The sequence below is a fragment of the Carcharodon carcharias genome, chromosome 13 (assembly GCF_017639515.1).
Source record: "Carcharodon carcharias isolate sCarCar2 chromosome 13, sCarCar2.pri, whole genome shotgun sequence".
In the NCBI taxonomy this organism is placed as follows: Eukaryota; Metazoa; Chordata; class Chondrichthyes; order Lamniformes; family Lamnidae; genus Carcharodon; species Carcharodon carcharias.
In genome coordinates, this window is record NC_054479.1 from 67,991,190 (window position 1) to 68,063,278 (window position 72,089).

The window sequence follows — 72,089 nt, forward strand, 5'->3', positions numbered from 1 at the left end:
GAACAGTCCTGTCATTGGTAACGCTGGGGAACAGTCCTGTGATTGATAACACTGGAGAACAGTGCTGTGAATGGTAACACTGGAGAACAGTCCTGTGATTGGTAACACTGGAGAACAGTCCTTTCCTTGGTAACACTGGGGAACAGGCATTCCCTTGGCAAAATTGGGGAACAGTCCTTCCACTGTAACACTGGAGAACAGTCCTGTGAATGGTAAAACTGGAGAACAGTCCTGTGATTGGTAACACTGGAGAACAGTCCTGTCCTTGGTAACACTGGAGTACAGTCCTGTGATTGGTGAGACTGGAGAATAGTCCTGTGATTAGTAACACTGGGGAACAGTCCTGTGATTGTTAACACTGGAGAACCGTCCTGTGATGGGTAACACTGGAGAACAGTCCTGTGAATGGTAACACTGGAGAACAGTCCTGTCTTTGGGAACACTGTAGATCCGTCCAGCGATTGGTAACACGGGAGAACAGTCCTGTGATTGGTAACACGGGAGAACAGTCTTGTCCTTGGTAACACAGGAGAACCGTCCTGTGATTGGTAACTCTGGAGAACAGTGCTGTGATTGGTAACACTGGGGAACATTCCTGCCCTTGGTAACAATGGAGAACAGTCCTGTGATTGTTAATACTGGGAAACCGTCCTGTGTTTGGTAACGCTGGGGAACAGTCCTTCGCTTGGTAACACTGGAGAAGAGACCTGTGATTGGTAACACTGGAGAACAGTCCTGTGATTGGTAACACTGGAGAACACTCCTGTCCTTGGTAACACTGTAGAACCTTCCAGTGATTGGTAACACTGGAGAACCATCCTTTGATTGGCAACACTGGAGAACAGTCCTGTGATTGGTAAAACTGGAGAACAGTCCTGTCCTTGGTAACACTGGAGAACCGTCCTGTGATTGGTAACACTGGAGAACACTCCTGTCCTGGCAACACTGGGGAACATTCCTGCCCTTGGCAACAATGGAGAACAGTCCTGTGATTGGTAACACTGGGAAAAAGTCCTGTGATTTGTAACACTGGGGAACAGTCCTGTGAGTGGTAACACTGGAGAACCGTGCTGTGATTGCTAACACTGGAGAACCATCCAGTGATTGGTAACACAGGGGAACAGTCCTGCCCTTTATAATCCTGGAGAACAGTCCTGTCCCTGGTAACAATGGAGAAATGTCCTGTGATTGGTAACACTGGAGAACTGTCCAGTGATTGGTAACACTGGGGAACAGTCCTGTCAACGGTAACACTGGAGAGATGTCCTGCGATTGGAAACACTGGAGAACAGTCCAGTGATTGTTAACACTGGGGAACAGTCCTGCCCTTGGTAAGACTGGAGAACAGTCCTGTCCTTGGTAACACTGGAGATTAGTCCTGTGATTGGTAGAACTGGAGAACAGTCCTGTGATTGGTAACACTGGAGAACAGTCCGTTGATTGGTAACACTGGAGAATAGTCCTCTAATTGGTAACAGTGGAGAACAGCCCTGACCTTGGAAACACTGTTGAACAGTCCCTTCCTTGGTAACAGTGGGGAACAGTCCTCTCCTTGGAACACTGGTGGACAGTCCTGTGATTCTTAAAACTGGAGAACAGTACTGCGATTGGTAACACTGGAGTACAAGACTTGTCCTTGGTAACAATGGAGAACAGTCCTGTGATTGGTAAAACTGGAGAACCATCCTGTGATTTGTAACGCTGGAGAACAGTCCTGTGCTAAGTAATGTTGGAGGACAGTCCTGTCCTTGGTAACTCTCGAGAACAGTCCTGTCCTTGCTAACACAAGAGAACTGTCCTGTGATTGGTAACACTGGAGAACATTCCTGTGACCGGTAACACTGGAGAACAGTCCTGTCCTTGGTATCAATAGAGAACAGTCCTGTGATTGGTAACACAGGAGAACCGTCCAGTGATTGTTAACACTGGGGAACAGTCCTGTCAATGGTAACACTGGAGAGATGTCCTGCGATTGGAAACACTGGAGAACAGTCCAGTGATTGTTAACATTGGGGAACAGTCCTGCCCTTGGTAATGCTGGAGAACAGTCCTGTCCTTGGTAACACTGGAGATTAGTCCTGTGATTGGTAGCACGGGAGAACAGTCCTGTGATTGGTAACACTGGAGAACATTCCTGTGATTGGTAACACTGGAGAACAGTCCTGTGATTGGTAACACTGGAGAATAGTCCTGTGATTGGTAACACTGGAGAACCATCCTGTGATTGGTAACACTGGAGAACCGGCCTGTGATTTGTTAAACTGGAGAACAGTCCTGTGATTGCTAACTCTGGAGAACAGTCCTGTCCTTGGTAACACTGGAGAACAGTCCTGTGATTGGAAACACTGGAGAACCGTTGTGTGATTGGTAACACTGGAGAACTGTCCTGTGATTGGTAATACTGGGGAACAGTCCTGTCCTTGGTAACACTGGGGAACAGTCCTGTCCTTGGTAACACTGGGGAAGAGTCCCCTCCTTGGTAAAACTGGGGAACAGTCCTGTGTTAGGTAACACTGTAGAAAAGTCCTGTCAATGGTAGCACTGGAGAACAGTCCTGTGATTGGAAACACTGGAGAACATTCCTGTCCTTGGTAACAATAGAGAACAGTCCTGTGATTGGTAACACTGGAGAATAGTCCTGTGATTGGTAACACTGGGGAACAGTCCTGTGATAGGTAACACTGGAGATCCGTCCTGAGATGGTAACACTGGAGAACAGTCCTGTGATTGGTAATACTGAAGAACTTTCCTGTCCTTGGTAACACTGTAGAACCGTCCAGTGATTGGTAACACTGGAGAACCGTCCTGTGATTGGAAACCCTGGAGAACAGTCCTGTCATTGGTAACGCAGGGGAACAGTCCTGTGATTGATAACACTGGAGAACAGTCCTGTGAAGGTTAACACTGGAGAACAGTCCTGTGATTGGTAACACTGGAGAACAGTCCTGACTTGGTAACACTGGGGAACAGGCCTTCCCTTGGTAAAATTGGGGAACAGTCCTGTCCATTTTAACACTGGAGAACAGTCCTGTGAATGGTAAAACTGGAGAACAGTCCTGCGATTGGTGAGACTGGAGAATAGTCCTGTGATTGGTAACACTGGGGAACAGTCCTGTGATTGGTAACACTGGAGAACCGTCCTGTGATGGGTAACACTGGAGAACAGTCCTGTGATTGGTAACACTGGAGAACAGTCCAGTCCTTGGTAACACTGTAGATCCGTCCAGCGATTGGTAACACTGGAGAACCGTCCTGTGATTGGTAACACTGGAGAACAGTCCTGTGATTGGTAACACTGGAGAACAGTCCTGTCCTTGGTAACACTGGAGTACCGTCCTCTGATTGGTAACTCTGGAGAACATTGCTGTGATTGGTAACACTGGGGAACAGTCCTGCCCTTGGTAACAATGGAGAACAGTCCTGTGATTGTTAACACTGGGAAACCGTCCTGTGTTTGGTAACACTGGGGAACAGTCCTTTGCTTGGTAACACTGGAGAAGAGACCTGTGATTGGTAACACTGGAGAACAGTCCTGTGATTGCAAAAACTGGAGAACACTCCTGTCCTTGGTAACACTGTAGAACCTTCCAGTGATTAGTAACACTGGAGAACCGTCCTTTGATTGGTAACACTGGAGAACAGTCCTGTGATTGGTAAAACTGGAGAACAGTCCTGTCCTTGGTAACACTGGAGAACCGTCCTGTGATTGGTAACACTGGAGAACACTCCTGTCCTTGGTAACACTGGGGAACATTCCTGCCCTTGGCAACAATGGAGAACAGTCCTGTGATTGGTAACACTGGGAAAACGTCCTGTGATTTGTAACACTGGGGAACACTCCTGTGACTGGTAATACTGGAGAACCGTGCTGAGATTGCTAACACTGGAGAACCATCCAGTGATTGGTAACACAGGGGAACAGTCCTGCCCTTTATAATCCTGGAGAACAGTCCTGTCCCTGGTAACACTGGAGAAAAGTCCTGTGATTGGTAACACTGGAGAACCGTCCAGTGATTGGTAACACTGGGGAACAGTCCTGGCAATGGTAACACTGGAGAGATGTCCTGCGATTGGAAACACTGGAGAACAGTCCAGTGATTGTTAACACTGGGGAACAGTCCTGCCCTTGGTAAGACTGGAGAACAGTCCTGTCCTTGGTAACACTGGAGATTAGACCTGTGATTGGTAGCACTGGAGAACTGTCCTGTGATTGGTAACACTGGAGAACAGTCCTGTGATTGGTAACACTGGAGAATAGTCCTGTGATTGGTAACAGTGGAGAACAGTCCTGACCTCGGAAACACTGTTGAACAGTCCCTTCCTTGGTAACAGTGGGGAACAGTCCTCTCCTTGGAACACTGGAGGACAGTCCTGTGATCGGTAAAACTGGAGAACAGTACTGTGATTGGTAACACTGGAGAACAGACTTGTCCTTGGTAACAATGGAGAACAGTCCTGTGATTGGTAACACTGGAGAACCATCCTGTGATTGGTAACGCTGGAGAACAGTCCAGTGTTTAATAATGTTGGAGGACAGTCCTGTCCTTGGTAACTCTCTAAAACAGTCCTGTCCTTGCTAACACAAGAGAACAGTCCTGTGATTGGTAACACTGGAGAACATTCCTGTGACTGGTAACACTGGAGAACAGTCCTGTCCTTGGTAACAATGGAGAACAGTCCTGTGATTGGTAAAACTGGAGAACCGTCCAGTGATTGGTAACACTGGGGATCAGTCCTGTCAATGGTAACACTGGAGAGATGTACTGCGATTGGAAACACTGGAGAACAGTCCAGTGATTGTTAACACTGGGGAATAGTCCTGCCCTTGGTAACGCTGGAGAACAGTCTTGTCCTTGGTAACACTGGAGATTAGTCCAGTGATTGGTAGCACGGGAGAACAGTCCTGTGATTGGTAACACTGGAGAACAGTACTGTTCTTGGTAACACTGGAGAACAGTCCTGTGATTGGTAACACTGCAGAATAGTCCTGTGATTGGTAACACTGGAGAACCGGCCTGTGATTTGTTAAACTGGAGAACAGTCCTGTGACTGCTAACTCTGGAGAACAGTCCTGTCCTTGGTAACACTGGAGAACAGTCCTGCGATTGGTAACACTGGAGAACCGTCCTGTGATTGGTAACACTGGAGAACTGTCCTGTGATTGGTAATACTGGGGAACAGTACTGTCCTTGGTAACACTTGGGAACAGTCCTGTGATTGATAACACTGGAGAACAGTCCTGTGATTGGTAACACTGGAGAACAGTCCTTTTCTTGGTAACACTGGAGAACAGTCCTGTGATTGGTAAAACTGGAGAACAGTCCTGTTCTTGGTAGCAGTGGAGAACAATCCTGTGATTGGTAACACTGGAGAATAGCCCTGTGATTGGTAACACTTGAGAACAGTCCTGTGATTGGTAACACTGGAGAACAGTCCTTTTCTTGGTAACACTGGAGAACAGTCCAGTCCTTGGTAACACTGGAGAACAGTCCTGTGATTGGTAACACTGGAGAACCGCCTGTGATTGGTAACACTGGAGAACAGTCCTGTGATTGGTAACACTGGGGAACAGTCCTGTCCTTGGTAACACTGGGGAACTATCCTGTCCTTGGTAACACTGGGGAAGAGTCCTGCCCTTGGTAACACTGGGGTACAGTCCTGTGATTGGTAACACTGGAGAACAGTCCTGTCAATGGTAACACTGGAGAACAGTCCTGTGATTGATAACACTGGAGAATAGTCCTGTCCTTGGTAACACTGGGGAACAGTCCTGTCCTTGGTAACAGTGGGTAACAGTCCTGTCCTTGGTGACACTGGGGAACATTCCTGAGATTGGTAGCACTGGAGAACAGTCCTGTGATTGGAAACACTGGAGAACCGGCCTGTGATTTGTTACACTGGAGAAAAGTCCTGTGATTGCTAACTCTGGAGAACAGTCCTGTCCTTGGTAACACTGGAGAATAGTACTGTGATTGGTAACACTGGAGAACCGTCCTGTGATTGGTAACACTGGAGAACTGTCCTGTGATTGGTAACACTGGGGAACAGTCCTGTCCTTGGTAAAACTGGGGAACAGTCCTGTGTTAGGTAACACTGGAGAAAGGTCCTGTCAATGGTAGCACTGGAGAACAGTCCTGTGATTGGTTACACTGGAGAACAGTCCTTTCCTAGGTAACACTGGGGAACATTCCTGACCATAGAAACACTGGGGAACAGTCCTGTCATTGGTTACACTGGGGAACAGTCCTGTGATTGATAACACTGGAGATCAGTCCTGTGATTGGTAACACGGGAGAACAGTCCTGTTCTTGGTAACACTGGAGAACAGTCCTGTGATTGGTAAAACTGTAGAACAGTCCTGTTCTTGGTAGCAGTGGAGAACAGTCCTGTGAATGGTAACACTGGAGAATTGTCCTGTGATTGGTAACACTGGAGAACAGTCCTGTGATTGGTAACAATGGAGAACCGTCCTGTGATCTGTTCAACAGGAGAACAGTCCTCGGATTGGTTACACTGGAGAACAGTCCAGTCCTTGGTAACACTGTAGAACAGTCCTGTGATTGGTAACACTGGGTACCGTCCTGTGATTGGTAACACTGGAGAACAGTCCTTTGATTGGTAACACTGGGGAGCAGTCCAGTCGTTGGTAACACTGTAGAACAGTCCTGTGATTGGTAACACTGGAGAACCGTCCTGTGATTGGTAACACTGGAGAACAGTCCTTTGATTGGTAACACTGGGGAACAGTCCTGTCCTTGGTAACACAGGGGAACTAACCTGTCCTTGGTAACACTGGGGAAGAGTCCTGCCCTTGGTAACACTGGGTTAGAGTCCTGTGATTGGTAACACTGGAGAACAGTCCTGTCAATGGTAACACTGGAGAACAGTCCTGTGATTGGTAACACTGGAGAATAGTCCTGTCCTTGGTAACACTGGGGAACATTCCTGTGACTGGTAACACTGGAGAACAGTCCTGTCCTTGGTAACAATGGAGAACAGTCCTGTGATTGGTAACACTGGAGAACCGTCCCGTGATTGGTAACACTGGGGAACTGTCCTTTCAATGGTAACACTGGAGAGATGTCCTGCGATTGGAAACACTGGAGAACAGTCCAGTGATTGTTAACATTGGGGAACAGTCCTGCCCTTGGTAACGCTGGACAACAGTCCTGTCCTTGGTAACACTGGAGATTAGTCCTGTGATTGGTAGCACGGGAGAACAGTCCTGTGATTGCTAACTCTGGAGAACAGTCCTGTGATTGGTAACACTGGAGAACAGTCCTGTGATTGGTAACACTGGAGAACAGTCCTGTGATTGGTAACACTGGAGAACCGTCCTGTGATCTGTTCAACTGGAGAACAGTCCTCTGATTGGTTAAACTGGAGAACAGTCCAGTCCTTGGTAACACTGGAGAACAGTCCTGTGATTGGTAACACTGGAGAACCGCCTGTGATTGGTAACACTGGAGAACAGTCCTGTGATTGGTAACACTGGGGAACAGTCCTGTCCTTGGTAACACTGGGGAACTATCCTGTCCTTGGTAACACTGGGGAAGAGTCCTGCCCTTGGTAACACTGGGGTACAGTCCTGTGATTGGTAACACTGGAGAACAGTCCTGTCAATGGTAACACTGGAGAACAGTCCTGTGATTGATAACACTGGAGAAAAGTCCTGTCCTTGGTAACACTGGGGAACAGTCCTGTCCTTGGTAACAGTGGGGAACAGTCTTGTCCTTGGTGACACTGGGGAACATTCCTGAGATTGGTAGCACTGGAGAACAGTCCTGTGATTGGAAACACTGGAGAACCGGCCTGTGATTTGTTACACTGGAGAACAGTCCTGTGATTGCTAACTCTGGAGAACAGTCCTGTCCTTGGTAACACTGGAGAATAGTACTGTGATTGGTAACACTGGAGAACCGTCCTGTGATTGGTAACACTGGAGAACTGTCCTGTGATTGGTAACACTGGGGAACAGTCCTGTCCTTGGTAAAACTGGGGAACAGTCCTGTGTTAGGTAACACTGGAGAAAGGTCCTGTCAATGGTAGCACTGGAGAACAGTCCTGTGATTGGTTACACTGGAGAACAGTCCTTTCCTAGGTAACACTGGGGAACCTTCCTGACCATGGAAACACTGGGGAACAGTCCTGTCATTGCTTACACTGGGGAACAGTCCTGTGATTGATAACACTGGAGATCAGTCCTGTGATTGGAAACACTGGAGAACCGTCCTGTGATTGGTAACATTGGAGAACAGTCCCGTGATTGGTAACACTGGGGAACAGTCCTGTTCTTGGTAACACTGGGGAACAGTCCTGTCCTTGGTAACCCTGGGGAAGAGTCCTGTCCTTGGTAACACTGGGGAACAGTCCTGTCATTGGTTACACTGGAGAACAGTCCAGTCCTTGGTAACACTGTAGAACAGTCCTGTGATTGGTAACACTGGGTACCGTCCTGTGATTGGTAACACTGGAGAACAGTCCTTTGATTGGTAACACTGGGGAACAGTCCAGTCCTTGGTAACACTGTAGAACAGTCCTGTGATTGGTAACACTGGAGAACCGTCCTGTGATTGGTAACACAGGAGAACAGTCCTTTGATTGGTAACACTGGGGAACAGTCCTGTCCTTGGTAACACAGGGGAACTAACCTGTCCTTGGTAACACTGGGGAAGAGTCCTGCCCTTGGTAACACTGGGTTAGAGTCCTGTGATTGGTAACACTGGAGAACAGTCCTGTCAATGGTAACACTGGAGAACAGTCCTGTGATTGGTAACACTGGAGAATAGTCCTGTCCTTGGTAACACTGGGGAACATTCCTGTGACTGGTAACACTGGAGAACAGTCCTGTCCTTGGTAACAATGGAGAACAGTCCTGTGATTGGTAACACTGGAGAACCGTCCCGTGATTGGTAACACTGGGGAACTGTCCTTTCAATGGTAACACTGGAGAGATGTCCTGCGATTGGAAACACTGGAGAACAGTCCAGTGATTGTTAACATTGGGGAACAGTCCTGCCCTTGGTAATGCTGGAGAACAGTCCTGTCCTTGGTAACACTGGAGATTAGTCCTGTGATTGGTAGCACGGGAGAACAGTCCTGTGATTGGTAACACTGGAGAACATTCCTGTGATTGGTAACACTGGAGAACAGTCCTGTGATTGGTAACACTGGAGAATAGTCCTGTGATTGGTAACACTGGAGAACCATCCTGTGATTGGTAACACTGGAGAACCGGCCTGTGATTTGTTAAACTGGAGAACAGTCCTGTGATTGCTAACTCTGGAGAACAGTCCTGTCCTTGGTAACACTGGAGAACAGTCCTGTGATTGGAAACACTGGAGAACCGTTGTGTGATTGGTAACACTGGAGAACTGTCCTGTGATTGGTAATACTGGGGAACAGTCCTGTCCTTGGTAACACTGGGGAACAGTCCTGTCCTTGGTAACACTGGGGAAGAGTCCCCTCCTTGGTAAAACTGGGGAACAGTCCTGTGTTAGGTAACACTGTAGAAAAGTCCTGTCAATGGTAGCACTGGAGAACAGTCCTGTGATTGGAAACACTGGAGAACATTCCTGTCCTTGGTAACAATAGAGAACAGTCCTGTGATTGGTAACACTGGAGAATAGTCCTGTGATTGGTAACACTGGGGAACAGTCCTGTGATAGGTAACACTGGAGATCCGTCCTGAGATGGTAACACTGGAGAACAGTCCTGTGATTGGTAATACTGAAGAACTTTCCTGTCCTTGGTAACACTGTAGAACCGTCCAGTGATTGGTAACACTGGAGAACCGTCCTGTGATTGGAAACCCTGGAGAACAGTCCTGTCATTGGTAACGCAGGGGAACAGTCCTGTGATTGATAACACTGGAGAACAGTCCTGTGAAGGTTAACACTGGAGAACAGTCCTGTGATTGGTAACACTGGAGAACAGTCCTGACTTGGTAACACTGGGGAACAGGCCTTCCCTTGGTAAAATTGGGGAACAGTCCTGTCCATTTTAACACTGGAGAACAGTCCTGTGAATGGTAAAACTGGAGAACAGTCCTGCGATTGGTGAGACTGGAGAATAGTCCTGTGATTGGTAACACTGGGGAACAGTCCTGTGATTGGTAACACTGGAGAACCGTCCTGTGATGGGTAACACTGGAGAACAGTCCTGTGATTGGTAACACTGGAGAACAGTCCAGTCCTTGGTAACACTGTAGATCCGTCCAGCGATTGGTAACACTGGAGAACCGTCCTGTGATTGGTAACACTGGAGAACAGTCCTGTGATTGGTAACACTGGAGAACAGTCCTGTCCTTGGTAACACTGGAGTACCGTCCTCTGATTGGTAACTCTGGAGAACATTGCTGTGATTGGTAACACTGGGGAACAGTCCTGCCCTTGGTAACAATGGAGAACAGTCCTGTGATTGTTAACACTGGGAAACCGTCCTGTGTTTGGTAACACTGGGGAACAGTCCTTTGCTTGGTAACACTGGAGAAGAGACCTGTGATTGGTAACACTGGAGAACAGTCCTGTGATTGCAAAAACTGGAGAACACTCCTGTCCTTGGTAACACTGTAGAACCTTCCAGTGATTAGTAACACTGGAGAACCGTCCTTTGATTGGTAACACTGGAGAACAGTCCTGTGATTGGTAAAACTGGAGAACAGTCCTGTCCTTGGTAACACTGGAGAACCGTCCTGTGATTGGTAACACTGGAGAACACTCCTGTCCTTGGTAACACTGGGGAACATTCCTGCCCTTGGCAACAATGGAGAACAGTCCTGTGATTGGTAACACTGGGAAAACGTCCTGTGATTTGTAACACTGGGGAACACTCCTGTGACTGGTAATACTGGAGAACCGTGCTGAGATTGCTAACACTGGAGAACCATCCAGTGATTGGTAACACAGGGGAACAGTCCTGCCCTTTATAATCCTGGAGAACAGTCCTGTCCCTGGTAACACTGGAGAAAAGTCCTGTGATTGGTAACACTGGAGAACCGTCCAGTGATTGGTAACACTGGGGAACAGTCCTGGCAATGGTAACACTGGAGAGATGTCCTGCGATTGGAAACACTGGAGAACAGTCCAGTGATTGTTAACACTGGGGAACAGTCCTGCCCTTGGTAAGACTGGAGAACAGTCCTGTCCTTGGTAACACTGGAGATTAGACCTGTGATTGGTAGCACTGGAGAACTGTCCTGTGATTGGTAACACTGGAGAACAGTCCTGTGATTGGTAACACTGGAGAATAGTCCTGTGATTGGTAACAGTGGAGAACAGTCCTGACCTCGGAAACACTGTTGAACAGTCCCTTCCTTGGTAACAGTGGGGAACAGTCCTCTCCTTGGAACACTGGAGGACAGTCCTGTGATCGGTAAAACTGGAGAACAGTACTGTGATTGGTAACACTGGAGAACAGACTTGTCCTTGGTAACAATGGAGAACAGTCCTGTGATTGGTAACACTGGAGAACCATCCTGTGATTGGTAACGCTGGAGAACAGTCCAGTGTTTAATAATGTTGGAGGACAGTCCTGTCCTTGGTAACTCTCTAAAACAGTCCTGTCCTTGCTAACACAAGAGAACAGTCCTGTGATTGGTAACACTGGAGAACATTCCTGTGACTGGTAACACTGGAGAACAGTCCTGTCCTTGGTAACAATGGAGAACAGTCCTGTGATTGGTAAAACTGGAGAACCGTCCAGTGATTGGTAACACTGGGGATCAGTCCTGTCAATGGTAACACTGGAGAGATGTACTGCGATTGGAAACACTGGAGAACAGTCCAGTGATTGTTAACACTGGGGAATAGTCCTGCCCTTGGTAACGCTGGAGAACAGTCTTGTCCTTGGTAACACTGGAGATTAGTCCAGTGATTGGTAGCACGGGAGAACAGTCCTGTGATTGGTAACACTGGAGAACAGTACTGTTCTTGGTAACACTGGAGAACAGTCCTGTGATTGGTAACACTGCAGAATAGTCCTGTGATTGGTAACACTGGAGAACCGGCCTGTGATTTGTTAAACTGGAGAACAGTCCTGTGACTGCTAACTCTGGAGAACAGTCCTGTCCTTGGTAACACTGGAGAACAGTCCTGCGATTGGTAACACTGGAGAACCGTCCTGTGATTGGTAACACTGGAGAACTGTCCTGTGATTGGTAATACTGGGGAACAGTACTGTCCTTGGTAACACTTGGGAACAGTCCTGTGATTGATAACACTGGAGAACAGTCCTGTGATTGGTAACACTGGAGAACAGTCCTTTTCTTGGTAACACTGGAGAACAGTCCTGTGATTGGTAAAACTGGAGAACAGTCCTGTTCTTGGTAGCAGTGGAGAACAATCCTGTGATTGGTAACACTGGAGAATAGCCCTGTGATTGGTAACACTTGAGAACAGTCCTGTGATTGGTAACACTGGAGAACAGTCCTTTTCTTGGTAACACTGGAGAACAGTCCAGTCCTTGGTAACACTGGAGAACAGTCCTGTGATTGGTAACACTGGAGAACCGCCTGTGATTGGTAACACTGGAGAACAGTCCTGTGATTGGTAACACTGGGGAACAGTCCTGTCCTTGGTAACACTGGGGAACTATCCTGTCCTTGGTAACACTGGGGAAGAGTCCTGCCCTTGGTAACACTGGGGTACAGTCCTGTGATTGGTAACACTGGAGAACAGTCCTGTCAATGGTAACACTGGAGAACAGTCCTGTGATTGATAACACTGGAGAATAGTCCTGTCCTTGGTAACACTGGGGAACAGTCCTGTCCTTGGTAACAGTGGGTAACAGTCCTGTCCTTGGTGACACTGGGGAACATTCCTGAGATTGGTAGCACTGGAGAACAGTCCTGTGATTGGAAACACTGGAGAACCGGCCTGTGATTTGTTACACTGGAGAAAAGTCCTGTGATTGCTAACTCTGGAGAACAGTCCTGTCCTTGGTAACACTGGAGAATAGTACTGTGATTGGTAACACTGGAGAACCGTCCTGTGATTGGTAACACTGGAGAACTGTCCTGTGATTGGTAACACTGGGGAACAGTCCTGTCCTTGGTAAAACTGGGGAACAGTCCTGTGTTAGGTAACACTGGAGAAAGGTCCTGTCAATGGTAGCACTGGAGAACAGTCCTGTGATTGGTTACACTGGAGAACAGTCCTTTCCTAGGTAACACTGGGGAACATTCCTGACCATAGAAACACTGGGGAACAGTCCTGTCATTGGTTACACTGGGGAACAGTCCTGTGATTGATAACACTGGAGATCAGTCCTGTGATTGGTAACACGGGAGAACAGTCCTGTTCTTGGTAACACTGGAGAACAGTCCTGTGATTGGTAAAACTGTAGAACAGTCCTGTTCTTGGTAGCAGTGGAGAACAGTCCTGTGAATGGTAACACTGGAGAATTGTCCTGTGATTGGTAACACTGGAGAACAGTCCTGTGATTGGTAACAATGGAGAACCGTCCTGTGATCTGTTCAACAGGAGAACAGTCCTCGGATTGGTTACACTGGAGAACAGTCCAGTCCTTGGTAACACTGTAGAACAGTCCTGTGATTGGTAACACTGGGTACCGTCCTGTGATTGGTAACACTGGAGAACAGTCCCTTGATTGGTAACACTGGGGAGCAGTCCAGTCCTTGGTAACACTGTAGAACAGTCCTGTGATTGGTAACACTGGAGAACCGTCCTGTGATTGGTAACACTGGAGAACAGTCCTTTGATTGGTAACACTGGGGAACAGTCCTGTCCTTGGTAACACAGGGGAACTAACCTGTCCTTGGTAACACTGGGGAAGAGTCCTGCCCTTGGTAACACTGGGTTAGAGTCCTGTGATTGGTAACACTGGAGAACAGTCCTGTCAATGGTAACACTGGAGAACAGTCCTGTGATTGGTAACACTGGAGAATAGTCCTGTCCTTGGTAACACTGGGGAACATTCCTGTGACTGGTAACACTGGAGAACAGTCCTGTCCTTGGTAACAATGGAGAACAGTCCTGTGATTGGTAACACTGGAGAACCGTCCCGTGATTGGTAACACTGGGGAACTGTCCTTTCAATGGTAACACTGGAGAGATGTCCTGCGATTGGAAACACTGGAGAACAGTCCAGTGATTGTTAACATTGGGGAACAGTCCTGCCCTTGGTAACGCTGGACAACAGTCCTGTCCTTGGTAACACTGGAGATTAGTCCTGTGATTGGTAGCACGGGAGAACAGTCCTGTGATTGCTAACTCTGGAGAACAGTCCTGTGATTGGTAACACTGGAGAACAGTCCTGTGATTGGTAACACTGGAGAACAGTCCTGTGATTGGTAACACTGGAGAACCGTCCTGTGATCTGTTCAACTGGAGAACAGTCCTCTGATTGGTTAAACTGGAGAACAGTCCAGTCCTTGGTAACACTGGAGAACAGTCCTGTGATTGGTAACACTGGAGAACCGCCTGTGATTGGTAACACTGGAGAACAGTCCTGTGATTGGTAACACTGGGGAACAGTCCTGTCCTTGGTAACACTGGGGAACTATCCTGTCCTTGGTAACACTGGGGAAGAGTCCTGCCCTTGGTAACACTGGGGTACAGTCCTGTGATTGGTAACACTGGAGAACAGTCCTGTCAATGGTAACACTGGAGAACAGTCCTGTGATTGATAACACTGGAGAAAAGTCCTGTCCTTGGTAACACTGGGGAACAGTCCTGTCCTTGGTAACAGTGGGGAACAGTCCTGTCCTTGGTGACACTGGGGAACATTCCTGAGATTGGTAGCACTGGAGAACAGTCCTGTGATTGGAAACACTGGAGAACCGGCCTGTGATTTGTTACACTGGAGAACAGTCCTGTGATTGCTAACTCTGGAGAACAGTCCTGTCCTTGGTAACACTGGAGAATAGTACTGTGATTGGTAACACTGGAGAACCGTCCTGTGATTGGTAACACTGGAGAACTGTCCTGTGATTGGTAACACTGGGGAACAGTCCTGTCCTTGGTAAAACTGGGGAACAGTCCTGTGTTAGGTAACACTGGAGAAAGGTCCTGTCAATGGTAGCACTGGAGAACAGTCCTGTGATTGGTTACACTGGAGAACAGTCCTTTCCTAGGTAACACTGGGGAACCTTCCTGACCATGGAAACACTGGGGAACAGTCCTGTCATTGCTTACACTGGGGAACAGTCCTGTGATTGATAACACTGGAGATCAGTCCTGTGATTGGAAACACTGGAGAACCGTCCTGTGATTGGTAACATTGGAGAACAGTCCCGTGATTGGTAACACTGGGGAACAGTCCTGTTCTTGGTAACACTGGGGAACAGTCCTGTCCTTGGTAACCCTGGGGAAGAGTCCTGTCCTTGGTAACACTGGGGAACAGTCCTGTCATTGGTTACACTGGGGAACAGTCCTGTGATTGATAACACTGGAGATCAGTCCTGTGATTGGTAACACGGGAGAACAGTCCTGTTCTTGGTAACACTGGAGAACAGTCCTGTGATTGGTAAAACTGTAGAACAGTCCTGTTCTTGGTAGCAGTGGAGAACAGTCCTGTGAATGGTAACACTGGAGAATTGTCCTGTGATTGGTAACACTGGAGAACAGTCCTGTGATTGGTAACAATGGAGAACCGTCCTGTGATCTGTTCAACAGGAGAACAGTCCTCGGATTGGTTACACTGGAGAACAGTCCAGTCCTTGGTAACACTGTAGAACAGTCCTGTGATTGGTAACACTGGGTACCGTCCTGTGATTGGTAACACTGGAGAACAGTCCTTTGATTGGTAACACTGGGGAACAGTCCAGTCCTTGGTAACACTGTAGAACAGTCCTGTGATTGGTAACACTGGAGAACCGTCCTGTGATTGGTAACACAGGAGAACAGTCCTTTGATTGGTAACACTGGGGAACAGTCCTGTCCTTGGTAACACAGGGGAACTAACCTGTCCTTGGTAACACTGGGGAAGAGTCCTGCCCTTGGTAACACTGGGTTAGAGTCCTGTGATTGGTAACACTGGAGAACAGTCCTGTCAATGGTAACACTGGAGAACAGTCCTGTGATTGGTAACACTGGAGAATAGTCCTGTCCTTGGTAACACTGGGGAACATTCCTGTGACTGGTAACACTGGAGAACAGTCCTGTCCTTGGTAACAATGGAGAACAGTCCTGTGATTGGTAACACTGGAGAACCGTCCCGTGATTGGTAACACTGGGGAACTGTCCTTTCAATGGTAACACTGGAGAGATGTCCTGCGATTGGAAACACTGGAGAACAGTCCAGTGATTGTTAACATTGGGGAACAGTCCTGCCCTTGGTAATGCTGGAGAACAGTCCTGTCCTTGGTAACACTGGAGATTAGTCCTGTGATTGGTAGCACGGGAGAACAGTCCTGTGATTGGTAACACTGGAGAACATTCCTGTGATTGGTAACACTGGAGAACAGTCCTGTGATTGGTAACACTGGAGAATAGTCCTGTGATTGGTAACACTGGAGAACCATCCTGTGATTGGTAACACTGGAGAACCGGCCTGTGATTTGTTAAACTGGAGAACAGTCCTGTGATTGCTAACTCTGGAGAACAGTCCTGTCCTTGGTAACACTGGAGAACAGTCCTGTGATTGGAAACACTGGAGAACCGTTGTGTGATTGGTAACACTGGAGAACTGTCCTGTGATTGGTAATACTGGGGAACAGTCCTGTCCTTGGTAACACTGGGGAACAGTCCTGTCCTTGGTAACACTGGGGAAGAGTCCCCTCCTTGGTAAAACTGGGGAACAGTCCTGTGTTAGGTAACACTGTAGAAAAGTCCTGTCAATGGTAGCACTGGAGAACAGTCCTGTGATTGGAAACACTGGAGAACATTCCTGTCCTTGGTAACAATAGAGAACAGTCCTGTGATTGGTAACACTGGAGAATAGTCCTGTGATTGGTAACACTGGGGAACAGTCCTGTGATAGGTAACACTGGAGATCCGTCCTGAGATGGTAACACTGGAGAACAGTCCTGTGATTGGTAATACTGAAGAACTTTCCTGTCCTTGGTAACACTGTAGAACCGTCCAGTGATTGGTAACACTGGAGAACCGTCCTGTGATTGGAAACCCTGGAGAACAGTCCTGTCATTGGTAACGCAGGGGAACAGTCCTGTGATTGATAACACTGGAGAACAGTCCTGTGAAGGTTAACACTGGAGAACAGTCCTGTGATTGGTAACACTGGAGAACAGTCCTGACTTGGTAACACTGGGGAACAGGCCTTCCCTTGGTAAAATTGGGGAACAGTCCTGTCCATTTTAACACTGGAGAACAGTCCTGTGAATGGTAAAACTGGAGAACAGTCCTGCGATTGGTGAGACTGGAGAATAGTCCTGTGATTGGTAACACTGGGGAACAGTCCTGTGATTGGTAACACTGGAGAACCGTCCTGTGATGGGTAACACTGGAGAACAGTCCTGTGATTGGTAACACTGGAGAACAGTCCAGTCCTTGGTAACACTGTAGATCCGTCCAGCGATTGGTAACACTGGAGAACCGTCCTGTGATTGGTAACACTGGAGAACAGTCCTGTGATTGGTAACACTGGAGAACAGTCCTGTCCTTGGTAACACTGGAGTACCGTCCTCTGATTGGTAACTCTGGAGAACATTGCTGTGATTGGTAACACTGGGGAACAGTCCTGCCCTTGGTAACAATGGAGAACAGTCCTGTGATTGTTAACACTGGGAAACCGTCCTGTGTTTGGTAACACTGGGGAACAGTCCTTTGCTTGGTAACACTGGAGAAGAGACCTGTGATTGGTAACACTGGAGAACAGTCCTGTGATTGCAAAAACTGGAGAACACTCCTGTCCTTGGTAACACTGTAGAACCTTCCAGTGATTAGTAACACTGGAGAACCGTCCTTTGATTGGTAACACTGGAGAACAGTCCTGTGATTGGTAAAACTGGAGAACAGTCCTGTCCTTGGTAACACTGGAGAACCGTCCTGTGATTGGTAACACTGGAGAACACTCCTGTCCTTGGTAACACTGGGGAACATTCCTGCCCTTGGCAACAATGGAGAACAGTCCTGTGATTGGTAACACTGGGAAAACGTCCTGTGATTTGTAACACTGGGGAACACTCCTGTGACTGGTAATACTGGAGAACCGTGCTGAGATTGCTAACACTGGAGAACCATCCAGTGATTGGTAACACAGGGGAACAGTCCTGCCCTTTATAATCCTGGAGAACAGTCCTGTCCCTGGTAACACTGGAGAAAAGTCCTGTGATTGGTAACACTGGAGAACCGTCCAGTGATTGGTAACACTGGGGAACAGTCCTGGCAATGGTAACACTGGAGAGATGTCCTGCGATTGGAAACACTGGAGAACAGTCCAGTGATTGTTAACACTGGGGAACAGTCCTGCCCTTGGTAAGACTGGAGAACAGTCCTGTCCTTGGTAACACTGGAGATTAGACCTGTGATTGGTAGCACTGGAGAACTGTCCTGTGATTGGTAACACTGGAGAACAGTCCTGTGATTGGTAACACTGGAGAATAGTCCTGTGATTGGTAACAGTGGAGAACAGTCCTGACCTCGGAAACACTGTTGAACAGTCCCTTCCTTGGTAACAGTGGGGAACAGTCCTCTCCTTGGAACACTGGAGGACAGTCCTGTGATCGGTAAAACTGGAGAACAGTACTGTGATTGGTAACACTGGAGAACAGACTTGTCCTTGGTAACAATGGAGAACAGTCCTGTGATTGGTAACACTGGAGAACCATCCTGTGATTGGTAACGCTGGAGAACAGTCCAGTGTTTAATAATGTTGGAGGACAGTCCTGTCCTTGGTAACTCTCTAAAACAGTCCTGTCCTTGCTAACACAAGAGAACAGTCCTGTGATTGGTAACACTGGAGAACATTCCTGTGACTGGTAACACTGGAGAACAGTCCTGTCCTTGGTAACAATGGAGAACAGTCCTGTGATTGGTAAAACTGGAGAACCGTCCAGTGATTGGTAACACTGGGGATCAGTCCTGTCAATGGTAACACTGGAGAGATGTACTGCGATTGGAAACACTGGAGAACAGTCCAGTGATTGTTAACACTGGGGAATAGTCCTGCCCTTGGTAACGCTGGAGAACAGTCTTGTCCTTGGTAACACTGGAGATTAGTCCAGTGATTGGTAGCACGGGAGAACAGTCCTGTGATTGGTAACACTGGAGAACAGTACTGTTCTTGGTAACACTGGAGAACAGTCCTGTGATTGGTAACACTGCAGAATAGTCCTGTGATTGGTAACACTGGAGAACCGGCCTGTGATTTGTTAAACTGGAGAACAGTCCTGTGACTGCTAACTCTGGAGAACAGTCCTGTCCTTGGTAACACTGGAGAACAGTCCTGCGATTGGTAACACTGGAGAACCGTCCTGTGATTGGTAACACTGGAGAACTGTCCTGTGATTGGTAATACTGGGGAACAGTACTGTCCTTGGTAACACTTGGGAACAGTCCTGTGATTGATAACACTGGAGAACAGTCCTGTGATTGGTAACACTGGAGAACAGTCCTTTTCTTGGTAACACTGGAGAACAGTCCTGTGATTGGTAAAACTGGAGAACAGTCCTGTTCTTGGTAGCAGTGGAGAACAATCCTGTGATTGGTAACACTGGAGAATAGCCCTGTGATTGGTAACACTTGAGAACAGTCCTGTGATTGGTAACACTGGAGAACAGTCCTTTTCTTGGTAACACTGGAGAACAGTCCAGTCCTTGGTAACACTGGAGAACAGTCCTGTGATTGGTAACACTGGAGAACCGCCTGTGATTGGTAACACTGGAGAACAGTCCTGTGATTGGTAACACTGGGGAACAGTCCTGTCCTTGGTAACACTGGGGAACTATCCTGTCCTTGGTAACACTGGGGAAGAGTCCTGCCCTTGGTAACACTGGGGTACAGTCCTGTGATTGGTAACACTGGAGAACAGTCCTGTCAATGGTAACACTGGAGAACAGTCCTGTGATTGATAACACTGGAGAATAGTCCTGTCCTTGGTAACACTGGGGAACAGTCCTGTCCTTGGTAACAGTGGGTAACAGTCCTGTCCTTGGTGACACTGGGGAACATTCCTGAGATTGGTAGCACTGGAGAACAGTCCTGTGATTGGAAACACTGGAGAACCGGCCTGTGATTTGTTACACTGGAGAAAAGTCCTGTGATTGCTAACTCTGGAGAACAGTCCTGTCCTTGGTAACACTGGAGAATAGTACTGTGATTGGTAACACTGGAGAACCGTCCTGTGATTGGTAACACTGGAGAACTGTCCTGTGATTGGTAACACTGGGGAACAGTCCTGTCCTTGGTAAAACTGGGGAACAGTCCTGTGTTAGGTAACACTGGAGAAAGGTCCTGTCAATGGTAGCACTGGAGAACAGTCCTGTGATTGGTTACACTGGAGAACAGTCCTTTCCTAGGTAACACTGGGGAACATTCCTGACCATAGAAACACTGGGGAACAGTCCTGTCATTGGTTACACTGGGGAACAGTCCTGTGATTGATAACACTGGAGATCAGTCCTGTGATTGGTAACACGGGAGAACAGTCCTGTTCTTGGTAACACTGGAGAACAGTCCTGTGATTGGTAAAACTGTAGAACAGTCCTGTTCTTGGTAGCAGTGGAGAACAGTCCTGTGAATGGTAACACTGGAGAATTGTCCTGTGATTGGTAACACTGGAGAACAGTCCTGTGATTGGTAACAATGGAGAACCGTCCTGTGATCTGTTCAACAGGAGAACAGTCCTCGGATTGGTTACACTGGAGAACAGTCCAGTCCTTGGTAACACTGTAGAACAGTCCTGTGATTGGTAACACTGGGTACCGTCCTGTGATTGGTAACACTGGAGAACAGTCCCTTGATTGGTAACACTGGGGAGCAGTCCAGTCCTTGGTAACACTGTAGAACAGTCCTGTGATTGGTAACACTGGAGAACCGTCCTGTGATTGGTAACACTGGAGAACAGTCCTTTGATTGGTAACACTGGGGAACAGTCCTGTCCTTGGTAACACAGGGGAACTAACCTGTCCTTGGTAACACTGGGGAAGAGTCCTGCCCTTGGTAACACTGGGTTAGAGTCCTGTGATTGGTAACACTGGAGAACAGTCCTGTCAATGGTAACACTGGAGAACAGTCCTGTCCTTGGTAACACTGGGGAACATTCCTGTGACTGGTAACACTGGAGAACAGTCCTGTCCTTGGTAACAATGGAGAACAGTCCTGTGATTGGTAACACTGGAGAACCGTCCCGTGATTGGTAACACTGGGGAACTGTCCTTTCAATGGTAACACTGGAGAGATGTCCTGCGATTGGAAACACTGGAGAACAGTCCAGTGATTGTTAACATTGGGGAACAGTCCTGCCCTTGGTAACGCTGGACAACAGTCCTGTCCTTGGTAACACTGGAGATTAGTCCTGTGATTGGTAGCACGGGAGAACAGTCCTGTGATTGCTAACTCTGGAGAACAGTCCTGTGATTGGTAACACTGGAGAACAGTCCTGTGATTGGTAACACTGGAGAACAGTCCTGTGATTGGTAACACTGGAGAACCGTCCTGTGATCTGTTCAACTGGAGAACAGTCCTCTGATTGGTTAAACTGGAGAACAGTCCAGTCCTTGGTAACACTGGAGAACAGTCCTGTGATTGGTAACACTGGAGAACCGCCTGTGATTGGTAAAACTGGAGAACAGTCCTGTGATTGGTAACACTGGGGAACAGTCCTGTCCTTGGTAACACTGGGGAACTATCCTGTCCTTGGTAACACTGGGGAAGAGTCCTGCCCTTGGTAACACTGGGGTACAGTCCTGTGATTGGTAACACTGGAGAACAGTCCTGTCAATGGTAACACTGGAGAACAGTCCTGTGATTGATAACACTGGAGAAAAGTCCTGTCCTTGGTAACACTGGGGAACAGTCCTGTCCTTGGTAACAGTGGGGAACAGTCCTGTCCTTGGTGACACTGGGGAACATTCCTGAGATTGGTAGCACTGGAGAACAGTCCTGTGATTGGAAACACTGGAGAACCGGCCTGTGATTTGTTACACTGGAGAACAGTCCTGTGATTGCTAACTCTGGAGAACAGTCCTGTCCTTGGTAACACTGGAGAATAGTACTGTGATTGGTAACACTGGAGAACCGTCCTGTGATTGGTAACACTGGAGAACTGTCCTGTGATTGGTAACACTGGGGAACAGTCCTGTCCTTGGTAAAACTGGGGAACAGTCCTGTGTTAGGTAACACTGGAGAAAGGTCCTGTCAATGGTAGCACTGGAGAACAGTCCTGTGATTGGTTACACTGGAGAACAGTCCTTTCCTAGGTAACACTGGGGAACCTTCCTGACCATGGAAACACTGGGGAACAGTCCTGTCATTGCTTACACTGGGGAACAGTCCTGTGATTGATAACACTGGAGATCAGTCCTGTGATTGGAAACACTGGAGAACCGTCCTGTGATTGGTAACATTGGAGAACAGTCCCGTGATTGGTAACACTGGGGAACAGTCCTGTTCTTGGTAACACTGGGGAACAGTCCTGTCCTTGGTAACCCTGGGGAAGAGTCCTGTCCTTGGTAACACTGGGGAACAGTCCTGTCATTGGTTACACTGGGGAACAGTCCTGTGATTGATAACACTGGAGATCAGTCCTGTGATTGGTAACACGGGAGAACAGTCCTGTTCTTGGTAACACTGGAGAACAGTCCTGTGATTGTTAACACTGGGGAATAGTCCTGCCCTTGGTAACGCTGGAGAACAGTCTTGTCCTTGGTAACACTGGAGATTAGTCCTGTGATTGGTAGCACGGGAGAACAGTCCTGTGATTGGTAACACTGGAGAACAGTACTGTTCTTGGTAACACTGGAGAACAGTCCTGTGATTGGTAACACTGCAGAATAGTCCTGTGATTGGTAACACTGGAGAACCATCCTGTGATTGGTAACACTGGAGAACCGGCCTGTGATTTGTTAAACTGGAGAACAGTCCTGTGACTGCTAACTCTGGAGAACAGTCCTGTCCTTGGTAACACTGGAGAACAGTCCTGCGATTGGTAACACTGGAGAACCGTCCTGTGATTGGTAACACTGGAGAACTGTCCTGTGATTGGTAATACTGGGGAACAGTACTGTCCTTGGTAACACTTGGGAACAGTCCTGTGATTGATAACACTGGAGAACAGTCCTGTGATTGGTAACACTGGAGAACAGTCCTTTTCTTGGTAACACTGGAGAACAGTCCTGTGATTGGTAAAACTGTAGAACAGTCCTGTTCTTGGTAGCAGTGGAGAACAATCCTGTGATTGGTAACACTGGAGAATAGCCCTGTGATTGGTAACACTTGAGAACAGTCCTGTGATTGGTAACACTGGAGAACAGTCCTTTTCTTGGTAACACTGGAGAACAGTCCAGTCCTTGGTAACACTGGAGAACAGTCCTGTGATTGGTAACACTGGAGAACCGCCTGTGATTGGTAACACTGGAGAACAGTCCTGTGATTGGTAACACTGGGGAACAGTCCTGTCCTTGGTAACACTGGGGAACTATCCTGTCCTTGGTAACACTGGGGAAGAGTCCTGCCCTTGGTAACACTGGGGTACAGTCCTGTGATTGGTAACACTGGAGAACAGTCCTGTCAATGGTAACACTGGAGAACAGTCCTGTGATTGATAACACTGGAGAATAGTCCTGTCCTTGGTAACACTGGGGAACAGTCCTGTCCTTGGTAACAGTGGGTAACAGTCCTGTCCTTGGTGACACTTGGGAACATTCCTGAGATTGGTAGCACTGGAGAACAGTCCTGTGATTGGAAACACTGGAGAACCGGCCTGTGATTTGTTACACTGGAGAACAGTCCTGTGATTGCTAACTCTGGAGAACAGTCCTGTCCTTGGTAACACTGGAGAATAGTACTGTGATTGGTAACACTGGAGAACCGTCCTGTGATTGGTAACACTGGAGAACTGTCCTGTGATTGGTAACACTGGGGAACAGTCCTGTCCTTGGTAAAACTGGGGAACAGTCCTGTGTTAGGTAACACTGGAGAAAGGTCCTGTCAATGGTAGCACTGGAGAACAGTCCTGTGATTGGTTACACTGGAGAACAGTCCTTTCCTAGGTAACACTGGGGAACATTCCTGACCATAGAAACACTGGGGAACAGTCCTGTCATTGGTTACACTGGGGAACAGTCCTGTGATTGATAACACTGGAGATCAGTCCTGTGATTGGTAACACGGGAGAACAGTCCTGTTCTTGGTAACACTGGAGAACAGTCCTGTGATTGGTAAAACTGTAGAACAGTCCTGTTCTTGGTAGCAGTGGAGAACAGTCCTGTGAATGGTAACACTGGAGAATTGTCCTGTGATTGGTAACACTGGAGAACAGTCCTGTGATTGGTAACAATGGAGAACCGTCCTGTGATCTGTTCAACAGGAGAACAATCCTCGGATTGGTTACACTGGAGAACAGTCCAGTCCTTGGTAACACTGTAGAACAGTCCTGTGATTGGTAACACTGGGTACCGTCCTGTGATTGGTAACACTGGAGAACAGTCCTTTGATTGGTAACACTGGGGAGCAGTCCAGTCCTTGGTAACTCTGTAGAACAGTCCTGTGATTGGTAACACTGGAGAACTTTCCTGTGATTGGTAACACTGGAGAACAGTCCTTTGATTGGTAACACTGGGGAACAGTCCTGTCCTTGGTAACACAGGGGAACTAACCTGTCCTTGGTAACACTGGGGAAGAGTCCTGCCCTTGGTAACACTGGGTTAGAGTCCTGTGATTGGTAACACTGGAGAACAGTCCTGTCAATGGTAACACTGGAGAACAGTCCTGTGATTGGTAACACTGGAGAATAGTCCTGTCCTTGGTAACACTGGGGAACATTCCTGTGACTGGTAACACTGGAGAACAGTCCTGTCCTTGGTAACAATGGAGAACAGTCCTGTGATTGGTAACACTGGAGAACCGTCCCGTGATTGGTAACACTGGGGAACTGTCCTTTCAATGGTAACACTGGAGAGATGTCCTGCGATTGGAAACACTGGAGAACAGTCCAGTGATTGTTAACATTGGGGAACAGTCCTGCCCTTGGTAACGCTGGACAACAGTCCTGTCCTTGGTAACACTGGAGATTAGTCCTGTGATTGGTAGCACGGGAGAACAGTCCTGTGATTGCTAACTCTGGAGAACAGTCCTGTGATTGGTAACACTGGAGAACAGTCCTGTGATTGGTAACACTGGAGAACAGTCCTGTGATTGGTAACACTGGAGAACCGTCCTGTGATCTGTTCAACTGGAGAACAGTCCTCTGATTGGTTAAACTGGAGAACAGTCCAGTCCTTGGTAACACTGGAGAACAGTCCTGTGATTGGTAACACTGGAGAACCGCCTGTGATTGGTAACACTGGAGAACAGTCCTGTGATTGGTAACACTGGGGAACAGTCCTGTCCTTGGTAACACTGGGGAACTATCCTGTCCTTGGTAACACTGGGGAAGAGTCCTGCCCTTGGTAACACTGGGGTACAGTCCTGTGATTGGTAACACTGGAGAACAGTCCTGTCAATGGTAACACTGGAGAACAGTCCTGTGATTGATAACACTGGAGAAAAGTCCTGTCCTTGGTAACACTGGGGAACAGTCCTGTCCTTGGTAACAGTGGGGAACAGTCCTGTCCTTGGTGACACTGGGGAACATTCCTGAGATTGGTAGCACTGGAGAACAGTCCTGTGATTGGAAACACTGGAGAACCGGCCTGTGATTTGTTACACTGGAGAACAGTCCTGTGATTGCTAACTCTGGAGAACAGTCCTGTCCTTGGTAACACTGGAGAATAGTACTGTGATTGGTAACACTGGAGAACCGTCCTGTGATTGGTAACACTGGAGAACTGTCCTGTGATTGGTAACACTGGGGAACAGTCCTGTCCTTGGTAAAACTGGGGAACAGTCCTGTGTTAGGTAACACTGGAGAAAGGTCCTGTCAATGGTAGCACTGGAGAACAGTCCTGTGATTGGTTACACTGGAGAACAGTCCTTTCCTAGGTAACACTGGGGAACCTTCCTGACCATGGAAACACTGGGGAACAGTCCTGTCATTGCTTACACTGGTGAACAGTCCTGTGATTGATAACACTGGAGATCAGTCCTGTGATTGGAAACACTGGAGAACCGTCCTGTGATTGGTAACATTGGAGAACAGTCCCGTGATTGGTAACACTGGGGAACAGTCCTGTTCTTGGTAACACTGGGGAACAGTCCTGTCCTTGGTAACCCTGGGGAAGAGTCCTGTCCTTGGTAACACTGGGGAACAGTCCTGTCATTGGTTACACTGGGGAACAGTCCTGTGATTGATAACACTGGAGATCAGTCCTGTGATTGGTAACACGGGAGAACAGTCCTGTTCTTGGTAACACTGGAGAACAGTCCTGTGATTGGTAAAACTGTAGAACAGTCCTGTTCTTGGTAGCAGTGGAGAACAGTCCTGTGAATGGTAACACTGGAGAATTGTCCTGTGATTGGTAACACTGGAGAACAGTCCTGTGATTGGTAACAATGGAGAACCGTCCTGTGATCTGTTCAACAGGAGAACAGTCCTCGGATTGGTTACACTGGAGAACAGTCCAGTCCTTGGTAACACTGTAGAACAGTCCTGTGATTGGTAACACTGGGTACCGTCCTGTGATTGGTAACACTGGAGAACAGTCCTTTGATTGGTAACACTGGGGAACAGTCCAGTCCTTGGTAACACTGTAGAACAGTCCTGTGATTGGTAACACTGGAGAACCGTCCTGTGATTGGTAACACTGGAGAACAGTCCTTTGATTGGTAACACTGGGGAACAGTCCTGTCCTTGGTAACACAGGGGAACTAACCTGTCCTTGGTAACACTGGGGAAGAGTCCTGCCCTTGGTAACACTGGGTTAGAGTCCTGTGATTGGTAACACTGGAGAACAGTCCTGTCAATGGTAACACTGGAGAACAGTCCTGTGATTGGTAACACTGGAGAATAGTCCTGTCCTTGGTAACACTGGGGAACATTCCTGTGACTGGTAACACTGGAGAACAGTCCTGTCCTTGGTAACAATGGAGAACAGTCCTGTGATTGGTAACACTGGAGAACCGTCCCGTGATTGGTAACACTGGGGAACTGTCCTTTCAATGGTAACACTGGAGAGATGTCCTGCGATTGGAAACACTGGAGAACAGTCCAGTGATTGTTAACATTGGGGAACAGTCCTGCCCTTGGTAACGCTGGACAACAGTCCTGTCCTTGGTAACACTGGAGATTAGTCCTGTGATTGGTAGCACGGGAGAACAGTCCTGTGATTGCTAACTCTGGAGAACAGTCCTGTGATTGGTAACACTGGAGAACAGTCCTGTGATTGGTAACACTGGAGAACAGTCCTGTGATTGGTAACACTGGAGAACCGTCCTGTGATCTGTTCAACTGGAGAACAGTCCTCTGATTGGTTAAACTGGAGAACAGTCCAGTCCTTGGTAACACTGGAGAACAGTCCTGTGATTGGTAACACTGGAGAACCGCCTGTGATTGGTAACACTGGAGAACAGTCCTGTGATTGGTAACACTGGGGAACAGTCCTGTCCTTGGTAACACTGGGGAACTATCCTGTCCTTGGTAACACTGGGGAAGAGTCCTGCCCTTGGTAACACTGGGGTACAGTCCTGTGATTGGTAACACTGGAGAACAGTCCTGTCAATGGTAACACTGGAGAACAGTCCTGTGATTGATAACACTGGAGAAAAGTCCTGTCCTTGGTAACACTGGGGAACAGTCCTGTCCTTGGTAACAGTGGGGAACAGTCCTGTCCTTGGTGACACTGGGGAACATTCCTGAGATTGGTAGCACTGGAGAACAGTCCTGTGATTGGAAACACTGGAGAACCGGCCTGTGATTTGTTACACTGGAGAACAGTCCTGTGATTGCTAACTCTGGAGAACAGTCCTGTCCTTGGTAACACTGGAGAAGAGTACTGTGATTGGTAACACTGGAGAACCGTCCTGTGATTGGTAACACTGGAGAACTGTCCTGTGATTGGTAACACTGGGGAACAGTCCTGTCCTTGGTAAAACTGGGGAACAGTCCTGTGTTAGGTAACACTGGAGAAAGGTCCTGTCAATGGTAGCACTGGAGAACAGTCCTGTGATTGGTTACACTGGAGAACAGTCCTTTCCTAGGTAACACTGGGGAACCTTCCTGACCATGGAAACACTGGGGAACAGTCCTGTCATTGCTTACACTGGGGAACAGTCCTGTGATTGATAACACTGGAGATCAGTCCTGTGATTGGTAACACGGGAGAACAGTCCTGTTCTTGGTAAAACTGGAGAACAGTCCTGTGATTGGTAAAACTGTAGAACAGTCCTGTTCTTGGTAGCAGTGGAGAACAGTCCTGTGAATGGTAACACTGGAGAATTGTCCTGTGATTGGTAACACTGGAGAACAGTCCTGTGATTGGTAACAATGGAGAACCGTCCTGTGATCTGTTCAACAGGAGAACAGTCCTCTGATTGGTTACACTGGAGAACAGTCCAGTCCTTGGTAACACTGTAGAACAGTCCTGTGATTGGTAACACTGGGGAACCGTCCTGTGATTGGTAACACTGGAGAACAGTCCTTTGATTGGTAACACTGGGGAACAGTCCAGTCCTTGGTAACACTGTAGAACAGTCCTGTGATTGGTAACACTGGAGAACCGTCCTGTGATTGGTAACACTGGAGAACAGTCCTTTGATTGGTAACACTGGGGAACAGTCCTGTCCTTGGTAACACAGGGGAACTAACCTGTCCTTGGTAACACTGGGGAAGAGTCCTGCCCTTGGTAACACTGCGGTAGAGTCCTGTGATTGGTAACACTGGAGAACAGTCCTGTCAATGGTAACACTGGAGAACAGTCCTGTGATTGGTAACACTGGAGAATAGTCCTGTCCTTGGTAACACTGGGGAACATTCCTGTGACTGGTAACACTGGAAAACAGTCCTGTCCTTGGTAACAATGGAGAACAGTCCTGTGATTCGTAACACTGGAGAACCGTCCCGTGATTGGTAACACTGGGGAACTGTCCTGTCAATGGTAACACTGGAGAGATGTCCTGCGATTGGAAACACTGGAGAACAGTCCAGTGATTGTTAACACTGGGGAACAGTCCTGCCCTTGGTAACGCTGGAGAACAGTCCTGTCCTTGGTAACACTGGAGATTAGTCCTGTGATTGGTAGCACGGGAGAACAGTCCTGTGATTGCTAACTCTGGAGAACAGTCCTGTCCTTGGTAACACTGGAGAACAGTCCTGTGATTGGTAACAGTGGAGAACAGTCCTGTGATTGGTAACACTGGAGAACATTCCTTTCCTAGGTAACACTGGGCAACATTCCTGTCCATGGTAACACTTGGGAACAGTCCTGAAATTGGTAACACTGGGGAACAGTCCTGTGATTGATAACACTGGAGAACAGTCCTGTGATTGGTAAAACTGGTGAACAGTCCTGTTCTTGGTAGCAGTGGAGAACAGTCCTGTGATTGGTAGCACTGGAGAATAGTCCTGTGATTTTTAACACTGGAAAACAGTCCTGTGATTGGTAACAGTTGGGAACCGTCCAGTGATCTGTTCAACTGGAGAACAGTCCTCTGATTTGTTACACTGGAGAACAGTCCAGTCCTTGGTAACACTGGAGAACAGTCCTGTGATTGGTAACACTGGAGAACCGTCCTGTGATTGGTAACACTGGGGAACAGTCCTTTCCTTGATAACACTGGGAAACTATCATGTCCTTGGTAACACTGGGGAAGAGTCCTGCCCTTGGTAACACTGGGGTACAGTCCTGTGATTGGTAGCACTGGAGAACAGTCCTGTCAATGGTAATACTGGAGAACAGTCCTGTGATTGGTAACACTGAAGAATAGTCCTGTCCTTGGTAAAACTGGGGAACAGTCCTGTCCTTGGTAACAGTGGGGAACAGTCCTGTCCTTGGTGACACTGGGGAACAGTCCTGAGATTGGTAACACTGGAGAACCATCCTGTGATTGGTAACACTGGAGAACCGGCCTGTGATTTCTTACACTGGAGAACAGTCCTGTGATTGCTAACTCTGGAGAACAGTCTTGTCCTTGGTAACACTGGAGAACAGTCCTGTGATTTCTAACACTGGAGAACCGTACTTTGATTGGTAACATTGGAGAACTGTCCTGTGATTGGTAACACTGGGGAACAGTCCTGTCCTTGGTAACACTGGGGAACAGTCCTGTCCTTGGTAACACTGGGGAAGAGTCCCCTCCTTGGTAAAACTGGGGAACAGTCCTGTGTTATGTAACCCTGGAGAAAGGTCCTGTCAATGGTAGCACTGGAGAACAGTCCTGTGATTGGTTACACTGGAGAACAGTCCTTTCCTAGGTAACACTGGGGAACATTCCTGTCCATGGTAACACTGGGGAACAGTCCTGTCTTTGGTTACACTGGGGAACAGTCCTGTGATTGATAACACTGGAGAACAGTCCTGTGATTGGTAACACTGGAGAACAGTCCTGTTCTTGGTGACACTGGAGAACAGTCCTGTGATTGATAAAACTGGAGAACAGTCCTGTTCTTGGTAGCAGTGGAGAAAAGTCCTGTGAAAGGTAACACTGGAGAATAGTCCTGTGATTGGTAACACTGGAGAACAGTCCTGTGATTAGTAACACTGGAGAACCGTCCAGTGATCTGTTCAACTGGAGAACAGTCCTCTGATTGGTTACACTGGAGAACAGTCCAGTCCTTGGTAACACTGTAGAACAGTCCTGTGATTGGTAACACTGGATAACCGTCCTGTGATTGGTAACACTTGAGAACAGTCCTTTGATTGATACCATTGGGGAACAGTCCTGTCCTGGGTAACACGGAGGAACTAACCTGTCCTTGGTAACACTGGAGAAGGGTCCTGCCCTTGGTAACACTGGGGTGCAGTCCTGTGATTGGTAACACTGGAGAACAGTCCTGTGATTGGTAACGCTGGAGAACGGTCCTGTGATTGGTAACACTGGAGAATAGTCCTGTCCTTGTTAACACTGGGGAACAGTCCTGTCCTTGGTAACAGTGGGGAACAGTCCTGTCCTTGGTGACACTGGGGAACAGTCCTGAGATTGGTAGCACTGGAGAACAGTCCTGTGATTGGTTACACTGGGGAACAGTCCTGTGATTGGTAACACTGGAGTACAGTCCTGTCCTTGGTAACACGGGGGAACACGCCAACCCTTGGTAACAGTGGGGAACAGTCCTGTCCTTGGTAACACTGGAGAACAGTCCTGTGATTGGTAAAACTGGAAAACAGTCCTGTGATTGGTAACACTGGAGAACAGTCCTGTGATTGGTACCACTGGAGAACAGTCCTGTGATTGGTAACACTGGAGACCCGTCCAGTGATTGGTAACACTGGGGAACAGTCCTGCCAATGGTAACACTGGAGCACAGTCCTGTGATTGTTAACACTGGGTAACAGTCCTGCCCTTTTTAAAACAGGAGAATAGACCTGACCTTGGTAACACTGGAGAACAGTCCTGCGATTGGTAACACTGGGGAACAGTCCTGTTCTTGGTAACACTGGTGAACAGTTCTGTCCTTGGTAACACTGGGGAAGAGTCCTGTCCATGGTAACACTGGGGTACCGTCCTGTGATTGGTAACACTGGAGAACAGTCCTGTCAATGGTAACACTGGAGAACAGTCCTGTGATTGGTAACACTGGAGAACAGTCCTGTCCTTGGTAACACGGGGGAACAGTCCTGTGATTGGTAAAACTGGAAAACAGTCCTGAATTGGTAGCAGTGGAGAACAGTCCTGTGATTGGTAGCACTGGAGAACAGTGCTGTGATTGGTAACACTTTAGAACCGTCCAGTGATTGGTAACACTGGGGAACAGTCCTGCCAATGGTAACACTGGAGAACCGTACTGTGATTGTTAACACTGAGTAACAGTCCTGCCCTTGGTAACACAGGAGAACAGTCCTGTCCTTGGAAACACTGGAGAACAGTTCTGTTCTTGATAGCACTGGAGAACAGTCTTGTGATTGGTTACACTGGAGAATAGTCCTGTGATTGGTAACACTGGAGAACTGTCCTGTGATTGGTAACACTGGGGAACAGTCCTGTCCTTGGTAAAACTGGGGAACAGTCCTGTGTTAGGTAACACTGGAGAAAGGTCCTGTCAATGGTATCACTGGAGAACAGTCCTGTGATTGCTAACTCTGGAGAACAGTCCTGTCCTTGGTAACACTGGAGAACAGTCCTGTGATTGGTAACACTGGAGAACCGTCTTGTGATTGGTAACCCTGCAGAACTGTCCTGTGATTGGTAATACTGGGGAACAATCCTGTCCTTGCTAACACTGGGGAACAGTCCTGTCCTTGGTAGCACTGCGGAAGAGTCCCCTCCTTGGTAAAACTGGGGAACAGTCCTGTGTTAGGTAACACTGGAGAAAAGTCCTGTCAATGGTAGCACTGGAGAACAGTCCTGTGATTGGTAGCACTGGAGAACAGTCCTTTCCTAGGTAACACTGGGGAACATTCCTGTCCATGGTAACACTTGGGAACAGTCCTGAAATTGGTAACACTGGGGAACAGTCCTGTGATTGATAACAATGGAGAACAGTCCTGTGATTGGTAACACTGGAGAACAGTCCTTTTCTTGGTAACACTGGAGAACAGTCCTGTGATTGGTAAAACTGGTGAACAGTCCTGTTCTTGGTAGCAGTGGAGAACAGTCCTGTGATTGGTAACACTGGAGAATAGTCCTGTGATTTTTAACACTGGAAAACAGTCCTGTGATTGGTAACAGTGGAGAACCGTCCTGTGATCTGTTCAACTGGAGAAAAGTCCTCTGATTGGTTACACTGGAGAGCAGTCCAGTCCTTGGTAACACTGGAGAACAGTCCTGTGATTGGTAACACTGGAGAACCGTCCTGTGATTGGTAGCACTGGAGAACAGTCCTGTGATTGGTAACACTGGGGAACAGTCCTGTCCTTGGTAACACTGGGGAACTATCCCGTCCTTGGTAACACTGGGGAAGAGTCCTGCCCTTGGTAACACTGGGGTACAGTCCTGTGATTGGTAGCACTGGAGAACAGTCCTGTCAATGGTAACACTGGAGAACAGTCCTGTGATTGGTAACACTGAAGAATTGTCCTGTCCTTGGTAAAACTGAGGAACAGTCCTGTCCTTGGTAACAGTGGGGAACAGTCCTGTCCTTGGTGACACTGGGGAACAGTCCTGAGATTGGTAACACTGGAGAACCATCCTGTGATTGGTAACACTGGAGAACCGGCCTGTGATTTGTTACACTGGAGAACAGTCCTGTGATTGCTAACTCTGGAGAACAGTCTTGTCCTTGGTAACACTGGAGAACAGTCCTGTGATTTCTAACACTGGAGAACCGTCCTTTGATTGGTAACATTGGAGAACTGTCCTGTGATTGGTAACACTGGGGAACAGTCCTGTCCTTGGTAACACTGGGGAACAGTCCTGTCCTTGGTAACACTGGGGAAGAGTCCCCTCCTTGGTAAAACTGGGGAACAGTCCTGTGTTATGTAACACTGGAGAAAGGTCCTGTCAATTGTAGCACTGGAGAACAGTCCTGTGATTGGTTACACTGGAGAACAGTCCTTTCCTAGGTAACACTGGGGAACATTCCTGTCCATGGTAACACTGGGGAACAGTCCTGTCTTTGGTTACACTGGGGAACAGTCCTGTGATTGATAACACTGGAGAACAGTCCTGTGATTGGTAACACTGGAGAACAGTCTTGTTCTTGGTGACACTGGAGAACAGTCCTGTGATTGGTAAAACTGGAGAACAGTCCTGTTCTTGGTAGCAGTGGAGAACAGTCCTGTGAAAGGTAACAATGGAGAATAGTCCTGTGATTGGTAACACTGGAGAACAGTCCTGTGATTAGTAACACTGGAGAACCGTCCAGTGATCTGTTCAACTGGAGAACAGTCCTCTGATTGGTTACACTGGAGAACAGTCCAGTCCTTGGTAACACTGTAGAACAGTCCTGTGATTGGTAACACTGGATAACCGTCCTGTGATTGGTAACACTTGTGAACAGTCCTTTGATTGATACCATTGGGGAACAGTCCTGTCCTTGGTAACACGGAGGAACTAACCTGTCCTTGGTAACACTGGGGAAGAGTCCTGCCCTTGGTAACACTGGGGTACAGTCCTGTGATTGGTAACACTGGAGAACAGTCCTGTCAATGGTAACAATGGAGAACCGTCCTGTGATTGGTAACACTGGAGAATAGTCCTGTCCTTGGTAACATTGGGGAACAGTCCTGTCCTTGGTAACAGTGTGGAACAGTCCTGTCCTTGGTGACACTGGGGAACAGTCCGGGGATTGGTAGCACTGGAGAACAGTCCTGTGATTGGTTACACTGGAGAACAGTCCTGTGATTGGTAACACTGGAGAACAGTCCTGTCCTTGGTAACACGGGGGAACACGCCAGCCCTTGGTAACAGTGGGGAACAGTCCTGTCCTTGGCAACACTGGAGAACAGTCCTGTGATTGGTAAAACTGGAAAACAGTCCTGTGATTGGTAACACTGGAGAACAGTCCTGTGATTGGTACCACTGGAGAACAGTCCTGTGATTGGTAACACTGGAGACCCGTCCAGTGATTGGTAACACTGGGGAACAGTCCTGCCAATGGTAACACTGGAGAACAGTCCTGTGATTGTTAACACTGGGTAACAGTCCTGCCCTTTTTAAAACAGGAGAATAGACCTGACCTTGGTAACACTGGAGAACAGACCTGTGATTGGAAACACTGGAGAACCGTCTTGTGATTGGTAACACTGGAGAACAGTCCTGCGATTGGTAACACTGGGGAACAGTCCTGTTCTTGGTAACACTGGGGAACAGTTCTGTCCTTGGTAACACTGGGGAAGAGTCCTGTCCTTGGTAACACGGGGGAACAGTCCTGTGATTGGTAAAACTGGAAAACAGTCCTGAATTGGTAGCAGTGGAGAACAGTCCTGAGATTGGTAGCACTGGAGAACAGTGCTGTGATTGGTAACACTTTAGAACCGTCCAGTGATTGGTAACACTGGGGAACAGTCCTGCCAATGGTAACACTGGAGAACCGTACTGTGATTGTTAACACTGGGTAACAGTCCTGCCCTTGGTAACACAGAGAACAGTCCTGTCCTTGGAAACACTGGAGAACAGTCCTGTTCTTGATAGCACTGGAGAACAGTCTTGTGATTGGTTACACTGGAGAATAGTCCTGTGATTGGTAACACTGGAGAACAGTCCTGTGATTGTTAACACTGGAGAACCGTCCAGTGATCTGTTACACTGGAGAACAGTCCTGTGATTCGTAACACTGGAGACGAGTCCTGTCCTTGGCAACACTGGAGAACAGTCCTGTGATTGGTAACCCTGGAGAACTGTCCTGTGATTGGTAACACTGAAGAAACTGTCCTGTGATTGGTAACACTGGGGAACAGTCATGTCCTGGGTAACACTGGGGAAAAGTCCTGTCCTTGGTAACACAGGGGTAAAGTCCAGTGATTGGTAACACTGGAGAACTGTCCTTTGAATGGTAACACTGGAGAACAGTCCTGTGATTGGTAACTCTGGAGAACAGTCCTGTCCTTGGTAACACTGGAGAATAGTACTGTGATTGGTAACACTGGAGAACCGTCCTGTGATTGGTAACATTGGAGAACTGTCCTGTGATTGGTAACACTGGGGAACAGTCCTGTCCTTGGTAACACTGGGGAACAGTCCTGTCCTTGGTAACACTGGGGAAGAGTCCCCTCCTTGGTAAAACTGGGGAACAGTCCTGTGTTATGTAACACTGGAGAAAGGTCCTGTCAATGGTAGCACTGGAGAACAGTCCTGTGATTGGTTACACTGGAGAACAGTCCTTTCCTAGGTAACACTGGGGAACATTCCTGTCCATGGTAACACTGGGGAACAATCCTGTCTTTGGTTACACTGGGGAACAGTCCTGTGATTGTTAACACTGGAGAACAGTCCTGTGATTGGTAACACTGGAGAACAGTCCTGTTCTTGGTGACACTGGAGAACAGTCCTGTGTTTGGTAAAACTGGAGAACAGTCCTGTTCTTGGTAGCAGTGGAGAACAGTCCTGTGAAAGGTAACACTGGAGAATAGTCCTGTGATTGGTAACACTGGAGAACAGTCCTGTGATTAGTAACACTGGAGAACCGTCCAGTGATCTGTTCAACTGGAGAACAGTCCTCTGATTGGTTACACTGGAGAACAGTCCAGTCCTTGGTAACACTGTAGAACAGTCCTGTGATTGGTAACACTGGATAACCATCCTGTGATTGGTAACACTTGAGAACAGTCCTTTGATTGAAACCATTGGGGAACAGTCCTGTCCTTGGTAACACGGAGGAACTAACCTGTTCTTGGTAACACTGGGGAAGAGTCCTGCCCTTGGTAACACTGGGGTACAGTCCTGTGATTGGTAACACTGGAGAACAGTCCTGTCAATGGTAACAATGGAGAACAGTCCTGTGATTGGTAACACTGGAGAATAGTCCTGTCCTTGGTAACAGTGGGGAACAGTCCTGTCCTTGGTGACACTGGGGAACAGTCCTGAGATTGGTAGCACTGGAGAACAGTCCTGTGTTTGGTTACACTGGAGAACAGTCCTGTCATTGGTAAGACTGGAGAATAGTCCTGTGATTTCTAACACTGGAGAACCGTCCTTTGATTGGTAACATTGGAGAAATGTCCTGTGATTGGTAACACTGGAGAACAGTCCTTTCCTAGGTAACACTGGGGAACATTCCTGTCCATGGTAACACTTGGGAACAGTCCTGAAATTGGTAACACTGGGGAACAGTCCTTTGATTGATAACAATGGAGAACAGTCCTGTGATTGGTAACACTGGAGAACAGTCCTTTTCTTGGTAACACTGGAGAACAGTCCTGTGATTGGTAAAACTGGTGAACAGTCCTGTTCTTGGTAGCAGTGGAGAACAGTCCTGTGATTGGTAACACTGGAGAATAGTCCTGTGATTTTTAACACTGGAAAACAGTCCTGTGATTGGTAACAGTGGAGAACCGTCCTGTGATCTGTTCAACTGGAGAACAGTCCTCTGATTGGTTACACTGGAGAGCAGTCCAGTCCTTGGTAACACTGGAGAACAGTCCTGTGATTGGTAACACTGGAGAACCGTCCTGTGATTGGTAGCACTGGAGAACAGTCCTGTGATTGGTAACACTGGGGAACAGTCCTGTCCTTGGTAACACTGGGGAACTATCCCGTCCTTGGTAACACTGGGGAAGAGTCCTGCCCTTGGTAACACTGGGGTACAGTCCTGTGATTGGTAGCACTGGAGAACAGTCCTGTCAATGGTAACACTGGAGAACAGTCCTGTGATTGGTAACACTGAAGAATTGTCCTGTCCTTGGTAAAACTGAGGAACAGTCCTGTCCTTGGTAACAGTGGGGAACAGTCCTGTCCTTGGTGACACTGGGGAACAGTCCTGAGATTGGTAACACTGGAGAACCATCCTGTGATTGGTAACACTGGAGAACCGGCCTGTGATTTGTTACACTGGAGAACAGTCCTGTGATTGCTAACTCTGGAGGACAGTCTTGTCCTTGGTAACACTGGAGAACAGTCCTGTGATTTCTAACACTGGAGAACCGTCCTTTGATTGGTAACATTGGAGAACTGTCCTGTGATTGGTAACACTGGGGAACAGTCCTGTCCTTGGTAACACTGGGGAACGGTCCTGTCCTTGGTAACACTGGGGAAGAGTCCCCTCCTTGGTAAAACTGGGGAACAGTCCTGTGTTATGTAACACTGTAGAAAGGTCCTGTCAATTGTAGCACTGGAGAACAGTCCTGTGATTGGTTACACTGGAGAACAGTCCTTTCCTAGGTAACACTGGGGAACATTCCTGTCCATGGTAACACTGGGGAACAGTCCTGTCTTTGGTTACACTGGGGAACAGTCCTGTGATTGATAACACTGGAGAACAGTCCTGTGATTGGTAACACTGGAGAACAGTCTTGTTCTTGGTGACACTGGAGAACAGTCCTGTGATTGGTAAAACTGGAGAACAGTCCTGTTCTTGGTAGCAGTGGAGAACAGTCCTGTGAAAGGTAACAATGGAGAATAGTCCTGTGATTGGTAACACTGGAGAACAGTCCTGTGATTAGTAACACTGGAGAACCGTCCAGTGATCTGTTCAACTGGAGAACAGTCCTCTGATTGGTTACACTGGAGAACAGTCCAGTCCTTGGTAACACTGTAGAACAGTCCTGTGATTGGTAACACTGGATAACCGTCCTGTGATTGGTAACACTTGTGAACAGTCCTTTGATTGATACCATTGGGGAACAGTCCTGTCCTTGGTAACACGGAGGAACTAACCTGTCCTTGGTAACACTGGGGAAGAGTCCTGCCCTTGGTAACACTGGGGTACAGTCCTGTGATTGGTAACACTGGAGAACAGTCCTGTCAATGGTAACAATGGAGAACAGTCCTGTGATTGGTAACACTGGAGAATAGTCCTGTCCTTGGTAACATTGGGGAACAGTCCTGTCCTTGGTAACAGTGTGGAACAGTCCTGTCCTTGGTGACACTGGGGAACAGTCCGGGGATTGGTAGCACTGGAGAACAGTCCTGTGATTGGTTACACTGGAGAACAGTCCTGTGATTGGTAACACTGGAGAACAGTCCTGTCCTTGGTAACACGGGGGAACACGCCAGCCCTTGGTAACAGTGGGGAACAGTCCTGTCCTTGGTAACACTGGAGAACAGTCCTGTGATTGATAAAACTGGAAAACAGTCCTGTGATTGGTAACACTGGAGAACAGTCCTGTGATTGGTACCACTGGAGAACAGTCCTGTGATTGGTAACACTGGAGACCCGTCCAGTGATTGGTAACACTGGGGAACAGTCCTGCCAATGGTAACACTGGAGAACAGTCCTGTGATTGTTAACACTGGGTAACAGTCCTGCCCTTTTTAAAACAGGAGAATAGACCTGACCTTGGTAACACTGGAGAACAGACCTGTGATTGGAAACACTGGAGAACCGTCTTGTGATTGGTAACACTGGAGAACAGTCCTGCGATTGGTAACACTGGGGAACAGTCCTGTTCTTGGTAACACTGGGGAACAGTTCTGTCCTTGGTAACACTGGGGAAGAGTCCTGTCCATGGTAACACTGGGGTACCGTCCTGTGATTGGTAACACTGGAGAACAGTCCTGTCAATGGTAACACTGGAGAACATTCCTGTGATTGGTAACACTGGAGAACAGTCCTGTCCTTGGTAACACGGGGGAACAGTCCTGTGATTGGTAAAACTGGAAAACAGTCCTGAATTGGTAGCAGTGGAGAACAGTCCTGAGATTGGTAGCACTGGAGAACAGTCTTGTTCTTGGTGACACTGGAGAACAGTCCTGTGATTGGTAAAACTGGAGAACAGTCCTGTTCTTGTTAGCAGTGGAGAACAGTCCTGTGAAAGGTAACAATGGAGAATAGTCCTGTGATTGGTAACACTGGAGAACAGTCCTGTGATTAGTAACACTGGAGAACCGTCCAGTGATCTGTTCAACTGGAGAACAGTCCTCTGATTGGTTACACTGGAGAACAGTCCAGTCCTTGGTAACACTGTAGAACAGTCCTGTGATTGGTAACACTGGATAACCGTCCTGTGATTGGTAACACTTGTGAACAGTCCTTTGATTGATACCATTGGGGAACAGTCCTGTCCTTGGTAACACGGAGGAACTAACCTGTCCTTGGTAACACTGGGGAAGAGTCCTGCCCTTGGTAACACTGGGATACAGTCCTGTGATTGGTAACACTGGAGAACAGTCCTGTCAATGGTAACAATGGAGAACCGTCCTGTGATTGGTAACACTGGAGAATAGTCCTGTCCTTGGTAACATTGGGGAACAGTCCTGTCCTTGGTAACAGTGTGGAACAGTCCTGTCCTTGGTGACACTGGGGAACAGTCCGGGGATTGGTAGCACTGGAGAACAGTCCTGTGATTGGTTACACTGGAGAACAGTCCTGTGATTGGTAACACTGGAGAACAGTCCTGTCCTTGGTAACACGGGGGAACACGCCAGCCCTTGGTAACAGTGGGGAACAGTCCTGTCCTTGGTAACACTGGAGAACAGTCCTGTGATTGGTAAAACTGGAAAACAGTCCTGTGATTGGTAACACTGGAGAACAGTCCTGTGATTGGTACCACTGGAGAACAGTCCTGTGATTGGTAACACTGGAGACCCGTCCAGTGATTGGTAACACTGGGGAACAGTCCTGCCAATGGTAACACTGGAGAACAGTCCTGTGATTGTTAACACTGGGTAACAGTCCTGCCCTTTTTAAAACAGGAGAATAGACCTGACCTTGGTAACACTGGAGAACAGACCTGTGATTGGAAACACTGGAGAACCGTCTTGTGATTGGTAACACTGGAGAACAGTCCTGCGATTGGTAACACTGGGGAACAGTCCTGTTCTTGGTAACACTGGGGAACAGTTCTGTCCTTGGTAACACTGGGGAAGAGTCCTGTCCATGGTAACACTGGGGTACCGTCCTGTGATTGGTAACACTGGAGAACAGTCCTGTCAATGGTAACACTGGAGAACAGTCCTGTGATTGGTAACACTGCAGAACAGTCCTGTCCTTGGTAACACGGGGGAACAGTCCTGTGATTGGTAAAACTGGAAAACAGTCCTGAATTGGTAGCAGTGGAGAACAGTCCTGTGATTGGTAGCACTGGAGAACAGTGCTGTGATTGGTAACACTTTAGAACCGTCCAGTGATTGGTAACACTGGGGAACAGTCCTGCCAATGGTAACACTGGAGAACCATACTGTGATTGTTAACACTGGGTAACAGTCCTGCCCTTGGTAACACAGGAGAACAGTCCTGTCCTTGGAAACACTGGAGAACAGTCCTGTTCTTGATAGCACTGGAGAACAGTCTTGTGATTGGTTACACTGGAGAATAGTCCTGTGATTGGTAACACTGGAGAACAGTCCTGTGATTGTTAACACTGGAGAACCGTCCAGTGATCTGTTACACTGGAGAACAGTCCTGTGATTCGTAACACTGGAGACGAGTCCTGTCCTTGGCAACACTGGAGAACAGTCCTGTGATTGGTAACCCTGGAGAACTGTCCTGTGATTGGTAACACTGAAGAAACTGTCCTGTGATTGGTAACACTGGGGAACAGTCATGTCCTGGGTAACACTGGGGAACAGTCCTGTCCTTGGTAACACAGGGGAAGAGTCCTGTCCTTGGTAACACTGGGGTAAAGTCCAGTGATTGGTAACACTGGAGAACTGTCCTTTGAATGGTAACACTGGAGAACAGTCCTGTGATTGGTAACTCTGGAGAACAGTCCTGTCCTTGGTAACACTGGAGAATAGTACTGTGATTGGTAACACTGGAGAACCGTCCTGTGATTGGTAACATTGGAGAACTGTCCTGTGATTGGTAACACTGGGGAACAGTCCTGTCCTTGGTAACACTGGGGAACAGTCCTGTCCTTGGTAACACTGGGGAAGAGTCCCCTCCTTGGTAAAACTGGGGAACAGTCCTGTGTTATGTAACACTGGAGAAAGGTCCTGTCAATGGTAGCACTGGAGAACAGTCCTGTGATTGGTTACACTGGAGAACAGTCCTTTCCTAGGTAACACTGGGGAACATTCCTGTCCATGGTAACACTGGGGAACAATCCTGTCTTTGGTTACACTGGGGAACAGTCCTGTGATTGATAACACTGGAGAACAGTCCTGTGATTGGTAACACTGGAGAACAGTCCTGTTCTTGGTGACACTGGAGAACAGTCCTGTGTTTGGTAAAACTGGAGAACAGTCCTGTTCTTGGTAGCAGTGGAGAACAGTCCTGTGAAAGGTAACACTGGAGAATAGTCCTGTGATTGGTAACACTGGAGAACAGTCCTGTGATTAGTAACACTGGAGAACCGTCCAGTGATCTGTTCAACTGGAGAACAGTCCTCTGATTGGTTACACTGGAGAACAGTCCAGTCCTTGGTAACACTGTAGAATAGTCCTGTGATTGGTAACACTGGATAACCATCCTGTGATTGGTAACACTTGAGAACAGTCCTTTGATTGAAACCATTGGGGAACAGTCCTGTCCTTGGTAACACGGAGGAACTAACCTGTTCTTGGTAACACTGGGGAAGAGTCCTGCCCTTGGTAACACTGGGGTACAGTCCTGTGATTGGTAACACTGGAGAACAGTCCTGTCAATGGTAACAATGGAGAACAGTCCTGTGATTGGTAACACTGGAGAATAGTCCTGTCCTTGGTAACAGTGGGGAACAGTCCTGTCCTTGGTGACACTGGGGAACAGTCCTGAGATTGGTAGCACTGGAGAACAGTCCTGTAATTGGTTACACTGGAGAACAGTCCAGTCATTGGTAAGACTGGAGAACAGTCCTGTGATTTCTAACACTGGAGAACCGTCCTTTGATTGGTAACATTGGAGAACTGTCCTGTGATTGGTAACACTGGGGAACAGTCCTGTCCTTGGTAACACTGGGGAACAGTCCTGTCCTTGGTAACACTGGGGAAGAGTCCCCTCCTTGGCAAAACTGGGGAATAGTCCTGTGTTATGTAACACTGGAGAAAGTTCCTGTCAATGGTAACACTGGAGAACAGTCCTGTGATTGGTTACACTGGAGAACAGTCCTTTCCTAGGTAACACTGGGGAACATTCCTGTCCATGGTAACACTGGGGAACAGTCCTGTCTTTGGTTACACTGGGGAACAGTCCTGTGATTGATAACACTGGAGAACAGTCCTGTGATTGGTAACACTGGAGAACAGTCATGTTCTTGGTGACACTGGAGAACAGTCCTGTGATTGGTAAAACTGGAGAACAGTCCTGTTCTTGGTAGCAGTGGAGAACAGTCCTCTGAAAGGTAACACTGGAGAATAGTCCTGTGATTGGTAACACTGGAGAACAGTCCTGTGATTAGTAACACTGGAGAACCGTCCAGTGATCTGTTCAACTGGAGAACAGTCCTCTGATTGGTTACACTGGGAACAGTCCAGTCCTTGGTAACACTGTAGAACAGTCCTGTGATTGGTAACACTGGATAACCGTCCTGTGATTGGTAACACTTGAGAACAGTCCTTTGATTGATACCATTGGGGAACAGTCCTGTCCTTGGTAACACGGAGGAACTAACCTGTCCTTGGTAACACTGGGGAAGAGTCCTGCCCTTGGTAACACTGGGGTACAGTCCTGTGATTGGTAACACTGGAGAACAGTCCTGTCAATGGTAACAATGGAGAACAGTCCTGTGCATGGTAACACTGGAGAATAGTCCTGTCCTTGGTAACACTGTGGAACAGTCCTGTCCTTGGTAACAGTGGGGAACAGTCCTGTCCTTGGTGACACTGGGGAACAGTCCGGGGATTGGTAGCACTGGAGAACAGTCCTGTGATTGGTTACACTGGAGAACAGTCCTGTGATTGGTAACACTGGAGAACAGTCCTGTCCTTGGTAACACGGGGGAACACGCCAGCCCTTGGTAACAGTGGGGAACAGTCCTGTCCTTGGTAACACTGGAGAACAGTCCTGTGATTGGTAAAACTGGAAAACAGTCCTGTGATTGGTAACACTGGAGAACAGTCCTGTGATTGGTACCACTGGAGAACAGTCCTGTGATTGGTAACACTGGAGACCCGTCCAGTGATTGGTAACATTGGGGAACAGTCCTGCCAATGGTAACCCTGGAGAACAGTCCTGTGATTGTTAACACTGGGTAACAGTCCTGCCCTTTTTAAAACAGGAGAATAGACCTGACCTTGGTAACACTGGAGAACAGACCTGTGATTGGAAACACTGGAGAACCGTCTTGTGATTGGTAACACTGGAGAACAGTCCTGCGATTGGTAACACTGGGGAACAGTCCTGTTCTTGGTAACACTGGGGAACAGTTCTGTCCTTGGTAACACTGGGGAAGAGTCCTGTCCATGGTAACACGGGGGAACAGTCCTGTGATTGGTAAAACTGGAAAACAGTCCTGAATTGGTAGCAGTGGAGAACAGTCCTGTGATTGGTAGCACTGGAGAACAGTGCTGTGATTGGTAACACTTTAGAACCGTCCAGTGATTGGTAACACTGGGGAACAGTCCTGTGATAGGTAACACTGGATAACCATCCTGTGATTGGTAACACTTGAGAACAGTCCTTTGATTGATACCATTGGGGAACAGTCCTGTCCTTGGTAACACGGAGGAACTAACCTGTCCTTGGTAACACTGGGGAAGAGTCCTGCCCTTGGTAACACTGGGGTACAGTCCAGTGATTGGTAACACTGGAGAACAGTCCTGTCAATGGTAACAATGGAGAACAGTCCTGTGATTGGTAACACTGGAGAATAGTCCTCTCCTTGGTAACATTGGGGAACAGTCCTGTCCTTGGTAACAGTGGGGAACAGTCCTGTCCTTGGTGACACTGGGGAACAGTCCTGAGATTGGTAGAACTGGAGAACAGACCTGTGATTGGTTACACTGGAGATCAGTCCTGTGATTGGTAACACTGGAGAACAGTTTTGTCCTTGGTAACACGGGGGAACAAGCCAGCCCTTGGTAACAGTGGGGAACAGTCCTGTCCTTGGTAACACTGGAGAACAGTCCTGTGATTGGTAAAACTGGAAAACATTCCTGTGATAGGTAACACTGGAGAACAGACCTGTGATTGGTACCACTGGAGAACAGTCCTGTGATTGGTAACACTGGAGACCCGTCCAGTGATTGGTAACACTGGGGAACAGTCCTGCCAATGGTAACACTGGAGAACAGTCCTGTGATTGTTAACACTGGGTAACAGTCCTGCCCTTTTTAAAACAGGAGAATAGACCTGACCTTGGTAACACTGGAGAACAGACCTGTGATTGGAAACACTGGAATACCGTCTTGTGATTGGTAACACTGGAGAACAGTCCTGCGATTGGTAACACTGGGGAACAGTCCTGTTCTTGGTAACACTGGGGAACAGTTCTGTCCTTGGTAACACTGGGGAAGAGTCCTGTCCATGGTAACACTGGGGTACCGTCCTGTGATTGGTAACACTGGAGAACAGTCCTGTCAATGGTAACACTGGAGAACAGTCCTGTGATTGGTAACACTGGAGAACAGTCCTGTCCTTGGTAACACGGGGGAACAGTCCTGTGATTGGTAAAACTGGAAAACAGTCCTGAATTGGTAGCAGTGGAGAACAGTCCTGTGATTGGTAGCACTGGAGAACAGTGCTGTGATTGGTAACACTTTAGAACCGTCCAGTGATTGGTAACACTGGGGAACAGTCCTGCCATTGGTAACACTGGAGAACCGTACTGTGATTGTTAACACTGGGTAACAGTCCTGCCCTTGGTAACACAGGAGAACAGTCCTGTCCTTGGAAACACTGGAGAACAGTCCTGTTCTTGATAGCACTGGAGAACAGTCTTGTGATTGGTTACACTGGAGAATATTCCTGTGATTGGTAACACTGGAGAACAGTCCTGTGATTGTTAACACTGGAGAACCGTCCAGTGATCTGTTACACTGGAGAACAGTCCTGTGATTTGTAACACTGGAGACGAGTCCTGTCCTTGGCAACACTGGAGAACAGTCCTGTGATTGGTAACCCTGGAGAACTGTCCTGTGATTGGTAACACTGAAGAAACTGTCCTGTGATTGGTAACACTGGGGAACAGTCATGTCCTGGGTAACACTGGGGAACAGTCCTGTCCTTGGTAACACAGGAGAAGAGTCCTGTCCTTGGTAACACTGGGGTAAAGTCCAGTGATTGGTAACACTGGAGAACTGTCCTTTGAATGGTAACACGGGAGAACAGTCCTGTGATTGGTAACTCTGGAGAACAGTCCTGTCCTTGGTAACACTGGAGAATAGTACTGTGATTGGTAACACTGGAGAACCGTCCTGTGATTGGTAACACTGGAGAACTGTCCTGTGATTGGTAACACTGGGGAACAGTCCTGTCCTTGGTAAAACTGGGGAACAGTCCTGTGTTAGGTAACTTTGGAGAAAGGTCCTGTCAATGGTAGCACTGGAGAACAGTCCTGTGATTGGTTACACTGGAGAACCGTCCTGTGATTGGTAACACTGGAGAACAGTCCTTTGATTGGTAACACTGGAGAACAGTCCAGTCCTTGGTAACACTGTAGAACAGTCCTGTGATTGGTAACACTGGAGAACCGTCCTGTGATTGGTAACACTGGAGAACAGTTCTTTGATTGGTAACACTGGGGAACAGTCCTCTCCTTGGTTACACAGGGTAACTAACCTGTCCTTGGTAACACTGGGGAAGAGTCCTGCCCTTGGTAACACTGGGGTACAGTCCTGTGATTGGTAACACTGGAGAATAGTCCTGTCCTTGGTAACACTGGGGAACATTCCTGTGACTGGTAAAACTGGAGAACAGTCCTGTCCTTGGTAACAATGGAGAACAGTCCTGTGATTGGTAACACTGGAGAACCGTCTCGTGATTGGTAACACTGGGGAACTGTCCTGTCAATGGTAACACTGGAGAGATGTCCTGCGATTGGAAACACTGGAGAACAGTCCAGTGATTGTTAACACTGGGGAACAGTCCTGCCCTTGGTAACGCTGGAGAACAGTCCTGTCCTTGGTAACACTGGAGATTAGTCCTGTGATTGGTAGCACGGGAGAACAGTCCTGTGATTGCTAACTCTGGAGAACAGTCCTGTCCTTGATAACACTGGAGAACAGTCCTGTGATTGGTAACACTGGAGAACCGTCCTGTGATTGGTAACACTCTAGAACTGTCCTGTGATTGGTAATACTGGGGAACCGTCCTGTCCTTGGTAACACTGGAGAACAGTCCTGTCCTTGGTAACACTGGGGAAGAGTCCCCTCCTTGGTAAAACTGGGGAACAGTCCTGTGTTTGGTAACACTGTAGAAAAGTCCTGTCAATGGTAGCACTGGAGAACAGTCCTGTGATTGGTAACTCTTGAGAACAGTCCTTTCCTAGGTAACACTGGGGAACATTCCTGTCCATGGTAACACTTGGGAACAGTCCTGAAATTGGTAACACTGGGGAACAGTCCTGTGATTGATAACAATGGAGAACAGTCCTGTGATTGGTAACACTGGAGAACAGTCCTTTTCTTGGTAACACTGTAGAACAGGCCTGTGATTGGTAAAACTGGTGAACAGTCCTGTTCTTGGTAGCAGTGGAGAACAGTCCTGTGATTGGTAACACTGGAGAATAGTCCTGTGATTTTTAACACTGGAAAACAGTCCTGTGATTGGTAACAGTTGGGAACCGTCCTGTGATCTGTTCAACTGGAGAACAGTCCTCTGATTGGTTACACTGGAGAACAGTCCAGTCCTTGGTAACACTGGAGAACAGTCCTGTGATTGGTAACACTGGAGAACCGTCCTGTGATTGGTAACACTGGAGAACAGTCCTGTGATTGGTAACACTGAAGAATAGTCCTGTCCTTGGTAAAACTGTGGAACAGTCCTGTCCTTGGTAACAGTGGGGAACAGTCCTGTCCTTGGTGACACTGGGGAACAGTCCTGAGATTGGTAACACTGGAGAACCATCCTGTGATTGGTAACACTGGAGAACCGGCCTGTGATTTGTTACACTGGAGAACAGTCCTGTGATTGCTAACTCTGGAGAACAGTCTTGTCCTTGGTAACACTGGAGAACAGTCCTGTGATTTCTAACACTGGAGAACCGTCCTTTGATTGGTAACATTGGAGAACTGTCCTGTGATTGGTAACACTGGGGAACAGTCCTGTCCTTGGTAACACTGGGGAACAGTCCTGTCCTTGGTAACACTGGGGAAGAGTCCCCTCCTTGGTAAAACTGGGGAACAGTCCTGTGTTATGTAACCCTGGAGAAAGGTCCTGTCAATGGTAGCACTGGAGAACAGTCCTGTGATTGGTTACACTGGAGAACAGTCCTTTCCTAGGTAACACTGGGGAACATTCCTGTCCATGGTAACACTGGGGAACAGTCCTGTCTTTGGTTACACTGGGGAACAGTCCTGTGATTGATAACACTGGAGAACAGTCCTGTGATTGGTAACCCTGGAGAACAGTCCTGTTCTTGGTGACACTGGAGAACAGTCCTGTGATTGGTAAAACTGGAGAACAGTCCTGTTCTTGGTAGCAGTGGAGAACAGTCCTGTGAAAGGTAACACTGGAGAATAGTCCTGTGATTGGTAACACTGGAGAACAGTCCTGTGATTAGTAACACTGGAGAACTGTCCAGTGATCTGTTCAACTGGAGAACAGTCCTCTGATTGGTTACACTGGAGAACAGTCCAGTCCTTGGTAACACTTTAGAACAGTCCTGTGATTGGTAACACTGGATAACCGTCCTGTGATTGGTAACACTTGAGAACAGTCCTTTGATTGATACCATTGGGGAACAGTCCTGTCCTTGGTAACACGGAGGAACTAACCTGTCCTTGGTAACACTGGAGAACAGTCCTGTGATTGTTAACACTGGGTAACAGTCCTGCCCTTTTTAAAACAGGAGAATAGACCTGACCTTGGTAACACTGGAGAACAGACCTGTGATTGGAAACACTGGAGAACCGTCTTGTGATTGGTAACACTGGAGAACAGCCCTGCGATTGGTAACACTGGGGAACAGTTCTGTTCTTGGTAACACTGGGGAACAGTTCTGTCCTTGGTAACACTGGGGAAGAGTCCTGTCCATGGTAACACTGGGGTACCGTCCTGTGATTGGTAACACTGGAGAACAGTCCTGTCAATGGTAACACTGGAGAACCGTACTGTGATTGTTAACACTGGGTAACAGTCCTGCCCTTGGTAACACGGGGGAACAGTCCTGTCCTTGGAAACACTGGAGAACAGTCCTGTTCTTGATAGCACTGGAGAACAGTCTTGTGATTGGTTACACTGGAGAATAGTCCTGTGATTGGTAACACTGGAGAACAGTCCTGTGATTGTTAACACTGGAGAACCGTCCAGTGATCTGTTACACTGGAGAACAGTCCTGTGATTCGTAACACTGGAGACGAGTCCTGTCCTTGGCAACACTGGAGAACAGTCCTGTGATTGGTAACCCTGGAGAACTGTCCTGTGATTGGTAACACTGAAGAAACTGTCCTGTGATTGGTAACACTGGGGAACAGTCATGTCCTGGGTAACACTGGGGAACAGTCCTGTCCTTGGTCACACAGGGGAAGAGTCCTGTCCTTGGTAACACTGGGGTAAAGTCCAGTGATTGGTAACACTGGAGAACTGTCCTTTGAATGGTAACACTGGAGAACAGTCCTGTGATTGGTAACACTGGAGAACAGTCCTGTCCTTGGTAACACTGGGGAACAGTCCAGTCCTTGGCAACAGTCGGGAACAGTCCTGTCCTTGGTAGCATTGGGGAACAGTCCTGTGATTGATAACACCGGAAAACAATCCTGTGATTGGTAACACTGGAGAACAGTCCTGTGATTGGTAACACTGGAGAACAGTCCTGTCCTTGGTAACACTGGGAAAGAGGACAGCCCTTGGTAACCGTGGGGAACAGTCCTGTCCTTTGTAACAATGGAGAACAGTCCAGGGATTGGTAAAACTGGAAAAAATAACTGTATTTTGTAACGCTGGAGAACAGTCCTGTCCTTGGTAACACTGGAGAACATTCCTGTGATTGGTAACACGGTAGAATATTCCTGTGATTGGTAACACCGGGGAACAGTCCTGTGATTGGCAACACTGGAGAACCGTCCTGTGATGGATAACACTGGAGAACAGTCCTGTGCTTGGTAACACTGGAGAGCAGTCCTTCCTTGGTGAAACTGGAGAACCGTCCAGTGATTGGTAACACTGGAGAACCTTCCTGTGATTGGTAACACTGGAGAACAGTCCTGTGATTGGTAACACTGAAGGAAAGTCCTGTGATTGGTTACACCGGGGAAAAGTCCTGCCCTTGGTAACACTGGAGAACAATCCTGTGACTGGGAACACTGGAGAACAGTCCTGTGATTGGTAACAGTGGGGAACAGTCTGGCCCTTGGTAACACAGGAGAACAGTCCTGTGATTTGTAATACTGGAGAACAGTCCTGTGAATGATAACGCTGGGGAACCGTCCTGTGATTGGTATCACTGGAGAACAGTCCTGTGAGCGGTTACACTGGAGACCCGTCATGTGTTTGGTAACACTGGAGAATATTCCTGTGATTGGTAACACTGGAGACCTTCCTGTGATTGGTAACACTGGAGAATAGTTTTGTGACTGTTAACACTGGATAAACGTGCTGTGATTGCTAACACTGGAGAACCGTCCAGTGATTGGTAACACTGGGGAACAGTCCTGCTCTTGATAAGCCTGGAGAACAGACCTTTCCGAGGTAACACTTGAGAAAAGTCCTGTGATTGTGAACACTGCGGAACAGTCCTGCGATTGGTAACACTGGAGAACAGTTCTGTGATTGTTAACACTGGGGAACAGTCCTGCCCTTGGTAAGACTGGAGAACAGTCCTGTCCTTGTTAACACTGGAGATTAGTCCTGTGATTGGTAGCACTGGAGAACAGTCCTGTGATTGGTAACACTGGAGAACAGTCCTCTGATTGGTAACACTGGAGAATAGTCCTAAGATTGGTAACAGTGGAGAACAGTCCTCTCCTTGGAAACACTGTTGAACAGTTCCGTCCTTGGTAACAGTGGGGAACAGTCCTCTCCTTGGAACACTGGATGACAGTCCTGTGATTGGTAAAATGGAGAACAGTACTGTGATTGGTAACACTGGAGAACAGTCTTGTCCTAGGTAACAATGGAGAACAGTCCTGTGATTGGTAACACTGGAGAACCATCCTGTGATTGGTAACGATGGAGAACACTCCTGTGTTTAGAAATGCTGGAGAACAGTCATGTCCTTGTTAACTCTCGAGAACAGTCCTGTCCTTGCTAACACAAGAGAACAGCCCTGTGATTGGTAACACTGGAGAACATTCCTGTGACTGGTAACCCTGGAGAACAGTCCTGTCCTTGGTAACAATGAAGAACAGTCCTATGATTGGTAACACAGGAGAACCGTCCAGTGATTGGTAACACTGGGGAACAGTCCTGTCAATGGTAACACTGGAGAGATGTCCTGCGATTGGAAACACTGTAGAACAGTCCAGTGATTGTTAACACTGGGGAACAGTCCTGCCCTTGGTAACGCTGGAGAACAGTCCTGTCCTTGGTAACACTGGAGATTAGTCCTGTGATTGGTAGCACGGGAGAACGGTCCTGTGATTGGTAACACTGGAGAGCAGTCCTGTTCTTGGTAACACTGGAGAAACGTCCTGTGATTGGTAACACTGGAGAACCGTCCTGTGATTTGTTACACTGGAGCACAGTCCTGTGACTGCTAACTCTGGAGAACAGTCCTGTCCTTGGTAACACTGGAGAACAGTCCTGTGATTTGTTACACTGGTGCACAGTCCTGTGACTGCTAACTCTGGAGAACAGTCCTGTCCTTTGTAACATTGGGGAACAGTCCTGTGAAAGGTAAAACTGGAGAACAGTCCTGTGATTGGTAACACTGGAGAACAATCCTGTCCTTGGTAACACTGGAGAACAGTCCTGTGATTGGTAACACTGGAGAATAGTCCTGTGATTGGTAACACGGGGGAACAGTCCTGCGATTGGTAACACTGGAGAACCATCCTGAGATGGGTAACACTGGAGAACAGTCCTGTGATTGGTAGCACAGGAGAACAGTCCTGTTCTTGGTAACACTGTAGAACCGACCAGTGATTGGTAACACTGGAGAATCGTCCTTTCCTTGGTAACAATGGGGAACAGTCCTGTCCTTTGTAACACTGGGGTAGAGTCCTGTCCTTGGTAACACTGGGGAACAGTCCTGTGTTAGGGAACACTGGGAAAAGTCCTGTCAATGGTAACACTGGAGAACAGTCCTCTGATTGGTAACACTGGAGAACAGTCCTTTCCTAGGTAACACTGGGGAACAGTCCTGTCATTGGTAACACTGGGGAACTGTCCTGTGATTGATAACAATGGAGAACATTCCGTGATTGGTAACACTGGAGAACAGTTTTGTGAATGGTAACACTGCAGAACAGTCCTGTCCTTTGTAACATTGGGGAACAGGCCTACGCTTAGTAACAGTGGGGAACAGTCCTGTCCTTCGTAACACTGGAGAACAGTCCTGTGAACGGTAAAACTGGAGAACAGTCCTGTGATTGGTAACACTGGAGAACAGTCCTGTCCTTGGTAACACTGGAGAACAGTCCTGTGATTGGTAACACTGGAGAATAGTCCTGTTATTGGTAACACTGGGGAACAGTCCTGTGATTGATAACACTGGAGAACAATCCTGAGAGGGGTAACACTGGAGAACAGTCCTGTGATTGGTAAAACTGTAGAACAGTCCTGTTCTTGTTAACACTGTAGAACCGACCAGTGATTGGTAACACTGGAGAACCGTCCTGTAATTGGAAACACTGGAGAACAGTCCTGTCATTGGTAACGCTGGGGAACATTCCTGTGATTGATAACACTGGAGAACAGTCCTGTGAATGGTAAAACTGGAGTACAGTCCTGTCATTGGTAACACTGGTGAACAGGCTTGCCCTTGGTAAAATTGGGGAACAGTCCTGTCCGCTGTAACACTGGAGAACAGTACTGTGAATGGTAAAACTGGAGAACAGTCCTGTGATTGGTAACACTGGAGAACAGTCCTGTCCTTGGTAACACTGGAGTACAGTCCTGTGATTGTTAACACTGGAGAATAGACCTGTGATTAGTAACACTGGAGAACAGTCCTTTCCTAGGTAACACTGTTGAACATTCCTGTCCATGGTAACACTAGGGAACAGTCCTGTCATTGGTAACACTGGGGAACAGCCTGTGATTGATTACACTGGAGATCAGTCCTGTGATTGGTAACACTGGAGAACCCTCCAGTGATTGGTAACACTGGGGAACAGTCCTGTCAATGGTAACACTGAAGAGATGTCCTGCGATTGGAAACACTGGAGAACAGTCGAGTTATTGTTAACAATGTGGAACAGTCCTGCCCTTGGTAACGCTGGAGAACAGTCCTGTCCTTGCTAACACTGGAGATTATTCCTGTGATTGGTAGCACGGGAGAACAGTCCTGTGATTGGTAACACTGGAGAACAGTCCTGTGATTGGTAACACTGGAGAACAGTCCTGTGATTGGTAACACTGGAGAATAGTCCTGTGATTGGTAACACTTGAGAACCATCCTGTGATTGGTAACACTGGAGAACCGTCCTGTGATTGATAACACTGGAGAACTGTCCTGTGATCGGTAACACTGGGGAACAATCCTGTCCTTGGTAACACTGGGGAACTTTGCTGTCCTTGGTAACACTGGGAAAGAGTCCCCTCCTTGGTAAAACTGGGAACAGTCCTGTGTTAGGTAACACTGGATAAAAGTCCTGACAATGGTAAAACTGGAGAAAAGTCCTGTGATTGGTAAAACTGGAGAACTGTCCTTTCCTAGGTAACACTGGGGAACATTCCTGTCCATGGTAGCACTGGGGAAGAGTCCTGTCATTGGTAACACTGGGGAACAGTCCTGTGTTTGATAACACTGGAGAACAGTCCTGTGTTTGGTAACACTGGAGAACAGTCCTGTGAATGGTAACACTGGAGAACAGTCCTGTCCTTGGTAACACTGGGGAAAAGTCCTACCCTTGGTAACAGTGGGGAACAGTCCTGTGAATGGAAAAACGGGAGAACAATCCTGTGATTGGCAACACTGGAGAACAGTCCTGTCCTTGGTAAAAATGGAGAACAGTCCTGTGATTGGTAACACTGGAGAATAGTCCTGTGAATGGTAATACTGGGGAACAGTCCTGTGATTGGTAACACTGGAGAACCGTCCTGAAATGGGTAACACTGGGGAACAGTCCTGTGATTGGTAATACTGGAGAACAGTCCTGTCCTTGGTAACACTGTAGAACCGTCCAGTGATTGGTAACACTGGAGAACCGTCCTGTGATTGGTAACACTGGTGATCAGTCCTGTGATTGGTAACACTGGTGATCAGTCCTGTGATTGGTAACACTGGAGAATAGTCCTGTGATTGGTAACATTGGAGAATAGTCCTGTCCTTGGATACATGGTTGAACAGTGCTGTCCTTGGTAACAGTGGGGAACAGTCCTCTCCTTGGAACACTGGAGGACTGTCCTGTGATTGGTAAAACTGGAGACCATTACTGTGATTGGTAACACTGGAGAACAGTCTTGTCCTTGGTAACAATGGAGAAGTGTCCTGTGATTGTTAACACTGGAGAACCATCCTGTGATTGGTAACGCTGGTGAACAGTCCTTTGTTTAGTAATGCTGGAGAACAGTCCTGTACTTGGTAACTCTGGAGAACAGTCCTGTCCTTGCTAACACAAGAGAACAGTCCTGTGATTGGTAACACTGGACAACATTCCTGTGACTGGTAACACTGGAGAACAGTCCTGTCCTTGGTAACAATGGAGAACAGTCCTGTGATTGGTTACACTGGCGAACCGTCCAGTGATTGGTAACACTGGGGAACAGTCCTGTCTTAGGTAACACTGGAGAAAAGTCCTCTCAATGGTAACACTGGAGAACAGTCCTGTGATTGGTAGCACTGGAGAACAGTCCTTTCCTAGGTAACACTGGGGAAAATTCCTGTCCATGGTAACACTGGAGAACAGTCCTGTGATTGATAACACTGGAGAACAGTCCTGTCCTTGGTAACACTGGGGAACAGGCCTACCCTTGGTAACAGTGGGGAACAGTCCTGTCCTTGGTAACACTGGAGAACAGTCCTGTGAATGGAAAAACTGGAGAACAGTCCTGTGATTGGTAACACTGGAGAATAGTCCTGTCATTGGTAACACTGGAGAACTGTCCTGTGATTGGTAACACTGGAGAATAGTCCTGTTATTGGTAACACTGGGGAACAGTCCTTTGATTGGTAACACTGGAGAACCGTCCTGAGATGGGTAACATTGGAGAACAGTCCGGTGATTGGTAATACTGGAGAATAGTCCTGTCCTTGGTAACACTGTAGAACCGTCCAGTGATTGGTAACACTGGAGAACACTCCTGCGAGTGATAACACTGGAGAACAGTCCTGTGAATGGTAAAACTGGAGAACAATCCTGTGATTGGTAACGCTGGAGAACACACCTGTGTTTAATAATGCTAGAGAACTGTCATGTCCTTGGTAACTCTCGAGCACTGTCCTGTCCTTGCTAACTCAAGAGAACAGTCCTGTGATTGGTAACACTGGAGAACATTCCTGTGACTTGTAACACGGGATAACAGTCCTGTCCTTGGTAACAAAAGAGAACAGTCCTGTGATTGGTAACACTGGAGAACCGTCCAGTGATTGGTAACACTGGGGAACAGTCCTGTCAATGGTAACACTGGAGAGATGTCCTGCGATTGGAAACACTGGAGAACAGTCCAGTGATTGTTAACACTGGGGAACAGTCCTGCCCTTGGTAACGCTGGAGAACAGTCCTGTCCTTGGTAACACTGGAGATTAGTCCAGTGATTGGTAGCACGGGAAAACAGTCCAGTGATTGGTAACACTGGAGAGCAGTCCTGTTCTTGGTAACACTGGAGAACAGTCCTGTGATTGGTAACACTGGAGAACAGTCCTGTTCTTGGTAACACTGGAAAACAGTCCTGTGATTGGTAACACTGGAGAATAGTCCTGTGACTGGTAACACTGGAGAACCGTCCTGTGATTGGTAACACTGGAGAACCGTCCTGTGATTTGTTACACTGGAGAACAGTCCTGTGATTGCCTACTCTGGAGAACAGTCCTGTCCTTGGTAACACTGGAGAACAGTCCTGTCCTTGGTAACACTGGAGAACCGTCCTGTGATTGGTAACACTGGAGAACTGTCCTGTGATTGGTAACACAGGGGAACATTCCTGTCCTTGGTAACACTGGGGAACAGTCCTGTCCTTTATAACACTGGGGAAGAGTCCTCTCCTTGGTAACACTGGGGAACAGTCCTGTGTTAGGGAACACTGGAGAAAAGTCCTGTCAATGGTAACACTGGAGAACAGTCCTGTGATTGGTAACACTGGAGAACAGTCCTTTCCTAGGTAACACTGGGGAACAGTCCTGTGATTGGTAACACTGGAGAACAGTCCTGTGATTGGTAACACTGGAGAAGAGACCCGTGATTGGTTACACTGGAGAACAGTCCTGTCCATGGTAACACTGGGGAACAGGCCAAACCTTGGTAACAGTGGGGAACAGTCCTGTCCTTGGTAACACTGGGGAACAGGCCTACCCTTGGTAACACTGGAGAACAGTCCTGTGAATGGAAAAACTGGAGAACAGTCCTGTGATTGGTAACGCTGGAGAACAGTCCTGTCATTGGTAACACTGGAGAACAGTCCTGTGATTGTTAACACTGGAGAATAGTCCTGTGATTGGTAACACTGGGGAACAGTCCTTTGATTGGTAACACTGGAGAACCGTCCTGAGATGGGTAACACTGGAGAACAGTCCTGTGATTGGTAATACTGGAGAATAGTCCTGTCCTTGGTAACACTGTAGAACCGTCCAGCGATTGGTAACACTTGAGAACAGTCCTGCGATTGATAACACTGGAGAACAGTCCTGTGAATGGTAAAACTGGAAAACCATCCTGTGATTGGTAACGCTAGAACACTCCTGTGTTTAGTAATGCTGGAGAACAGTCATGTCCTTGGTAACTCTCGAGAACAGTCCTGTCCTTGCTAACACAAGAGAACAGTCCTGTGATTGGTAACACTGGAGAACATTCCTGTGACTGGTAACACTGGAGAACTGTCCTGTCCTTGGTAACAAAAGAGAACGGTCCTGTGATTGGTAACACTGGAGAACCGTCCAGTGATTGGTAAAACTGGAGAACTGTCCTGTGATTGGTAACACTGGGGAACAGTCCTGTCAACGGTAACACTGGAGAGATGTCTTGCGATTGGAAACACTGGAGAACAGTCCAGTGATTGTTAACAATGGGAACAGTCCTGCCCTTGGTAACACTGGAGAAAAGGCCTGTCCTTGGTAACACTGGAGATGAGTCCTGCGATTGGTAGCACGGGAGAACAGTCCTGTGAATGGAAACACTGGAGAACAGTCCTGTTCTTGGTAACACTGGAGAACAGTCCTGTGATTGGTAACACTGGAGAATAGTCCTGTGACTGGTAACACTGGAGAACCATCCTGTGATTGGTAACACTGGTGAACCGTCCTGTGATTTGTTACACTGGAGAACAGTCCTGTGATTGCCTACTCTGGAGAACAGTCCTGTCCTTGGTAACACTGGAGAACAGTCCTGTGATTGGTAACACTGGAGAACCATCCTGTGATTGGTAACACTGGAGAACTGTCCTGTGATTGGTATTACTGAGGAACACTCCTGTCCTTGGTAACACTGGGGAACAGTCCTGTCCTTTGTAACACTGGGGAAGAGTCCTGTCCTTGGTAACACGGGGGAACTGTCCTGTGTTAGGGAACACTGGAGAAAAGTCCTTTCAGTGGTAACACTGGAGAACAGTCCTGTGATTGGTAACACTGGAGAACAGTCCTTTCCTAGGTAACACTGGGGAACATTCCTGTCCATGGTAACATTGGGGAACAGTCCTGTCTTTGGTAACAATGGGCAACAGTCCTGTGATTGATAACAATGGAGAACAGTCCTGTGATTGGTAACAATGGAGAACAGTCCTGTGATTGGTAACGCTGCAGAACAGTCCAGTGATTGGTAACATTGGGGAACAGGCCTACCCTTGGTAACAGTGGGGAACAGTCCTGTGAATGGTAAAACTGGAGAACAGTCCTGTGATTGGTAACACTGGAGAACAGTCCTGTCCTTGGTAACACTGGAGAACAGTCCTGTGAATGGTAAAACTGGAGAACAGTCCTGTGATTGGTAACACTGGAGAACAGTCCTGTCCTTGGTAACACTGGAGAACAGTCCTGTGATTGGTAAAACTGGAGAATAGTCCTGTGATTGGTAACACTGGGGAAAAGTCCTGTGATTGGTAACACTGGAGAACCATCCTGAGATGGGTAAAACTGGAGAACAGTTTTGTGATTGGTAGCACTGGAGAACAGTCCTGTCCTTGGTAACACTGGATTACAGTCCTGTGATTGTTAACACTGCAGAATAGTCCTGTGATTAGAAACACTGGGGAACAGTCCTGTGATTGGTAACACTGGAGAACAGTCCTGTCCTCGGTAACGCTGGGGAACATTCCTGTCCATGGTAACACTGGGGAACAGTCCTGTCATTGGTAACACTGGGGAACAGTCCTGTGATTGATTACACTGGAGATCAGTCCTCTGATTGGTAACACTGGAGAACCATCCAGTGATTGGTAACACTGGGGAACAGTTTTGTCAATGGTAACACTGGAGAGATGTCCTGCGATTGGAAACACTGGAGAACAGTCCAGTGATTGTTAACACTGGGGAACAGTACTGCCCTTGGTAACGCTGGAGAACAGTCCTGTCCTTGGTAACAGTGGAGAAACTTCCTTTGATTTGTTACACTGGAGAACAGTCCTGTGATTGCTAACTCTGGAGAACAGTCCTGTCCTTGGTAACACTGGAGAACAGTCCTGTGATTGGTAACACTGGAGAACCGTTCTGTGATTGATAACACTGGAGAACAGTCCTGTGATTGGTAACACTGGGGAACAGTCCTGTCCTTGGTAACACTGGGGAACAGTCCTGTCCTTTGTAACACTGGGGAAGAGTTCCCTCCTTGGTAAAACTGGGGAACAGTCCTGTGTTAGGTAACACTGGATAAAAGTCCTGACAATGGTAAAACTGAAGAACAGTCCTGTGATTGGTAAAACTGGAGAACAGTCCTGTCCTTGGTAACAAAAGAGAACAGTCCTGTGATTGGTAACACTGTAGAACCGTCCAGCGATTGGTAACACTTGAGAACAGTCCTGCGATTGATAACACTGGAGAACAGTCCTGTGAATGGTAAAACTGGAAAACCATCCTGTGATTGGTAACGCTAGAACACTACTGTGTTTAGTAATGCTGGAGAACAGTCATGTCCTTGGTAACTCTCGAGAACAGTCCTGTCCTTGCTAACACAATAGAACAGTCCTGTGATTGGTAACACTAGAGAACATTCCTGTGACTGGTAACACTGGAGAACTGTCCTGTCCTTGGTAACAAAAGAGAACAGTCCTGTGATTGGTAACACTGGAGAACCGTCCAGTAATTGGTAAAACTGGAGAACTGTCCTGTGATTGGTAACACTGGGGAACAGTCCTGTCAACGGTAACACTGGAGAGATGTCCTGCGATTGGAAACACTGGAGAACAGTCAAGTGATTGTTAACAATCAGAACAGTCCTGCCCTTGGTAACACTGGGGAAAAGTCCTGTCCTTGGTAACACTGGAGATTAGTCCTGTGATTGGTAGCACGGGAGAACAGTCCTGTGAATGGAAACACTGGAGAACAGTCCTGTTCTTGGTAACACTGGAGAACAGTCCTGTGATTGGTAACACTGGAGAATAGTCCTGTGACTGGTAACACTGGAGAACCATCCTGTGATTGGTAACACTGGTGAACCGTCCTGTGATTTGTTACACTGGAGAACAGTCCTGTGATTGCCTACTCTGGAGAACAGTCCTGTCCTTGGTAACACTGGAGAACAGTCCTGTGATTGGTAACACTGGAGAACCATCCTGTGATTGGTAACACTGGAGAACTGTCCTGTGATTGGTATTACTGAGGAACATTCCTGTCCTTGGTAACACTGGGGAACAGTCCTGTCCTTTGTAACACTGGGGAAGAGTCCTGTCCTTGGTAACACGGGGGAACAGTCCTGTGTTAGGGAAAACTGGAGAAAAGTCCTTTCAATGGTAACACTGGAGAACAGTCCTGTGATTGGTAACACTGGAGAACAGTCCTTTCCTAGGTAACACTGGGGAACATTCCTGTCCATGGTAACATTGGGGAACAGTCCTGTCTTTGGTAACAATGAGCAACAGTCCTGTGATTGATAACAATGGAGAACAGTCCTGTGATTGGTAACGCTGCAGAACAGTCCTGTCCTTGGTAACATTGGGGAACAGGCCTACCCTTGGTAACAGTGGGGAACAGTCCTGTCCTTGGTAACACTGGAGAACAGTCCTGTGAATGGTAAAACTGGAGAACAGTCCTGTGATTGGTAACACTGGAGAACAGTCCTGTCCTTGGTAACACTGGAGAACAGTCCTGTGATTGGTAACACTGGAGAATAGTCCTGTGTTTGGTAACACTGGGGAAAAGTCCTGTGATTGGTAACACTGGAGAACCATCCTGAGATGGGTAAAATTGGAGAACAGTCCTGTGATTGGTAACACTGGAGAACAGTCCTGTCCTGGGTAACACTGGAGAACAGTCCTGTGACAGCTAACACTGCAGAATAGTCCTGTGATTGGTAACACTGGGGAACAGTCCTGTGATTGGTAACACTGGAGAATCGTCCTGTGATGGGTAACACTGGAGAACAGTCTTGTGATTGGTAACACTGGAGAACAGTCCTGTCCTTGGTAACACTGGAGAAATGTCCTGTGATTGGTAACACTGGAGAACACTCCTGTGATTGGTAACACTGGAGAACAGTCTTGCCCTTGGTAACACTGGAGAACATTCCTGTGATTGGTAACACAGGAGAACAGTCCTGTGATTGGTAACACTGGAGAACAGTACTATGATTGGTAACACTGCAGCAAATTCCTGCCCTTGGTAACACTGGAGAACAGTCCTGTGACTGGTGACACTGGAGAACAGTCCTGTGATTGGTAACACTGGAGAACAGTCCTGTCCTTGGTAACACTGGGGAACAGGCCTACCCTTGGTAACAGTGGGGAACAGTCCTGTCCTTGGTAACACTGGAGAACAGTCCTGTGATTGGTAACCCTGGAGAATAGTCCTGTGATTGGTAACACTGGGGAAAAGTCCTGTGATTGGTAACACTGGAGAACCATCCTGAGATGGGTAACACTGGAGAACAGTCCTGTGATTGTTAACACTGGAGAATAGTCCTGTGATTAGAAACACTGGGGAACAGTCCTGTGATTGGTAACACTGGAGAACAGTCCTGTCCTCGGTAACACTGGGGAACATTCCTGTCCATGGTAACACTGGGGAACAGTCCTGTCATTGGTAACACTGGGGAACAGTCCTGTGATTGATTACACTGGAGATCAGTCCTGTGATTGGTAACACTGGAGAACCATCCAGTGATTGGTAACACTGGGGAACAGTTTGTCAATGGTAACACTGGAGAGATGTCCTGCGATTGGAAACACTGGAGAACAGTCCAGTGATTGTTAACACCTGGGAACAGTACTGCCCTTGGTAACGCTGGAGAACAGTCCTGTCCTTGGTAACAGTGGAGAAACCTCCTTTGATTTGTTACACTGGAGAACAGTCCTGTGATTGCTAACTCTGGAGAACAGTCCTGTCCTTGGTAACACTGGAGAACAGTCCTGTGATTGGTAACACTGGAGAACCGTCCTGTGATTGATAACACTGGAGAACTGTCCTGTGATTGGTAACACTGGGGAACAGTCCTGTCCTTGGTAACACTGGGGAACAGTCCTGTCCTTTGTAACACTGGGGAAGAGTTCCCTCCTTGGTAAAACTGGGGAACAGTCCTGTGTTAGGTAACACTGGATAAAAGTCCTGACAATGGTAAAACTGAAGAACAGTCCTGTGATTGGTAAAACTGGAGAACAGTCCTGTCCTTGGTAACAAAAGAGAACAGTCCTGTGATTGGTAACACTGGAGAACCCTCCAGTGATTGGTAACACTGGGGAACAGTCCTGTCAATGGTAACACTGGAGAGATGTCCTGCGATTGGAAACACTGGAGAACAGTCCAGTGATTGTTAACACTTGGGAACAGTCCTGCCCTTGGTAACGCTGGAGAACAGTCCTGTGCTTGGTAACACTGGAGATAAGTCCTGTGATTGGTAGCACGGGAGAACAGTCCTGTGATTGGTAACCCTGGAGAGCAGTCCTGTTCTTGGTAACACTGGAGAACAGTCCTGTGTTTGGTAACACTGGAGAATAGTCCTGTGACTGGTAACACTGGAGAACCGTCCTGTGATTGGTAACACTGGAGAACCGTCCTGTGATTTGTTACACTGGAGAACAGTCCTTTGATTGCCTACTCTGGAGAACAGTCCTGTCCTTGGTAACACTGGAGAAAAGTCCTGTGATTGGTAACACTGGAGAACCATCCTGTCCTTGATAACACTGGGGAACAGTCCTGTCCTTTGTAACACTGGGGAAGAGTCCTGTCCTTGGTAACACTGGGGAACAGTCCTGTGTTAGGGAACACTGGAGAAAAGTCCTGACAATGATAACACTGGAGAACAGTCCTGTGATTGGTAACACTGGAGAACAGTCCTTTCCTAGGTAACACTGGGGAACATTCCTGTCCATGGTAACACTGGGTAACAGTCCTGTCATTGGTAACACTGGGGAACAGTCCTGTCATTTATAACACTGGAGAACAGTCCTGTGATTGGTAACACTGGAGAAGAGTCCTGTGATTGGTTACACTGGAGAACAGTCCTGTCCTTGGTAACACTGGGGAACAGGCCAAACATTGGTAACAGTGGGGAACAGTCCTGTCCTTGGTAACACTGGGGAACAGGCCTAACCTTGATAACAGTGGGGAACTGTCCTGTCCTTGTTAATACTGGAGAACAGTCCTGTGAATGGAAAAACTGGAGAACAGTCCTGTGATTGGTAACTCTGGAGAACAGTCCTGTCCTTGGTAACACTGGAGAACAGTCCTGTGAATGTTAACACTGGAGAATAGTCCTGTGATTGGTAACACTGGGGAACAGTCCTTTGCTTGGTAACACTGGAGAACCGACCTGAGATGGGTAACACTGGAGAACAGTCCTGTGATTGGTAATACTGGAGAATAGTCCTGTCCTTGGTAACACTGTAGAACCGTCCAGTGATTGGTAACACTGGAGAACAGTCCTGCGATTAATAACACTGGAGAACAGTCCTGTGAATGGTAAAACTGGAAAACCATCCTGTGATTGGTAACGCTGGAGAACACTCCTGTGTATAGTAATGCTGGAGAACAGTCATGTCCTTGGTAACTCTCGAGACTAGTCCTGTCCTTGCTAACACAAGAGAACAGTCCTGTGATTGGTAACACTGGAGAACATTCCTGTGACTGGTAACACTGGAGAACTGTCCTGTCCTTGGTAACAAAAGAGAACAGTCCTGTGATTGGTAACACTGGAGAACCGTCCAGTGAGTGGTAACACTGGGGAACAGTCCTGTCAACGCTAACACTGGAGAGATGTCCTGCTATTGGAAACACTTGAGAACAGTCCAGTGATTGTTAACACTGGGAACAGTCCTGCCCTTGGTAACGCTGGAGAACAGTCCTGTCCTTGGTAACACTGGAGATTAGTCCTGTGATTGGTAGCACGGGAGAACAGTCCTGTGAATGGTAACACTGGAGAACAGTCCTGTTCTTGGTAACACTGGAGAACAGTCCTGTGATTGGTAACACTGGAGAATAGTCCTGTGACTGGTAACACTGGAGAACCGTCCTGTGATTGGTAACACTGGTGAACCGTCCTGTGATTTGTTACACTGGAGAACAGTCCTGTGATTGCCTACTCTGGAGAACAGTCCTGTCCTTGGTTACATTGGAGAACAGTCCTGTGATTGGTAACACTGGAGAACCGTCCTGTGATTGGTAACACTGGAGAACTGTCCTGTGATTGGTAACACTGGGGAACATTCCTGTCCTTTGTAACACTGGGGAAGAGTCCTGTCCTTGGTAACAATGGGGAACAGTCCTGTGTTAGGGAACACTGGAGAAAAGTCCTGTCAATGGAAACACTGGAGAACAGTCCTGTGATTGGTAACACTGGAGAACTGTCCTGTGATTGGTAACACTGGGGAACATTCCTGTCCTTTGTAACACTGGGGAAGAGTCCTGTCCTTGGTAACAATGGGGAACAGTCCTGTGTTAGGGAACACTGGAGAAAAGTCCTGTCAATGGAAACACTGGAGAACAGTCCTGTGATTGGTAACACTGGAGAACAGTCCTTTCCTAGGTAACACTGGGGAACATTCCTGTCCATGGTAACATCGGGGAACAGTCCTGTCTTTTTTAACACTGGGCAACAGTCCTGTGATTGGTAACACTGGAGAACAGTCCTGTCCTTGGTAACAAAAGAGAACAGTCCTGTGATTGGTAACACTGGAGAACCCTCCAGTGATTGGTAACACTGGGGAACAGTCCTGTCAATGGTAACACTGGAGAGATGTCCTGCGATTGGAAACACTGGAGAACAGTCCAGTGATTGTTAACACTGGGGAACTGTCCTGCCCTTGGTAACGCTGGAGAACAGTCCTGTGCTTGGTAACACTGGAGATAAGTCCTGTGATTGGTAGCACGGGAGAACAGTCCTGTGATTGGTAACCCTGGAGAGCAGTCCTGTTCTTGGTAACACTGGAGAACAGTCCTGTGTTTGGTAACACTGGAGAATAGTCCTGTGACTGGTAACACTGGAGAACCGTCCTGTGATTGGTAACACTGGAGAACCGTCCTGTGATTTGTTACACTGGAGAACAGTCCTTTGATTGCCTACTCTGGAGAACAGTCCTGTCCTTGGTAACACTGGAGAAAAGTCCTGTGATTGGTAACACTGGAGAACCGTCCTGTCCTTGATAACACTGGGGAACAGTCCTGTCCTTTGTAACACTGGGGAAGAGTCCTGTCCTTGGTAACACTGGGGAACAGTCCTGTGTTAGGGAACACTGGAGAAAAGTCCTGTCAATGGTAACACTGGAGAACAGTCCTGTGATTGGTAACACTGGAGAACAGTCCTTTCCTAGGTAACACTGGGGAACATTCCTGTCCATGGTAACACTGGGTAACAGTCCTGTCATTGGTAACACTGGGGAACAGTCCTGTCATTTATAACACTGGAGAACAGTCCTGTGATTGGTAACACTGGAGAAGAGTCCTGTGATTGGTTACACTGGAGAACAGTCCTGTCCTTGGTAACACTGGGGAACAGGCCAAACATTGGTAACAGTGGGGAACAGTCCTGTCCTTGGTAACACTGGGGAACAGGCCTAACCTTGATAACAGTGGGGAACTGTCCTGTCCTTGTTAATACTGGAGAACAGTCCTGTGAATGGAAAAACTGGAGAACAGTCCTGTGATTGGTAACTCTGGAGAACAGTCCTGTCCTTGGTAACACTGGAGAACAGTCCTGTGAATGTTAACACTGGAGAATAGTCCTGTGATTGGTAACACTGGGGAACAGTCCTTTGCTTGGTAACACTGGAGAACCGACCTGAGATGGGTAACACTGGAGAACAGTCCTGTGATTGGTAATACTGGAGAATAGTCCTGTCCTTGGTAACACTGTAGAACCGTCCAGTGATTGGTAACACTGGAGAACAGTCCTGCGATTAATAACACTGGAGAACAGTCCTGTGAATGGTAAAACTGGAAAACCATCCTGTGATTGGTAACGCTGGAGAACACTCCTGTGTATAGTAATGCTGGAGAACAGTCATGTCCTTGGTAACTCTCGAGACTAGTCCTGTCCTTGCTAACACAAGAGAACAGTCCTGTGATTGGTAACACTGGAGAACATTCCTGTGACTGGTAACACTGGAGAACTGTCCTGTCCTTGGTAACAAAAGAGAACAGTCCTGTGATTGGTAACACTGGAGAACCGTCCAGTGAGTGGTAACACTGGGGAACAGTCCTGTCAACGCTAACACTGGAGAGATGTCCTGCTATTGGAAACACTTGAGAACAGTCCAGTGATTGTTAACACTGGGAACAGTCCTGCCCTTGGTAACGCTGGAGAACAGTCCTGTCCTTGGTAACACTGGAGATTAGTCCTGTGATTGGTAGCACGGGAGAACAGTCCTGTGAATGGTAACACTGGAGAACAGTCCTGTTCTTGGTAACACTGGAGAACAGTCCTGTGATTGGTAACACTGGAGAATAGTCCTGTGACTGGTAACACTGGAGAACCGTCCTGTGATTGGTAACACTGGTGAACCGTCCTGTGATTTGTTACACTGGAGAACAGTCCTGTGATTGCCTACTCTGGAGAACAGTCCTGTCCTTGGTTACATTGGAGAACAGTCCTGTGATTGGTAACACTGGAGAACCGTCCTGTGATTGGTAACACTGGAGAACTGTCCTGTGATTGGTAACACTGGGGAACATTCCTGTCCTTTGTAACACTGGGGAAGAGTCCTGTCCTTGGTAACAATGGGGAACAGTCCTGTGTTAGGGAACACTGGAGAAAAGTCCTGTCAATGGAAACACTGGAGAACAGTCCTGTGATTGGTAACACTGGAGAACTGTCCTGTGATTGGTAACACTGGGGAACATTCCTGTCCTTTGTAACACTGGGGAAGAGTCCTGTCCTTGGTAACAATGGGGAACAGTCCTGTGTTAGGGAACACTGGAGAAAAGTCCTGTCAATGGAAACACTGGAGAACAGTCCTGTGATTGGTAACACTGGAGAACAGTCCTTTCCTAGGTAACACTGGGGAACATTCCTGTCCATGGTAACATCGGGGAACAGTCCTGTCTTTTTTAACACTGGGCAACAGTCCGGTGATTGGTAACACTGGAGAACAGTCCTGTGATTGGTAACACTGGAGAACAGTCCTGTGATTTGTAACACTGGAGAACAGTCCTGTCCTAGGTAACATTGGGGAACAGGCCTACCCTTGGTAACAGTGGGGAACAGTCCTGTCCTTGGTAACACTGGAGAACAGTCCTGTGAATGGTAAAACTGGAGAACAGTCCTGTGATTGGTAACACTGGAGAACAGTCCTGTCCTTGGTAACACTGGAGAACAGTCCTGCGATTGGTAACACTGGAGAATCGTCCTGTGATTGGTAACACAGGTGAAACATCCTGAGATGGGTAACACTGGAGAACAGTCCTGTAATTGGTAGCACTGGAGAACAGTCCTGTCCTTGGTAACACTGGATTACAGTCCTGTGATTGTTAACACTGGAGAATAGTCCTGTGATTAGTAACACTGGGGAACAGTCCTGTGATCGGTAACACTGGAGAACAGTCCTTTCCTAGGTAACACTGGGGAACATTCCTGTCCATGGTAACACTGGGGAACAGTCCTGTCATTGGTAACACTGGGGAACATTCCTTTGAATGATTACACTGGAGATCAGTCCTGTGATTGGTAACACTGGGGAACAGTTTTGTCAATGGTAACACTGGAGAGATGTCCTGCGATTGGAAACACTGGAGAACAGTCCAGTGATTGTTAACACTGGGGAACAGTACTGCCCTTGGTAACGCTGGAGAACAGTCCAGTGCTTGGTAACACAGGAGAACAGTCCTGTGATTGGCAACACTGGAGAACTGTCCTGTGCTTGGTAACACTGGGGAACAGTCCTGTCCTTGGTAACACTGGGGAAGAGTCGCCTCCTTGGTAAAACTGGGGAACAGTCCTGTGTTAGGTAACACTGGAGAAAATTCCTCTTAAAGGTAACCCTGTAGAACAGTCCTGTGATTGGTAAAACTGGAGAACAGTCCTTTCCTAGGTAACACTGGGGAACATTCCTGTCCATGGAAACAATGTGGAACACTCCTGTCATTGGTAACACTGGGGAACAGTCCTGTGATTGATAACACTGGAGAACAGTCCTGTGATTGGTAACACTGGAGAACAGTCCTGTGATTGGTAACACTGGAGAACAGTCCTGTCCTTGGTAACACTGGGGAACAGGCCTACCCTTGGTAACAGTGGGGAACAGTCCTGTCCTTGGTAACACTGGAGAACAGTCCTGTGATTGGTAACACTGGAGAATAGTCCTGTGATTGGTAACACTGGGGAACAGTCCTTTGATTGATAACACTGGAGAACCGTCCTAAGATGGGTAACACTGGAGAACAGTCCTGTGATTGGTAATACTGGAGAACAGTCCTGTGATTGATAACACTGGAGAACAGTCCTGTGAAAGGTAAAACTGGAGAACAGTCCCGTGATTGGTAACACTGGAGAACAGTCCCGTCCTTGGTAACAATGGAGTACAGTCCTGTCATTGGTAACACTTGAGAATAGTCCTGTGATTGGTAACACTGGGGAACAGTCCTGTGATTGGTAACAGTGGAGAATAGTCCTTTGCTTGGTAACACTGGAGAAGAGACGTGTGATAGGTAACACTGGAGAACAGTCCTGTGATTGGTAACACTGGAGAACAGTCCTGTCCATGGTAACACTGCGGAACTGTCCAGTGATTGGTAACACTTGAGAACCGTCCTGTGATTGGTAACACTGGACAACAGTCCTGTGATTGGTAAAACTGTAGAACAGTCCTGTCCTTGGTAACACTGGAGAACCGTCCTGTGATTGGTAACACTGGAGAACAGTCCTGTGATTGATAACACTGGAGAATAGTCCTGTGATTGGTAACACTGGAGAACAGTCCTGTGTAAGGTAACCCTGGAGAAAAGTCGTCTCAATGGTAACACTGTAGAACAGTCCTGTCATTGGTAAAACTGGAGAACAGTCCTTTCCTAGGTAACACTGGGGAACATTCCTGTCCATGGAAACACTGTGGAACAGTCCTGTCATTGGTAACACTGGGGAACGGTCCTGTGATTGATAACACTGGAGAACAGTCCTGTGATTGGTAACACTGGTGAGCAGTCCTGTGATTGGTAACACTGGAGAACAGTCCTGTCCTTGGTAACACTGGGGAACAGGCCTACCCTTGGTAACAGTGGGGAACAGTCCTGTCCTTGGTAACACTGGAGAACAGTCCTGTGAATGGAAAAAATTGAGAGCAGTCCTGTGATTGGTAATGCTGGGGAACAGTCCTGTCCTTGGTAACACTGGAGAACTTTCCTGTGATTGGTAACACTGGAGAATAGTCCTGTGATTGGTTACACTGGGGAACAGTCCTTTGATTGGTAACACTGGAGAACCGTCCTGAGAAGGGTAACACTGGAGAACAGTCCTGTGATTGGTAACACTGGAGAATAGTCCTGTGATTGGTAACACTGGGGAACAGTCCTTTGATTGATAACACTGGAGAACCGTCCTGAGATGGGTAACACTGGAGAACAGTCCTGTGATTGGTAATACTGGAGAACAGTCCTGTGATTGATAACACTGGAGAACAGTCCTGTGAATGGTAAAACTGGAGAACAGTCCCGTGATTGGTAACACTGGAGAACAGTCCCGTCCTTGGTAACAATGGAGTACAGTCCTGTGATTGGTAACACTTGAGAATAGTCCTGTGATTGGTTACACTGGGGAACAGTCCTTTGATTGGTAACACTGGAGAACCGTCCTGAGAAGGGTAACACTGGAGAACTGTCCTGTGATTGGTAAAACTGGAGAATAGTCCTGTCCTTGGTAACACTGTAGAACCGTCCAGTGATTGGTAACACTGGAGAACAGTCCTGTGATTGATAACACTGGAAAACAGTCCTGTGAATGGTAAAACTGGAGAACAGTCCTGTGATTGGTAACACTGGAGAACATTCCTGTCCTTGGTAACAATGCAGTACAGTCCTGTGATTGGTAATACTTGAGAATAGTCCTGTGATTGTTTACACTGGTGAACCGTCCTGTGATGGGCAACACTGGAGAACAGTCCTGCGAATGGTAACACTGGAGAACAGTCCTGTCCATGGTAACAATGTAGATCCATCCAGTGATTGGTAACACTGGAGTACCGTCCTGTGATTGGTAACACTGGAGAACAGTCCTGAGATTGGTAACACTGGAGAACAGTCCTGTCCTTGGTAACACTGGAGAACTGTCCTGTGATTGGTAACACTGGAGAACAGTCCTGTGATTGGTAACACTGGGGAACATTCCTGCCCTTGGTAACAATGGAGAACAGTCCTGTGATTGGTAACACTGGGAAACCGTCCTGTGATTGGTAACACTGGGGAACAATCCTTTGCTTGGTAACACTGGAGAAGAGACCTGTGATTGGTAACACTGGAGCACAGTCCTGTGATTGGTAACACTGGAGAACAGTCCTGTGCATGGTTACACTGTAGAACCGTCCAGTGATTGGTAACACTTGAAAACCGTGCTGTGATTGGTAACACTGGACAACAGTCCTGTGATTGGTAATACTGTAGAACAGTCCTGTCCTTGGTAACACTTGAGAACCTTCCTGTGATTGGTAACACTGGAGAAGAGTCCTGTCCTTGGTAAAAATGCGGAAGAGTCCTACCCTTGGTAACAGTGGGGAACAGTCCTGTCCACTGTAACACTGGAGAACAGTCCTGCTAATGGAAAACTGGAGAAGAGTCCTGTGATTGGTAACACTGGAGAACAGTCCTGTCCTTGGTAACACTGGAGAACAGTCCTGTGATTGGTAACACTGGAGAATAGTCCTGTGATTGGTATCACTGGGGAACAGTGCTGTGATTGGTAACACTGGAGAACCGTCCTGAGATGGGCAACACTGGAGAACAGTCCTGTGATTTTTAATACTGGAGAACAGTCCTGTCCTTGGTAACACTGTAGAACCGTCCTGTGATTGATAACACTGGAGAACATTCCTGTGAATGGTAACACTGGAGAACAGTCCTGTGATTGGTAACACTGGAGAACAGTCCTCTCCTTGGTAACACTGGGGAACAGGCCTGCCCTTGGTAAAATTGGGGAACATTCCTGTCCTCTGTAACACTGGAGAACAGTCCTGTGAATGGTAAAACTGGAGAACATTCCTGTGATTGGTAACACTGGAGAACATTCCTGTCATTGGTAACACGGGAGTACAGTCCTGTGATTGGTAACACTGGAGAATAGTTCTGTGATTGGTAACACTGGGGAACAGTCCTGTGATTGGTAACACTGGAGAACCGTCCAGTGATGGGTAACACTGGAGAACAGTCCTGTGATTGGTAACACTGGAGAACAGTCCTTTCCTTGGTAACACTGTAGATCCGTCCAGTGATTGGTAACACTGGAGAACCGTCCTGTGATTGGTAACACTGGAGAACAGTCCTGTGATTGGTAACACTGGAGAACAGTCCTGTCCTTGGTAACACTGGGGAACAGTCCTGTGATTGGTAACACTGGAGAACCGTCCAGTGATTGGTAACACTGGAGAACAGTCCTGTGATTGGTAACACTGGAGAACAGTCCTGTCCTTGGAAACACTGTAGATCCGTCCAGTGATTGGTAACACTGGAGAACCGTCCTGTGATTGGTAACACTGGAGAACAGTCCTGTGATTGGTAACACTGGAGAACAGTCCTGTCCTTGGTAACACTGGAGAACCGTCCTGTGATTGGTAACACTGGAGAACTGTCCAGTGATTGGTAACACTTGAGAACAGTCCTGTCCATGGTAACACTGTAGAACCGTCCAGTGATTGGTAACACTGGAGAACCGTCCTGTGATTGGTAACACTGCAGAACAGTCCTGTGATTGGTAAAACTGGAGAACAGTCCTGTCCTTGGTAACACTGGAGAACCATCCTGTGATTGGTAACACTGGAGAACAGTCCTTTGATTGGTAACACTGGAGAACAGTCCTGTGATTGGTAACACTGGAGAACAGTCCTGTGATTGGTAACACTGGGGAACAGTCCTTTGCTTGGTAACACCGGAGAAGAGACCTGTGATTGGTAACACTGGAGAACAGTCCTGTGATTGGTAACACTGGAGAACAGTCCTGTCCATGGTAACACTGTAGAACCGTCCATGAATGGTAACACTTGACAACCGTCCTGTGATTGGCAGCACTGGACAACAGTCCTGTGATTGGTAAAACTGGAGAACAGTCCCGTCCTTGGTAACACTGGAGAACCGTCCTGTGATTGGTAACACTGGAGAACTGTCCTGTCCTTGCTAAAACTGGAGAACAGTCCTGTGATTGGTAACACTGGAGAACAGTCCTGTGATTGGTAACACTGGAGAACAGTCCTGTCCTTGGTAACACTGGGGAACAGCCCTACCCTTGGTAACAGTGGGGAATAGTCCTGTCCACTGTAACACTGGAGAACAGTCCTGT